The following is a 69,044-nucleotide window of genomic DNA, read 5'->3' as shown; positions in this document are numbered from 1 at the left end:
TCCGGACGGACCTGCAGAGTTACAGGATTTTTTTTACGCATACACATTTGGCCCCAAAAATTCTCCTCTATATATACGCTTCCACGCGCCTCCTTATCGGTCCCCCCCCTCACAGACCGGTTTTCATATCACCTTTTCATTATGTCATCTTATTTACCGGAATCATCTCATATGTTTTTGTAACGTCCTGTTCCTTGCAGTCCCCTTGTTTTTCCTTCACCTTTTGCCCATATGCCCATTTATGGATTTTCCTCCCCTTAGTTCCCCGGGACCCAGGCCCGGGAGCCCAGGCCTGTGACCCTGGGTCTTCTTCATTCGCCATAACAATTATGTCTAAACAACAATTTTTGTTATTAAAAAGTGTGCTCAAAAAAGAGCTTCACTCCCTGGTCAAAGTTACATTTGCCTCTCAGTTTTTTTCCGTGCCAGACGTCCTGAAGATTTAATCCTTCATTCAACTACAATGGGTAAGTTTCTCCTTTGCTATTTTCTACTACACATGATTTTTAATAATTATAAGTCACTCTATGAGTCTGATTTATGTCAAAAGTTATTATGTTAAAAGAAAGCTCTTATCTAAATTATTTCTCATACAAGAAAGCTCTTATCTATTTGTCATCTTATATTGTCACTATTGCTAAACTCCTGCTAAACTCTTACTGCTATACTGTTGTCATTATTATTAAGCTATTGCTACTATAATGTTACTTGTGTACAAAAACAATGGAGTTCTTTGCTGACTCCTCTAATCTGTTAACTGCTTGAATTTTGATATGATCTCATACTATGATCTCATGCTATGATCTCAGCCTGTCCTTGCTCAGGCTGGGCTTGTTTACACTTATCTCAAGCTCCCGTTCCTCTATCTCCTCTAACTCCTCTTATCTCCCTTCAGATCCCTCGCGTCAGCCAGCTAGTCGCCCTATCAGGTCCACACCTCCCCATCCTCGTCCGTCTCCCTACCCAAGGCCAATGGCCGCTGATGTCATGGAAAGCTATCGCCGCTTCCAGCTACTTCATATTACCCATGAGCCCATTACGTGTCTGGAACAGCTCTGTTCTCCTGACCTCCCCGAGCATCCTCATCTGCTGTTCCATATTGTGAGAGGGCCTCTTACTAGCACGTCCTCGACTCAAACCCCTCTGCCTAACCTCGTGGATCAGAGAACCCAAACTGATGGCTGTCCTCATGTTGAGCTTTGCAACCCTGAGCTCGGGACTCCCGCTTCTCCTCCTCCTCCAGTGCCTCATGCCTATATCCGTCCTCTCAGTCCTGCCTTGGCATCTCCTCCCTCTGATTCCGGCCCTGGAACCCCAGACTATTCCCCTACTTCGCCCTCCGATTACTGAGAATGTTTATAATAACCAATAAACCTATAACCATTCCCTCTGACTCCAATGTGGTTCTTATATATATATATATCTCATATATATATATATATTATCTTCAATTAATCATTACACCACGTCTTAATAATAATAATAATTATATATATATATATGTAATAATAATAATTATAATAATATTATAATGTAATGTGTATTCTCCTAAGGTTCAAGGATTTTTTCACAACATCCTCCTGGAGTACTAGGGCAGGGGATCAGTATCATTGGTTTTAATAATGATTCTAAACCAGAGGGGAAAGCACTGTACAAACCATTGTTCACCAAAAAAGCTGGCAACCTTCAATAAAGTATTTTAGATGGTAGTATCTCCATTTGAAACCCTGACATGGCTACTCAGACCACATCGCTGTTATGCTAATTCCAGCATACAGACCACTCGTCAGATGCTCTAAACCGGTTCCGAAGCAGGTGAAAACCTGGCCAGCACGAGCCACTTCTGCTCTTCAGGACTGCTTTGAGTGCACTGATTGGAACATCTTCAGGGAGGTTGCAACCAACGGCGACTCCATCTATTTGGAGAAGTACATGGGATCAGTGACCAGCTACATCGCAAGTGCATTGATGATGCCCTCCTCCCAGGTACTCTGTCTATCCACGGCCAACGTGAGGAGAACACTATGCAGAGTTAACCCATGGAAGGCTGCTGGACCAGACAACAATCCTGGCAGGGTGCTCAGGGAATGCGAAACAGCTAGCAGATGTCTTTACTGACATCTTCAACATTTCTCTGAGCAGTGCTGTTGTTCCTATGTGCCTCAAGACAACCACCATTGTCCCCATCCCAAAGAAATTTACAGTGTCCTACCTCAATGACTATCGTCCTGTTGCACTCGTTTCCATCTTTACGAAATGCTTTGAGAATCTCGTCATGAGGCACATTAAGACCCAGTTACCACCCTCACTGGACCCCCTACAGTTCGCGTATCATCTTCGCGTACTACACAAAATCAACAGAACTTAATCAAAATCGAATTAAACATGATGCCTTAGATTTAAACCTGGAACTATGCCCCATTGAGATGAGACACTGAAACCAGTGAGGAATCAAATATTTCGTTTATTTCATGCATTTATTCATTCATTCATTCATTCATGCATCTTCTACCGCTTATCCGAACTACCTCGGGTCACGGGGAGCCTGTGCCTATCTCAGGCGTCATCGGGCATCAAGGCAGCATACACCCTGGACGGAGTGCCAACCCATCACAGGGCACACACACACACTTCATGCATTTATTTTACACATAATTATTTTGTCTCCATTTTGTCTCTACAGCTGCAGTAGTAGAGAAGATTTTACCCTCAGGACTAAAGATCAACGAACGCAATCTGCAATGTAGGTGTACAGCACACAATGTTTAGTCTAAATATGATCAATTATATTTTATGATCATTCCTGATTACTGATGTTGGGTAATATTTATTTACTTTAAGATGTGAAAAAAGAGTTGAGGAAGTCTTATTGCCGAAAATCCATCCACAAGGTAAACAACCAAACACTTGTTTTGTATCATAACAGAAATAAGAAGGGCTTTTCCTTTTTGTTTGCTCACCTGTGTTTGCTTGCTCTTGCTTATTTTTTGCCTTTGATTATTTTTAATGTTTAACGGTGCTTATTCCAGTCCTTCTCCGATACATAGTGATTGGGACCAGTTTAGTATGTCACGTGACTTACGTTTCATCACGTAGAGTAAAACTGTTTAAACACACTAGGTTACGAGCGGATTCAGATCTTTGTATTTATGTTATTAGGCAGCGTAGTTAGTGGCTTTCTACGCTGAAGATGTTCTTTTTCTGTTTTCTTTTGCTTAGCTTAGTATTTGTATTGGGGGTTAGTTAATGTGTTTGTTTTATTGAGTTCTTCTCTTTAGCACCACTCTTGTCCTTCACTTTGTTATCGTTCTCCTTTGTGTTTGTATATAATTGGTAAAATAGATAGTCGCTTCCTGTTTTTCTGAACGCACACACCACAATTCATCAACAGAGGAAAGGTTTTTTTGACCGCATTTTAATACCGTAATTTCCGGACTATTGAGTGCACCTGAATATAAGCCTCACCCACCGAACTTTAAAAAAATTATTATTTTGAACATAAATAAGCCGCACACATCTATAAGCCGCAGGTGCCTACGGGTACATTAAAACAAATTAACTTTACATAGGCTTTAACGAAAGACGAAAGACGGTTTGTAACAAAAATAAATAGGCTTAACGAAACACGGCTTGTACCAAAAAATAAAAAAATTAGCAGTAAACAGTAGCCTACCAAGAAAGGCATTGCTCACTATCTTCGTTAATATTAGAGATGAGCCGGATACTCGGCTGAAACGAGTATCCGGTACTGATAAAGCACTTCTGCCGAGTACGAGTATTATACGAGTAATACGAGTCAATATCTGTGCTCGGATTGAATGAAAATCATCATTGGGTAGCTGATTGTGTCAGCGTTCTGTGATAGGCTAGTCACAGCGCCCCTCCCCTACAATGATAGGCTAGTCACAGCGCCCCTCCCCTACAGTGATAGGCTAGTCACAGCGCCCTTCCCCTACAGTGATAGGCTAGTCACAGCGCCCCTCCCCTACAGTGATAGGCTAGTCACAGCGCCCCTCCCCTACACACATACAGATGTATTGTGTTGCTGTGTCTCGCTCTGCTCACTCACAGTCACACACACAACAGCTCTCTGTCTCTCCCTCAGTCACTCGGGTTCGCGGGTCTTTTCCGTTAACGTTTAGGGTTTCTTCAGCTTTTTACTTCGGGTTGTAACGTTAATAATACGTACTTACTAACAGTAGAGTTCTGGTAAATGTGGGTTCGTTCAGACGTGGTGCTTGCTTGGTAGAATGCGACTCGCATTGTGTCTCTGCCTGTCGGAGATTTTTTTCTTTTTTAAACCTTCAGCTGTCTCTAACCAGTAACCAGACACTGAGTGTCTGACACGTTTTTGCTGTATTTCATAAAAACATAAAGGTAGTAAGCTAGAGTTATAAATATTACAAATTAATGGGTTAGGCCCCACCCACTCCGAGTACGGATACAGATACAGATAATTCATATGGTTAACAGATACGGATACAGATACAGATAATGCTGTAATCGCTCATCCCTAGTTAATATAGGATCAGCTTTCCAGCGCTGGAGAGAACTGAAGGAGCAGGAAGGAGCATATTCACAGATTTGGAGTTTCCCGAGTCTATAACTCCTGAGCTAAACGCTGTTACTACACAAATAACACGTAGTAATGTAGAGAGGCAGCTACAACCGCTAGACTAATGAAAACTTCATGCCACCAAAAAACTGAGCACGTCACAGAATGTGTTTTTTTGAAAAAAAAAAAAGAAAAATCCATATATTAGCCGCAAGGTTAATTAAATTAAAGCTTATTGTTTAAGCCGCAAGGTTCAAAGTGTGGGGAAAAAGTTGCGGCTTATAGTCCAGAAAATACGGTAAGTAAATTTTCATGTGTTACATCTTCATATCTTCTAGACGCATAGTGGGACGTAACAGTGACATTATTAACATATCTGTCTGAATCAAGTGACTAATTTTTGTTTCCACTTCATTTTCCAGTCTCAATTTTGTCTCTGTGTCTCCACAGCTGCAGCAGTTCAGTCGAGTTTACCTTCAGAACGAGATAGCAGAGAAGATTTTCTGCAGTGTAGGTTTAACACACACACACACACACACACACACACACACACACACACACACACATTATTATAAATCTTGTGATTTACATCTAACTTTTATCTAACCTCTAACATTGTATTACTGTAGATTTCTGTTATCTGACTCTGGATCCAAACACAGTACATCCTCAACTCATTCTGTCTGAGAAGAACAGAATGGTGACACGGAGTGAGACACAACAGCGATACTCTGATCATCCAGAGAGATTTGACTCCTGGCCTCAGGTGTTGTGTAAGGAGAGTGTGTGTGGACGCTGTTACTGGGAGGTGGAGTGGAGCGGTGATGTGTTAATATCAGTGTCATATAAAAAGATCAGCAGGAAAGGACAGGGTAAAGAATCTCAGTTTGGATTCAGCAGTCAGTCCTGGAGTCTGCGGTGTAATTCTTCCTCTGTTTTTTTCTGGCACAACAACCGTAAGACCGTGCTCCAAGGTCCATCATCCTCCAGAATAGGAGTGTATGTGAATCCCAGGGCAGGAACTCTGTCCTTCTACAGTGTCTCAGACACCATGAGGCTCCTGCACAGAGTCCACACCACATTCACTCACCCTCTATACGCTGGATTCTGTATATGGAGTTATGATTTACCCGTGTCTTTGTGTGATCCAAAATAATATGTTTCAGTGTCAGTATGTGCAGAAACTGTAACATTTATATTAAAATTAAGTTTTACTTAATTATATTTAGGGTTAGGGTTCTATTCACAAACAAATGACATATATAATCTTTTATCACAGAATGTAGGATGTTTGGAGAACAAATAAATGCTATTAAATGGTTAATTTAAACAGATATTACCAATGACTTCTGAACCCCTTCTATGTTGAATTGGCTATGCACCTAAATCATTTAATCTAGCAGTTATCAAACCTTTAATAAAAAAACAGACCTGGACCCAAGCCAGCTGTTCAACTATAGGTCAATATCAAACCTTCGCTTTACCTCCAATATCCTTGAGTTAAGGTTGTGTTTAGTGACTTCAGTCACTCACTTGAAGCTCATGTAGATAATATAACTTCATCAATCCTGTTGCCCTAACCATTGTTGGAATCTCGTCCCCTGGTGTGCACTCTGCTGGGGATTGATCTGCATGGACAGCACATGACTCATGGAATTGCTGTGGTTGGGGCCACCTGGAGATTGTCACACAACTTTTGAACTAATGTTGTGCCAGTCAGCTTTGTGCTCGGGTCTTCATCAGCAATCATTTGAACACTTTGGCAGGAAGGAATTAGTGTTGGGTCTGTGGTGAACTTGGAAATTGTGCTGACCCATTACGTCCTCATAAGCTCTTGGTTGCTTAATTCCACTCAATTTCAAACTGTTGTAGAAAGGACATTATTTACATTGACATTATTTACTGTCCATTATAACCAAAATTAGTATAAGGTTCTCTTCTGAGTCTTGTTCCTCTCAAGGTTTCTTCCTCTTATCATCTCATGGAGTTTTTTCCTTGCCACCGTTGCCTCCGGCTTCATCGTTAGGGATAGATGTTAAATATAAATAATAACTTCATTTTAAACTTTAAACAATAAAATTGTGATTCTATTTCTATACTTATGTAAAGCTACTTTGAGAAAATGTGAATTGTTAAAAGTGCTATAATAATAAATTCTATTATTTATAGATAGATAGATAGATAGATAGATAGATAGATAGATAGATAGATAGATAGATAGATAGATAGATGGATCGATGGATACCCCCAAACATCTGCAAACAGTTCATTCTTTTTTTAATGAAATAAAAATATGATCTAAAGATGAGTAGATGCTGATAATAAACTGTACTAAGTCACTCCTTAGTTTGTATGTTTTCACTCTGGCACACCTGAGAGATGTTGTACAGTCTAATGACCAGTTCCTAAGTCTTGCAATGGAGCATGACAGAGGCAGGAATCTGCCAGGCAGGTGAATATGCTGTGAAGAGGGTGGTTGGTGTTTATCAAGTGTTCTTCTTTCTGTAACTGTCACCAGTGAGTCCAGCTTTGTATCAACCACTGAGCCTGCCCTCCTCACCAGTCTGTCCAGTTGTGCCGCATCTCTCTTTCTGCAGCTTCCTCTTCAGCACACTACAGCATAGTAAAGGACACTGGTGACCACAGATTAGTAAAAGATGTGAAGCAGCTTTTTGCAGATGTCAAAGGATGCAAGCATCCTACGGAAGTATAGATGGCTCTGTCATTTCCAGAGGAGAATATCCATGTTCTTGGTACAGTCCAGCTGATCATCTCAGATACAGATGTGGCCTATAAAATGCCCGTCTCGGAGAGAAGAATGCCCCTAGGACTTCCGGCATTCTGCAGCAGTCTATCAAAGGGGGGTCAAATGTTCGGTGCAGGAAATACAAAACCTGTAGAGGGCAGTCGTGTTTCATGTAAGCTGTATGTAGGCTAGGCTTCATGTAGGCTGACTGCAACCTGCACGGTGCAGATTGATTGACACATGAGATCTATGTAAGGCTCGAGTGATAAGCTTTTGAATGGCTCTCGCGGAACTTTGATGTCATAGATTGATTTGTCTGCGCAGTGCTGCATGCAGCTGTCCAACTGTCGATGCTTGATTACAACTATTCACCTGTTCACGAACCGGCTTCTACTATGTCCAACACATCACTGCAATGTCCCTCAGCAATGTCATCGTTTTGTTTGAGCGACTAAGAAGGTATTAAGTTTTCCTCTTTTTTAAAATGCTGTAAATATCTTTTTTAACTTGTATGATACAACGTTGAAACAAATGGTGAATGGTAAATGGTGGGCGCTGCACACCTTCTGACTGGTAAACTACGCCTTAAATTTAAATTTCAATAGCCATCCTTCACCTCAACACATCGATACAAATGCACACATACCTCTCCCCATAGAAACTGTGTCTGTTCCCTGAGCAGTGAGATTAAAAAGTAATTATGTAAGACGTTCTTGAAATAATCTTACTGTAATTAGACCAGAAAAATGCCAAAGAAACAAACAAAAACAGTTCCTAAAATTTGGGCTTCTGAACATTAGATCACTTACACCCAAAGCACTTATCGTAAATGAAATAATCTCAGACAATAGCCTTACTGCATTATGCCTCACCGAAACCTGGATTAAACCAAATGACTACATCGGTCTAAATGAGTCTACACCATCAGGTTATATCTAGAAAGCACGAGCCTCGACAGACTGGTCGTGGAGGTGGTGTCGCCACTATCTTTAACGATTGCCTTACTGTTACCCAGAGAACACAGTATAGATTTAAATCTTTTGAAGTGCTTGTCCTTAATGTTACACTATCGCACACGCACACGAAACAAAAATCCCTGATGTCTCTTGCGCTAGCGACCGTGTATAGACCACCAGGGCCCTACACCGATTTTCTTAGAGAATTCACATATTTTCTTTCTGACCTACTGGTTAGCTTTGATAAAGCATTAATTGTAGGAGATTTTAACATTCATGTTGACGACACAAATGATGCGCTAGGACTCACATTCATGGACTTACTAAACTCACTTGGGCTCAAACAAAACGTCACTAGAGCAACTCACCGTCGTAATCATACACTAGATTTAATAATATCACACAGAATAGATGTCACTGATATAGATATCATTCCTCAAAGTGATGATATCACAGACCATTATCTCATAATGTACACACTACCTGTAGAACAGGCTAACTGCGTTTCACCACGTTATCGTCTCGGTAGAACTATTATTCCGACCACTAAAGACAGATTCACAAATAACCTGCCTGATCTGTCTGGACTTCTTACTGCACCCTTAAACACAGACGACCTAGATGAAATTACTAACAGCATAGGCGCTATATTCACTAGCACACTAGACACTGTTGCCCCAATCAGATTACAGAAGGTTAGAGATAAAACGCTTGCACCATGGTATAATAGTCATACTCACACCCTCAAGAGAGAGACCCGTAACCTCGAGCGAAAGTGGAGAAAAACTAAATTAGAGGTTTTTAGAATTGCATATAAGGAAAGTATGTCCAGCTATAGACAGGCTCTAAAAGCAGCCAGGGCTGAGCACCTGAGCAAACTCATAGAAAATAACCAGAACAATCCCAGGTTTTTATTTAGCACAGTAGCTAGACTAACAAAAAAAACAAAAATCTGAACACACAATTCCATCACAGTTCAGTAGTGACGATTTTATGAGATTCTTCACTGATAAAATCGAAAGTATCAGGAATAAAATAGGTGACGCTCAACACATAAGAGCAACTAGCATCCCGGTCTCACCTAAGGTTCTAAACACACAACTACATTGCTTTACAAGTACAGGTCAGGAAGAGTTAGTTAAACTTATTACTACAGCTAAATCAATAACTTGTTCACTAGACCCCATTCCAACTAAACTACTGAAAGAAGTGTTACATAAAGCCGGTGAGCCTCTTCTTAATATTATTAACTCCTCGTTATCTTTAGGTCACGTCCCTAAATCCTTCAAGTTGGCAGTTATTAGGCCACTCATTAAGAAACCTAATTTAGATCCTAATGGACTTTCAAATTACAGACCGATTTCACACCTCCCGTTTATGTCTAAAATACTAGAAAAGGTTGTGTCTGTTCAACTGAGCTCCTTCTTACAGGAGAACAATATCTTTGAAGAGTTTCAGTCAGGTTTCAGGCCCCATCATAGCACAGAAACTGCACTTGTTAAAGTTACAAATGACTTGTTCTTAGCTTCGGACAAAGACTGTATGTCACTATTAGTTCTACTTGACCTTAGTGCTGCATTCGACACTATAGATCACAACATTCTCCTAGATCGCTTACAAAATTACACAGGTATTCATGGACAGGCTTTAAGTTGGTTTAGATCCTACCTGTCTGATCGATACCATTTTGTAGAATTAAATGGTGAATCCTCCAGCTTATTACCAGTTAATTATGGGGTCCTTCAAGGATCAGTTCTAGGACCTCAGCTCTTCTCGATATACATGCTTCCATTAGGGAACATTATTAGAAGACATGGGATTAGCTTCCATTGCTATGCCGACGACACACAGTTATACATCTCCTCAAAACCAGATGAAATAACTAAATTGTTGAAATTAACTCAATGCCTTAGAGAGATAAAAGACTGGATGAGCTGTAACTTTCTGTTGTTAAACTCTGATAAGACAGAAACACTACTTATAGGCCCAAAAACTAGTACACAGAAACTCTCACAACTTAATTTCCAATTAGAGGGATGTACTGTTACTAGTAGCTCGACAGTGAAAGACCTGGGTGTTATATTAGACAGTAACTTGTCTTTTGAAAATCACGTCGCCCAAACCACAAAAACAGCCTTCTTCCACCTCAGAAATATTGCCAAGCTGAGAAACATCCTGTCTGTATCTGATGCTGAGAAGCTAGTTCACGCTTTCATGACCTCTAGACTGGACTATTGTAATGCATTACTAGGTGGTTGTCCTGCATCTTTAATAAATAGGCTAAAGTTAGTCCAAAATGCAGCGGCCAGAGTTCTCACTAGGACAAGAAAGTATGACCATATAACCCCAATTTTATCATCTCTACACTGGCTACCTGTTAAGTTTAGAATTGATTACAAACTGCTGCTACTTACGTACAAGGCTCTTAATGGTTTAGCTCCCATGTATCTAACTAGTCTTCTAACACGTTACAATCCTTCACGCTCTCTGAGATCACAAAACTCAGGACTCCTGGTAGTCCCCAGAATATCTAAGTCTACTAAAGGCGGAAGAGCGTTCTCTTATTTAGCTCCCAAACTTTGGAATAGTCTTCCTGATAGTGTTCGGGGCTCAGACACACTTTCACAGTTTAAATGTAGATTGAAAACTCATCTCTTTAGTCAGGCGTACACATAATACATCCCATAAATATTCTGCACTATCACACTAGACTTGCACATTCTTATGAACAGCAGATATGTTAATCCCTATGCACTGCTCTTCTCTTCTCTTTTTCTACCCATGCTGAGACACCCATGCTAAGATCGTCTTCCGTGCGTTGAAATTTCTGGACCTCCACTGAGACAAGGCTGACTCTGTGAGAACCCTGAGACATCTACAGATCTACCGGCTCCAGTTGGACTCAGTGATACTTGTATATTTGTAACCACACCATCTAGTGTCACCCATATGAGGATGGGTTCCCCTTGAGTCTGGTTCCTCTCAAGGTTTCTTCCTTTACCAATCTAAGGGAGTTTTTCCTTGCCACTGTTGCCTGAGCCCTCAGACTTGCTCATTGGGGACAAATACACATACACACATACATACATACATACACACTGTGAACTGTATATATCTTGAATTTTTATTATATTAATTCTTTATACTTCTCCTTATGTTTATCTTTTGTTTTATGTTTATGTTCTGTAAAGCTGCTTTGTGACAATGTCCATTGTAAAAAGCGCTATACAAATAAACTTGAATTGAATTGAATTGAATTGAATAAATGGTTGGAAAGGGTCAATAAAATAAATGTTTTATGACATTGTAATTTGTGAATCATTCAGAAAAAAATTTAAAAACTAATTTTATGAAAATACTTATATTTAAAAATTTAAAAACTGTAATTAATCGAGTTAAATAGACACATGCAAATAAATCATCTTTGTACCTTTTTTCCCTTTTTCAAAACAAATGCCCTTTTGGTAAATATTTTAAACAGTCAGTGATATAATCAGAACAGAGAAACAAAAATGAAAATACGACAAAGTAAGAGATTTTATTAAGTTACTTTAATCATTTATTTTAGAAATATTTATAGAAATATCTCTAAAATCATTTATTTTAGAGATATTTATTTTATATCATTTTTTACATTTTTATTTTATATCATTTTTACAGCTGTTTATGGTAATCAAAAAACAAACAGTTTATCTGTATCTGTTGTATTAACACTAGATTTACTGACTTTTTTATTTTCTGGTGCGGGTCCCGAGGTGTGATTCTCCCAGTTGAGATTTTCACAGTTCTTCAGCTCGATTCTCCTCCTGCTTTTGTTGTGCAAACACACCCATCACCTATGAGGCCTGGCACATTTGCATTTGCTCACTCAGAGTAGCTCAGATCCAAAGCAGGCCAGACCTCTGTGTCTGACATGGAAACCTTTGGTTTGCCATTGCCATAGTACATGTGATACATAGTGCATATAACACACACATGCACACACACACACACACACACACACACACACACACGCACGCACACACACATACACACACACATTGGGCATTGCATTTCATTAGACCTCCAGAAAAAAACCGAAAAGACAGGGTTTCCCAGTACCACGGTGCATCTTCCGTGGAGGCATGCTGGGTTCTTGTTCCGTCTTAAAATTTTCTTTTGGTGTCAGTGATGGCCAATGGAAATGAAATGACCATTTTATTCTGTATGTGTACGAACATGCAAAAAGCATGGACCATAACTTCACTCAGCTTATGACATTTGTGTACAAACATACATTGGAGACTGAAGTGTTAGCAAGTGTTAACAAGTTTTCATTTTATTCATGTCATTGTATTAGCAACTTTTCATTCTGTTTTCACACAAAGTTTTATAAATAAAACAGACTATTTTGTATAGATACGGCAGGCATTTCTGAAGGTTTCCATGCTCCACGGACGATGACATTGCCACGGCCCTTCATTTAGCAGTCAACGACCTGGACAATAAAGACAGGTACGTACGAATGCTGTTCATAGACTTTAGTTCAGCGTTCAATACTATCATCCCTCAGCACCTGATTGGGAAGCTGAGCCTGCTGGGACTGAATGCCTCCCTCTGTAACTGGATCCTGGACTTCCTGACTGGAAGACCTCAGTCAGTCCGGATCAGGAACAGCATCTCCAACATTACCACACTGAACACTGGAGCCCCCCAGGGCTGCATGCTCAGTCCACTGCTGTTCACTCTGCTGACTCACTAATCACAGATCAAGCCATTAAGTTCGCTGATGACACAACCATGTTGGGACTCATCAGGAAGAATGATGAGTCAGCAAACATAGAGGGGATGCAACAGCTAAATGCCTGGTGTAGAGCCAACAACCGTTCTATGAATGTTGATAAAACCAAAGAGATTGTTGTTGACTTCTGGAAAGCACAGAGCGACCACTCTCTGCTGAACATCGAAAGATCATCCATAGAGATCGTCAGGAGCACCAAATTTCTTGGTGTTCATCTAACAGAGAACTTCACATGGTCACTCAACACCATCTCCATCACCAAGAAACCCCAGCAGCGTCTCTACTTCCTACAAAGGCTGAGAAAGGCACACACCCCCCTCCCCCCACAATCCCCCCACATTTTTTTTGCTATTTGCACATTCTGTCTGACATTTCGGTTGACTGATTCTTCTTGCGCCCCTGCTCTTGCAGACTCTAGGGGTATTCTTCTTTTTGAATGTTTCATAGCCAGATAAGGTGGCCCTTGTGCCCTGCTGCTATGGGAAGCTAGCTCATTACAGCCCCATTGGGGTCTGTTTCCTCCTTCCAGGTGTCTCTCCATGCTGTAACAAGATCTTTCCCTTGTCATCAGCTGCACTTTCACAACAGTCGCTGGGCTTTCTTCTAGAAGATCAGTACAGCTAATAGAACTAGATGTTTCAATCCCTTTAGTAGGAAACTCTTAATAGTAGCAGTATGGAGTGGTGAAAAGAAGGGTAAGGTATGTCAATGGGGTCATTAGGTGGGCAGCCTTCTTCATCGAAGTTTCATTGATTGAAGCCCACAATGTCTCCAGAAGGCTCAACGGTTTACCCAGCATCCCAGTTACACCCCCCCTCCATACCCTCCATATCCATGATGGGCTCTACACATCAATCCCTTGTATGCACACAGGTTGAGATTGTGGTTTATACCTATGAAAATCCAACACCATTGCCTGAGGCTTGAAGGTGTTCTGTTGAAGATGGGCACGCCACCTCACAAAGTACTCCCCCTCCTGTCCATCCCTGACACAGCAAACTATCACAGTGTCAACCAAGAATTTCTGAATATGGCTCAAAGTTCAGAAGCCAGATGTGTATAGGGTGAACAGTATAGGAGAGAGCACGGTCCCCTGTGGTTCTTCAGTGTCACTGACCACAGTATTTGAAATGATTCTCACTGCACCACTCCCTTTATCCAAATAAGAGTAAGTCCTGTGTAGCAAATAGAGGATGGAATCTATACCCAATTTTGCCTGGTACACAAACTGCAGTGGATCTTGAGTGTGCTGGACCTGTGGTCTGAGGAGATGGAGAAGCAGCCATTCAAAAAACTTCATAATGTGTGAGTTCAGAGCAACAGTATTGGCACACTCCCTAGCCTCAGAATCAGTTTGAACAAGTACTGAGGTGGCTTACCCGGTTCAGCAGAACAGGCCTTTAGCATTCTCGAACACACCCTGTCTGGGCCAGTAGCTCCCTGAAAACATGCTAATGATGGTGGGTGAATGAATCAGTGACGTTAATTAAAATTTTCTGAATAAATATTCCAGTGATGATAAAAAACATATTCAAATATGCAATATTTGGTCATGAGACACATATTTATAGGAATATATTCAATGCAATATTTAGTTCACTTGAATAAATCTCAGGGAATCTCAATTACACTACAAAATGTCTATACACCTGAATTACTGTATCTGTTTGAAGCCACACCCACTTTCCCTCTCACTCCACACCAAAATAAAACCCGACAGCTCATTTCACAGAAAACAAAACTTAAGAAACTGAAAGTTGCCTGTCTTCTACCCCTCTCTCCTTGGCTCTGTTCTTCTTTGCAACTCCCCACCCTCTCTTCTTAATTCTTTCTCTTAGTATGAGACTTCAAGAAAATGGCTGAGGCTGGTATTTCAACAGATCAGGATCGGTTCAGCTGTCCAGTGTGTCAGGAACTCCTGAAGGATCCTGTAACGACTCCCTGTGGCCACAGTTTCTGTAAGGTGTGTATTAATGGCTTCTGGGATAAAGAAGATCAGAAGGGCATCTACAGCTGTCCCGAGTGTAGAGACACTTTCTCTCCAAGGCCTGTTCTATGCAGGAACAAAATGCTGGCTGAAGTGGTGGAGGAACTGAAGGACACTGAACTTCAATCTGCTTCTACTATTCACTGTTACGCTGGACCTGGAGATGTGGAGTGTGATTCCTGCATCGGGAGAAAACGCAAAGCTGTTAATTCCTGTCTGGTTTGTCAGGCCTCCTATTGTGAAGATCATCTTCAACCTCACTATCAGTCTCCTGCCTTTAAGAAGCACAAGTTAGTCAAAACTGGGGCAGAGCTCCAGAAGAATCTCTGCTTTCAGCATGACAAACTGATGGAGCTCTACTGTCGTACTGACCAAAGCTTCATCTGTTACTTGTGTATGATGGATAAACACAAAGGTCATGATACAGTTTCAACTAAAACAGAAAGAACTGAAAAACAGGTGAGAACTGGATATTATTATTATTATTATTATTATTATTATTATTATTATTATTATTATTATTTATTTATTAATTTATAAGACAATTTATTCCATTTATTATTTTATTTCTAATCTAATTTCTATTCATTTTACATGATTGCCATACACTGTGATATGAAAATGTTAAATAGTTGTTGGTAAGAAGTGTTAATCTGGTCTGATCGTACAGTCTACTTTGAACAGCCGACATCTGACATTATTCATATAATGTAAACTATGCAGGTAAAATACTGTTCACAAATGACTGGGGAAGTTCTAGATCAGTATTAATATGGTGTTTACATTTAAAACGGTTTGTTCAGTTGTGTTCATTTCTAATATATTTTAATGTAAATATATTCAAATTTAGTTGATTATTAAAAAGATAAAAGCCACAGATGGTGACACATGTACCTGTGTGAGAATGTGTGTGTGGTGATCTTGTGTACACTGTGTATTGTTGGATGCTCACATATGCTTGGTAAAATAAAGTGATTTGGATTCGGATTTACATATAAACTCAGAAAATAATATGAAACATCACAAGCTCAATTATATTATATTATATTATATTATATTATATTATATTATATTATATTATATTATATTATATTATATTATATTTTTTATAGGTTTAGCTGCAGTTATTATTGACATGCTCATTTCCTGATGCAGAAAAAATTGATTGTGTTTTATTTGGTTTTAGAATGAGTTAAAGGAAGAGCAGATAAAATCCCAGCAGAAGATCCAGGAGAAGCAGAAGAAGCTGCATGAGCTGAAACAGACTGTGGACATTATTAAGGTGAGGAGGAAACTGAGGGATTCACATAAACACTCACATTATAGAGTCACTGTAATAGAAAGAGTTGATCTTTAACTGGATCTCTCTGTGTGTGTGTGTGTGTGTGTGTGTGTGTGTGTGTGTGTGTGTGTGTGTGTGTGTGTGCGTGTGTGTGTTTTCTAAAAGATGCGTTCACAGGCAGCAGAAGAGGATGAGAGGATCTTTAATGAGCTGATCAGCTCCATGGAAAAAAAGCGTTCAGAGGTGGCGGAGCTGATCAAAGTTCAGGAGGAATCTGAAGTGAGTCGAGCTAAACGACTCGTGAATCAAGCTGAGCAGGAGATTGCTGATCTTAAGAGGAGAATCACTGAGATGGAGCAGCTTTCACGCACACATGATGATATCCATTTCCTCCAGGTAACACTCACTGTCTGATCTACAGAGGGCGCTGTTCCTCACAAAGTGTATCTTTGTTCTGATTCAGTCTGAGATTCATTCGTTCCTCTCGTCCACTTTTCTCCTTCTCTATGATGTGTTTCCTCTCTGTAGAGTTTCCCGACTCTCTGTGTTTCTCCTGGATGTGACGACTCACTCAGCTTCACTGTCAATCAACATCTCTCATTTGATGGAGTGAGGAAATCTCTCTCAGGTCTGAAAAAACAAGTCGAACAAATCTGTGAGGAGGAATTCAACAAAATACAACCACAAGGTGAACAAGCAAACATTGTTTCAGACATAGAAATCTAGAATAATTTACTAGACAAAATCAGAATCAGACAAAAACAGAACTTAATCAAAATCGAATTAAACATGATGCCTTAGATTTAAACCTGGAACTATGCCCCATTGAGATGAGACACTGAAACCAGTGAGGAATCAAATTTTTCATTTATTTCATGCATTTATTTTACACATAATTATTTTGTCTCCATTTTGTCTCTACAGCTGCAGTAGAAGAGAAGATTTTACCCTCAGGACTAAAGATCAACGAACGCAATCTGCAATGTAGGTGTACAGCACACAAAGTTTAGTCTAAATATGATCATTTATATTTTATGATTATTCCTGATTACTGATGTTGGGTAATATTTATTTACTTTAAGATGTGAAAAAAAGAGTTGAGGAAGTCTTATTGCCAAAAATCCATCCACAAGGTAAACAACCAAACACTTGTTTTGTATCATAACAGAAATAAGAAGGACTTTTCCTTTTTGTTTGCTCACCTGCGTTTGCTCGCTCTTGCTTATTTTTTGCCTTTGCTTATTTTTATTTCTGATTTGGTTATCGTGGGGTTTAGTTTTTCTCGTCTGTGAACTCTACATCCTATGATGCTGCTATTAAAGCTGTGACTCGACTCTCTGTTTAACGGTGCTTATTCCAGTCCTTCTCCAATACATAGTGATTGGGACCAGGTTAGTATGTCACGTGACTTACGTTTCATCACGTAGAGTAAAACTGTTTAAACACACTAGGTTACGAGTGGATGCAGATCTTTGTATTTATGTTTTTAGGCAGCGTAGTTAGTGGCTTTCTATGCTGAAGATGCTCTTCTTCTGTTTTCTTTTGCTTAGCTTAGTATTTCTATTGGGGTTTAGTTAATGCGTTTGTTTTATTGAGTTCTTTTCTTTAGCACCGCTCTTGTCCCTCACTTTGTTATCGTTCTCCTTTGTGTTTGTATATAATTGGTAAAATAGATAGTCTCTTCCTGTTTTTCTGAACGCACACACCACAATTCATCAACAGAGGAAAGGTTTTTTTTTGACCGCATTTTAATACCGTAATTTCCGGACTATTGAGTGCACCTGAATATAAGCCTCACCCACCGAACTTTAAAAAAAATTATTATTTTGAACATAAATAAGCCGCACATGTCTATAAGTACATTAAAACAAATTAAATTTATACAGGCTTTAACGAAACACGGTTTGTAACAAAAATAAATAGGCTTAACGAAACACGGCTTGTAACAAAAAATAAAAAAATTAGCAGTAAACAGTAGCCTACCAAGAAAGTCATTGCTCACTATCTTCCTCCTATAAGGCAAGAAGTAGGACCCGTGTTAATATAGGATCAGCTTTCCAGCGCTCTAGAGAACTGAAGGAGCGGGAAGTTGGCTGCATATTCACAGATTTGGAGTTTCCCGAGTCAATAACTCCTGAGCTAAATGCTGTTACTACACAAATAACACGTAGTAATGTAGAGAGGCAGCTACAACCGCTAGACGAATGAAAACTTCATGCCACCAAAAAACTGAGCAAGTCACAGAATGTGTTTTTTTGAAAAAAAAAAAAAATAGAAAAATCCATATATTAGCCGCGTCATTGTTTAAGTCGCAAGGTTCAAAGCGTGGGGAAAAAGTTTCGGCTTATAGTCCGGAAAATACGGTAAGTAAATTTTCATGTGTTACGTCTTCATATCTTCTAGACGCATAGTGGGACGTAACAGTGACATTATTAACATATCTGTCTGAATCAAGTGACTAATTTTTGTTTCCACTTCATTCTGCTGATTGTTGACTCTCTTTGGGACCTAATCAAGGTTGTCTCCATGGCAATTTGCTGTGTATCGCTACGACAATCTTGCGGACTGAGGCACACCAAGATTTGATGCCGGGAGCAACGACTCTCCAGGCCTACACTTACACACACACACACACACACACACACACACACACACACACACACACACACATATAAAGATATGCACTCACCCCCCCACCCCCCATCCCACGCCTTCGCCGCTTTGTACCGCCAGTCTGACAAGCGGGTCTGTGACCAGTGCCGAAGACAAAGGCCGCAGGACCTGATGGCTGCTTGCCTGTGCTGGATTACCTCCACCCCCCCACTCCCCTCCCCTGTTGCAAGTCATGTGTTTATGGTGTACTGTTTATGTGCTTATGTTGCTGAGGTGTTTTTTTCCTGTTCCCACACTGTACTCCCCACCGGAGCATAGTCTGGGGGTTGTTGTTTTTTTCTCCTCCCTTCCCTCATGTTATGCTGTATTTCTTTTCAATCCCCTGTCTTCCTGTCCTGTCCTCCCCTTGTATTGTATGTATTGTATGTATGGGCAGGTTGATGGCTAATTTCGCTGGTACCTGTGACCAGTGACAATAAAGGCTACTACTACTACTACTACTACTACTATTTTCCAGTCTCAATTTTGTCTCTGTGTCTCCACAGCTGCAGCAGTTCAGTCGAGTTTACCTTCAGAACCAGATAGCAGAGAAGATTTTCTGCAGTGTAGGTTTAACACACACACACACACACACACACACACACACACACACACACACATTATTATAAATCATGTGATTTACATCTAACCTTTATCTAACCTCTAACATTGTGTTACTGTAGATTTCTGTTATCTGACTCTGGATCCAAACACAGTACATCCTCAACTCATTCTGTCTGAGAAGAACAGAGTGGTGACACGGAGTGAGACACAACAGCGATACTCTGATCATCCAGAGAGATTTGACTCCTGGCCTCAGGTGTTGTGTAAGGAGAGTGTGTGTGGACACTGTTACTGGGAGGTGGAGAGGAGAGGTGATGTGTTAATATCAGTGTCATATAAAAAGATCAGCAGGAAAGGACAGGGTAAAGAATCTCAGTTTGGATTCAGCAGTCAGTCCTGGAGTCTGCGGTGTAATTCTTCCTCTGTTTTTTTCTGGCACAACAACCGTAAGACCGTGCTCCAAGGTCCATCATCCTCCAGAATAGGAGTGTATGTGAATCCCAGGGCAGGAACTCTGTCCTTCTACAGTGTCTCAGACACCATGAGGCTCCTGCACAGAGTCCACACCACATTCACTCACCCTCTATACGCTGGATTCTGTATATGGAGTTATGATTTACCCGTGTCTTTGTGTGATCCAAAATAATATGTTTCAGTGTCAGTATGTGCAGAAACTGTAACATTTATATTAAAATTAAGTTTTACTTAATTATATTTAGGGTTAGGGTTCTATTCACAAACAAATGACATATATAATCTTTTATCACAGAATGTAGGATGTTTGGAGAACAAATAAATGCTATTAAATGGTTAATTTAAACAGATATTACCAATGACTTCTGAACCCCTTTTATGTTGAATTGGCTATGCACCTAAATCATTTAATCTAGCAGTTATCAAACATTTAATAAAAAAACAGACCTGGACCCAAGCCAGCTGTTCAACTATAGGTCAATATCAAACCTTCGCTTTACCTCCAATATCCTTGAGTTAAGGTTGTGTTTAGTGACTTCAGTCACTCACTTGAAGCTCATGTAGATAATATAACTTCATCAATCCTGTTGCCCTAACCATTGTTGGAATCTCGTCCCCTGGTGTGCACTCTGCTGGGGATTGATCTGCATGGACAGCACATGACTCATGGAATTGCTGTGGTTGGGGCCACCTGGAGATTGTCACACAACTTTTGAACTAATGTTGTGCCAGTCAGCTTTGTGCTCGGGTCTTCATCAGCAATCATTTGAACACTTTGGCAGGAAGGAATTAGTGTTGGGTCTGTGGTGAACTTGGAAATTGTGCTGACCCATTACGTCCTCATAAGCTCTTGGTTGCTTAATTCCACTCAATTTCAAACTGTTGTAGAAAGGACATTATTTACATTGACATTATTTACTGTCCATTATAACCAAAATTAGTATAAGGTTCTCTTCTGAGTCTTGTTCCTCTCAAGGTTTCTTCCTCTTATCATCTCATGGAGTTTTTTCCTTGCCACCGTTGCCTCCGGCTTCATCGTTAGGGATAGATGTTAAATATAAATAATAACTTCATTTTAAACTTTAAACAATAAAATTGTGATTCTATTTCTATACTTATGTAAAGCTACTTTGAGAAAATGTGAATTGTTAAAAGTGCTATAATAATAAATTCTATTATTTATAAGATGCTGATAATAAACTGTACTAAGTCACTCCTTCATTTGTATGTGTTCACTCTGGCACACCTGAGAGATGTTGTACAGTCTAATGACCAGTTCCTTAGTCTTGCAATGGAGCATGACAGAGGCAGGAATCTGCCAGGCAGGTGAATATGCTGTGAAGAGGGTGGTTGGTGTTTATCAAGTGTTCTTCTTTCTGTAACTGTCACCAGTGAGTCCAGCTTTGTATCAACCACTGAGCCTGCCCTCCTCACCAGTCTGTCCAGTTGTGTCGCATCTCTCTTTCTGCAGCTTCCTCTTCAGCACACTACAGCATAGTAAAGGACACTGGTGACCACAGATTAGTAAAAGATGTGAAGCAGCTTTTTGCAGATGTTGTTAAGGACGTATAGATGGCTCTGTCATTTCCAGAGGAGAATATCCATGTTCTTGGTACAGTTCAGCTGATCATCCAGCTGCAGTCTCAGGTATCTGCAGGTCCTGACCATCTCCACACCAATCCCTTGTGAGGACACAGGTTTCGATTGTAGTTTATACCTATGAAAATCCACCACCACATTTCCTTAGTCTTGGAGGTGTTCAGCTGCAGATGTGTGGATGCACACAACCTCACAAATTACTCCCCTCCTGTCCATCCCTGACACAGCCAAATATCACAGTGTCTAAAAAGTATTTCTGAGTATGGCAGAGCTTAAAGTTCAGAAGTCAGATGTGTATAAGGTGAACAGTACAGGAGAGAGCACAGCTCCGGTGTCACTGACCACAGTATCTGAAGTGCAGCCATTCAGCCTTCCATACTGTGGCCTATCAGTGAGTCTGTGATCCATCTTACAAGGTTTGAGTCCACTCCCATTCTTGCCAGCTTATTTCTTAGTGTGTGAGGGCGAATGGTTATAAATGCACTAAAGAAATAAAAAAAGGATGATTCTCACTGCACCAATCCTTTTATCCAGATAAGAGTATGTGTAGCAAATAGAGAAAGACTTCATAATGTGTGAGTTCAGAGCAACAGTATTGGCACACTCCCTAGCCTCAGGATAAGGTTGAACAAGTACTGAGGTGGCTCACCCATTTCAGCAGAACAGGCCTTTAGCATTCTCGAACACACCCTGTCCGGGCTAGATGCCATCCTGAGACATAACCTCCTCAGCTCCATGCAATGATTGTGGGTGAATGAATCAGTGACGTTAATTACAATTTTCTGATTAAATATTCCAGCAATGATAAAAAACATATTAAAATATACAATATTTGGTCATGAGACAGATATTTATAGGAATATATTCAATGCAATATTCAGTTCACTTGAATCTTTAAATCACAGGAAATCTCAATTACACTACAAAATGTCTATACACCTAAATTATGTGTTTAAAGCCAAACCCACACTCTCTCTTACTCTAAACCACAATAAAACCCGACAGCTCATTTCACAGGAAACAAAACTTAAGAAACTGAAAGTTGCCTGTCTTCTGCTCCTCCCTCCTTAACTCTGTCCTTCTTTTCAATCCCCGCCCTCTCTTTCTCATTCTCTCTCACTCGCTCAGTGTGAGACTGAAAAATGGCTGTGGCTGGTATTTTAGCAGATCAGGATCAGTTCAGCTGTCTAGTATGTTCGGAACTCCTGAGGGATCCAGTGGCTATTCCCTGCGGCCACAGTTTCTGTACGGTGTGTATTAATGGTCACTGGGATCAAGAGGAGGGTGTCTTTAGCTGCCCTCAGTGTAGAGAGACTTTCACTACAAGGCCTGTTTTATACAGGAACAACATACTGGCTAAAGTGGTGGAGAAACTGAAGAAGACTGAACTCCAAGCTGCTTCTCCTGCTCACAGTTATGCTGGACCTGGAGATGTGGAGTGTGATTCCTGCACCGGGAGAAAACGCAAAGCTGTTAATTCCTGTCTGGTTTGTCAGGCCTCCTATTGTGAAGATCATCTTAAACCTCACTATCAGTCTCCTGCCTTTAAGAAGCATAAGTTAGTTGAAGCCTGTGCAGAGCTCCAAGAGAAGATCTGCTCTGAACATGACAAACTGATGGAGATCTACTGTCGTACTGACCAAAGCCTCATCTGTTACTTGTGTACGATGGAAAAACACAAAGGTCATGATACAGTTTCAGCTAAAACAGAAAGATCTGAAAAACAGGTGAGAACTGGATATAATTATTATTTTACAAGTCAATCTATTATTTATTTTATTTCTAATCGAATTTCTATTCATTTTACATGATTGCCATACACTGTGATATGAAAATGTTAAATAGTTGTTAGTAAGAAGTGTTAATCTGGTCTGATCGTACAGTCTACTTTGAACAGCCGACACCTGACATTATTCATATAATGTAAACTATACAGGTTAAATACTGTTCACAAATGACTGGTGAAGTTCTAGATCAGTATTAATATGGTGTTTAAGTTGAAACAGTTTGTTTAGTTGTGTTCATTTCTAATATATTTTAATGTAAATATATTTAGATTTAATTGATATTAAAAAGATAAAAGCCACAGATGGTGACACATGTACCTGTGTGAGAATGTGTGTGTGGTGATCTTGTGTACACTGTGTATTGATGAATGCTCACATGTGCTTGGTAAAATAAAGTGATTCGGATTCGGATTTTACATATAAACTCAGAACATGATATGAAACATCACAAGCTCAATTATATAATATAATATAATATAATATAATATAATATAATATAATATAATATAATATAATATAATATAATATATACTGTACATGTAAACTAACTACTGACATGCTGATTATTTGGTCTCAGAATGATCTACAGGAGGAGCTGATGAAATTCCATCAAAGGATCCAGGAGAAGCAGAAGAAGCTGCAGGAGCTGAAACAGACTGTGGACATTATTAAGGTGAGGAGGAAACAGCGATTCACCTAAACACACACAAATTATAGAGTCACTGTAAGATAAAGAGTTGATATCAAAATAGATTTCATTGTGTGTGTGTTTGTGTGTTTGTGTTTTTATGTATGTGTGTGTGTGTGTCCTAACAGGTGCGTTCACAGGCAGCAGTAGATGACAGTGAGAGGATCTTTACTGAGCTGATCAGCTCCATGGAGAAAAAGCGCTCGGAGGTGACGGAGCTGATCAGAGCTCAGGAGAAAGCTGAAGTGAGTCGAGCTGAACGACTCCTGAATCAACTGGAGCAGGAGATTGCTGATCTTACGAGGAGAGTCACTGAGCTGGAGCAGCTTTCACACACACACGATGACCTCCACTTTCTCCTGGTAACACTCACTGTCTGATCTACTGAGAGTGCTGAGATTCATTCGTTCCTCTCGTCCACTTTTCTCCTTCTCTATGATGTGTTTCCTCTCTGTAGAGTTTCCAGTCTCTCTGTGTTTCTCCTGGATGTGACGACTCACTCAGCTTCACTGTCAATCAACATCTCTCATTTGATGGAACGAGGAAATCTCTCTCAGGTCTGAAAAAACAAGTCGAGCAAATCTGTGAGGAGGAATTCAACAAAATCCAACCACAAGGTGAACAAACATTGTTTTGCATCATAACAGAAATGAGAAGGAAGACTGAATAAAATTACATCAAGATACATTTAACAGCCAAACAGTCAATGGAACCTAATCAGAAAAATCCCCAAACTAACCTCACATGTTTGGGAAAATCATTGTTGGTGCATTAAAGTAAAAAATCTGCCAAGATGCCAGACTGAAAAAGTGACATTATTAACATGTCTGTCTGAAATAAGTTAAAATCCAAATCAAATTTATTTTTATATTGCTTTTAACAATTGACACTGTCTCAAAGCAGCTTTACTAAACATAAACATAACATAAAAGGTGTTTGTATTTATTTCCAATGAACAAGTCTGAGGTGACTCAGGTGACTGTGGTGAGAAAAAACTTCCTTGAATGGTAAAGGAAGAAACCTTGAGTGGAAACAGACTCAAAGGGGAACCTCATCCTCATATGGGTGACACTGGAGGGTGTGATTATAAATATACAGTCTGACAAATAAAATTGGGGTTATATGGTCATACTTTCTTGTCCTAGTGAGAACTCTGGCAGCTGCATTTTGGACTAACTGTAGCCTAGTTATTAAAGATGAAGGACAACCACCTAGTAATGCATTACAATAGTCCAGTCTAGAGGTCATGAATGCATGAACTAGCTTCTCAGCATCAGATACAGACAGGATGTTTCTCAGTTTGCCAATATTTCTAAGGTGGAAGAAGGCTGTGTTTGTAATATGGGTGATATGATTTTCTAAAGACAAGTTTCTGTCTAACACCCAGGTATTTCTCCGTTGTGCTACTAGTAACAGTACATCCCTCTGAATGGAAATTGAATTGTCAGAGCTTTTGTGTACTGGTTTTTGGACCGATAATTAGTATTTCTGTCTTATCAGAATTTAACAACAGATAATTACAGGTCATCTAATCATTAATCTCTTTAGCGCACTCAGTTAATTTAGACAATTTAGATATTTCATCTGGTTTTGATGAGATACTGTATGTAATTGGATATCGTCAGCATAACAATGGAAACTAATCCCATGCCTACATATTAGTCAGATGTGTATTTTGTGAACAGTACAGGAAAGAGCACAGTGTCTGGTGTCACTTACCACAGTATGTAAAGTGCAGCCATTCAGCCTTCCATACTGTGGCCTATCAGTGAGTCTGTGATCCATCTTACAAGGTTTGAGTCCACTCCCATTCTTGCCAGCTTATTTCTTAGTGTGTGGGGGCGAATGGTTATAAATGAACTAAAGAAATAATAAAAAAAAAAAACAATGATTCTCACTGCACCAATCCTTACATACATACATATTTCCTAAGGGAAGCATGTATATTCAGAAAAGAAGAGGTCCTAGAACTGATCCTTGAGAGACTCCATAATTAACTGCCAATAAACTGGACGATTCAGTATTTAAATCTACAAAATGGTATCGATTAGACAGGTGGGATCTAAACCAACTTAAAGCCTGTCCTTAAATACCTGTGTAATTTTGTAAGCAATTTAGGAGAATGTTGTGATCTACTCTATAGTGTCGAAATGCAGCACTAAGGTCAAGTAGAACTAATAGTGACCTGTAGTCTTGGTCTGAAGCTAAGAACAAGTCATTTGTAACTTTCACAAGTGCTGTGACATATGAAAAGTGACAAATTTTTGTTTCCACATAATTTTTTAGACTGCATATTTTCTCTGTGTCTCCACAGCTGCAGCAGTTCAGACAGTTTTACCTTCAGAACCAAAGAGCAGGGAAGATTTTCTGAAGTGTAAGAATACAACACACACACACACACACACACACACACACACACACTTATAATAAATTATATTAAATTAATATTATTATCCTGAGATTAACATCTAACCTGTGAACAATTTATTACTGTAGATTTCCATTGTCTGACTCTGGATCCAAACACAGCAAATCGCCAACTCATTCTATCTGATAACAACAGAGTGGTGACACGCAGTAGGAAACAAGAGCAATACTCTGATCATCCAGAGAGGTTTGACTATTGGACTCAGGTGTTGTGTAAGGAGAGTGTGTGTGGACTTTGTTACTGGGAGGTGGAGAGGAGCAGGCACATGCTCATATCAGTCTCATATAAAGAGATCAGCAGGAAAGGAACGGGTGATGAGTGTTTGTTTGGACACAACAGTCAGTCCTGGAGTCTGCGGTGTTCTTCTTCATCTGTCTCTTTCTGGCACAACAACATTGAGACTAAGCTCCAAGGTCCATCATCCTCCAGAATAGGAGTGTATGTGGATCACAGTGCAGGAACTCTGTCCTTCTACAGCGTCTCTGACACCATGAGGCTCCTCCACAGTGTCCACACCACGTTCACTCAGCCTCTATACGCTGGGCTCTGTATATGGAAGTATGATTTACCCGTCTCTTTGTGTGATCCAAAATAATATGTTTCAGTGTCATTGTTATGTGCAAAAAGTGTAAAATTTATGTTATATTCATTCATTCATTCATTCATTCATTTTTCTACCGCTTATCCGAACTTCTTGGGTCATGGGGAGCCTGTACCTATCTCAGGTGTCATCGGGCATCAAAGCAGGATACACCCTGGACGGAGTGCCAACCCATCACAGGGCACACACACACACTCATTCACTCATGCAATCACACACCACAGACAATTTTCCAGAGATGCCAATCAGCCTACCATGCATGTCTTTGGACCGGGGAGGAAACCGGAGTACCCGGAGGAAACCCCCGAGGCACGGGGAGAACATGCAAACTCCACACACACACAAGGCGGAGGTGGGAATCGAACCCCCAACCCTGGAGGTGTGAGGCGAACGTGCTATCCACTAAACCACTGTGCCCCCCTATGTTATAATTATATATCACTTATTTATGATTAGACTTGGGGTTCTATTCACAAATGATTTACATATTAAAATATTATAAATTCACTCATTTTATAAGATTTATTACCCTGATATAAAAAAAATGTACAATGTTTTTGTTTTTTTATGCATTTCTTCAAAAAATAATAAAACTTTCTGAAACTGCTCCATCTTTTAAGACCTGAAATGAAAATAAAATGTAAAAACTACATGAACTTCATGTTAATACAATAAAAAATATTTCAGAATGAGAGTTCTTTAGAACTCAGTGAAGAAAAAATCAGGTCAAGAGTTCACTGTAGATCGAAAGAGAAATGGAAATGCAGCACAAATAACTGATGGCACTGGCAGAGAATCAACCTTCTGGGTTAATGAATCAGTGATATGCAATATATGCATCCACACCCACTCACTCTCACTCTACACCACAAACAAAACCATACAGCTCATTTCACGGAAAACGAAACTTAAGAAACTCAGAGTTGCCTGCCTCCTGCCCCTCCCTTCTGCCCCTCCCTCTGTCTCTTATTCCCTCCCCTTCTTCCTCTATCTTTCTCATTCTCTCTCACTTGCTCAGTGTGAAACACCAAGAAAATGGCTGAGGCTGGTATGTCGACAGAGATGGAACGATTCAGCTGTCCAGTGTGTCAGGAACTCCTGAAGGATCCTGTAAAGACTCCCTGTGGCCACAATTTCTGTAAGGTGTGTATTGATGACCTCTGGGATAAAGAAGATCAGAGTGGGGTTTACAGCTGTCCCCACTGTAAAGTGACTCACAATACCAGACCTGAATTATGCAGGAACAACAAGCTGGCTGAAGTGTTGGAGGATCTGAAGAAACTCCAAGCTGCTTCTTCTACTATTTGTTACGCTGGACCTGGAGATGTGGAGTGTGATTCCTGCATCGGGAGAAAACGCAAAGCTGTTAATTCCTGTCTGGTTTGTCAGGCCTCTTATTGTGAAAATCATGTAAAACCTCACTATCAGGCTCCTGCCTTTAAGAAGCACAAGTTAGTTGAAGCCTGTTCAGAGCTCCAAGAGAAGATCTGCTCTGAACATGACAAACCGCTGGAGATCTACTGTCGTACTGACCAAAGCTTCATCTGTTACTTGTGTACGATGGAAAAACACAAAGGTCATGATACAGTTTCAACTAAAACCGAAAGAACTGAAAAACAGGTGAGAACTGGATTATTATTATTTTACAAGTCAATTTATTCATTTTATTATTTTATTTCTAATCTAATTTCTATTCATTTTACATGATTGCCATACACTGTGATATGAAAATGTTAAATAGTTGTTGGTAAGAAGTGTTAATCTGGTCTGATCGTACAGTCTACTTTGAACAGCCGACATCTGACATTATTCATATAATGTAAACTATGCAGGTAAAATACTGATCACAAATGACTGGGAAAGTTCTAGATCAGTATTAATACGGTGTTTACATTTAAAACAGTTTGTTCAGTTGTGTTCATTTCTAATATATTTTAATGTTAAAGGTGGCCTTCCACACAAAACCGTTTTTACTTGTATTTTTTGATACGTGTTAGGTCCATATGTGTTTGTGTTGTGTCGTGAATGTGAACACGAACTGCTACCTCCCCGGTCAGTTCTAGCCACTTAAAAGAAATAAGGGGAGAAATCAGGGCAATTAGAAAAGCTGCTCAGAGTGACGTAGTAATGATTGAGCTCATTACTATTCATGAGCTCTCCCACTTGAGACTGCGCCCCCAGAATTTGTGTAACTCAGTGAGTTTCCTATACAGCAAGGATGTCTGAACGTCAACAGGCTTGTGAAGAAGCCATTCTGCTGCAATTCAAGGTGATTGTAAACAAAGGTCCTCTAGCCTAGGCTACTTATTGTGTGGGTGAATGAATAGTCATGCTCTCATATCCTAGCGGTTAGCCAATCGGAGCCAAGCAGCATGCTGTAGCTCATTTGAATATTCATGAGAACTGGCGCAAATCGAGCTGAGTCTTCCTGCAGGCTTTCTATACCACACTAGAATGGCTTGAAACAAGGGAACCAAGGCATTATTTCCACAAAAATGTTACAGAGTCCATGGTGAACTTCAGACATTACCACAAAAGTAATGAAATACGTGTGGCAGGGCATCTTTAATACATTTAGATTTAATTGATATTAAAAAGATAAAAGCCACAGATGGTGACACATGTACCTGTGTGAGAATGTGTGTGTGGTGATCTTGTGTACACTGTGTATTGTTGAATGCTCACATGTGCTTGGTAAAATAAAGTGTTTCGGATTTACATATAAACTCAGAAGATGATATGAAACATCACAAGCTCAATTATATTATATTATTATATTATATTATATTATTATAATATTATATATTATATTACGTTTAGCTGCAGTTATTATTGACAAGCTGATTTCCTGATGCAGAAATAATGAAATGTGTTTTATTTGGTTTCAGAATGAGGTAAAAGAAGAGCAGATGAAATTCAAGCAGAGGATCCAGGAGAAGAAGAAGAAGTTGGAGGAGCTGAAAGAGACGGTGGACATTATTAAGGTGAGGAGGAAACACCTAAACACAAATTATTGAGTAACAGAAAGAGGAAGATTTGATATTTAAATGAATGTGTGTTTGTTCTAATAGAAGCGTTCACAGGAAGCAGTAGATGACAGTGAGAGGATCTTTACTGAGCTGATCAGCTACATGGAGCAAAAGCGCTCTGAGTTTACAGAGCTGATCAGAGCTCAGGAGAACGCTGACCTGAGTGGAGCTGAACAACTCCTGAATCAGGTGGAGCAGGAGATTGCTGATCTTAATAGGAAAGTCACTGAGCTGGAGCAGCTTTCAGACACACATGATGACATCCACTTCCTCCAGGTAACACTCACTGTGTGATCTACAGAGGGTGCTGTTCCTCACGAAGTTTCCTCCTAAAAGCTCATTACAGCAACAAGAAATGTTCCTGTCTGAGATCACAAGTGTGTCTTTGTTCTGATTCAGTCTGAGATTCATTCGTTCCTCTCGTCCACTTTTCTCCTTCTCTATGATGTTTCCTCTCTGTAGAGTTTCCCGTCTCTCTGTGTTTCTCCTGGATGTGACGACTCACTCAGCTTCACTGTCAATCAACATCTCTCATTTGATGGAGTGAGGAAATCTCTCTCAGATCTGAAAAAACGATTCGAGCAAATCTATGAGGAGGAATTCAACAAAATCAGACCACAAGGTGAACAAACAAACACTTGTTTTGCTTCATAACAGAAATAAGAATAAAGCAAGTGAGAAGACTGAATAAAATTACATCAAGAAACATTTAGCAGCCAAACAAACCAGAAATTCACAAACCAACCTCACTTGTTTGGGAAAATCATTGTTGATGCATTAAAAGTAAAAATCTGGACAGATGCCAGACTGAAAACGTGACATTATTAACATATCTGTCTGAAACAAGTGACTAATTTTTGTTTGCACATCATTTTTCTGACTCTATATTGCCTCTGTGTCTCCACAGCTGCAGCAGTTCAGACCATTTTACCTTCAGAACCAGATAGCAGAGAAGATTTTCTGCAGTGTATGCATACAACACACACACACATTATAAATCCTGTGATTAATAACTAACCTGTGGACATTTATTTATTTTATTACTGTAGATTTCTGTCATCTGACTCTGGACCCAAACACAGTACATCATCAACTCATTCTGTCTGAGAACAACAGAGTGGTGACAAGCAGTGAGACAAAACAGCAATACTCTGATCATACAGAGAGATTTGACTATTGGCCTCAGGTGTTGTGCAAGGAGAGTGTGTGTGGACGCTGTTACTGGGAGGTGGAGTGCAGCGGTTATGTGGACATATCAATCTCATATAAAGAGATCAGCAGGAAAGGAGAGAGTAAAGAATCTAGGTTTGGATACAACAGTCAGTCCTGGAGTCTGCAGTGTTCTTCTTCCTCTGTCTCTTTCTGGCACAACAGCATTGAGACTAAGCTCCAAAGTCCATCATACTCCAGAATAGGAGTGTATGTGGATCACAGTGCAGGAACTCTGTCCTTCTACAGCGTCTCTGACACCATGAGGCTCCTCCACAGAGTCCACACCACATTCACTCAGCCTCTATACGCTGGGCTCTGTATATGGATTTACGATGTACCAGTGTCTTTGTGTGATCCAAACTAATATGTTTCAGTGGCATTGTTATGTGCAGAAAGTTTAACTTTTTTTTATCATTAAGAATTACCAAACAATTATAATTTGATTGCAATTCACAAATAATTTACATATATAATCTTTTATTCACAGAATTTAGGATGTTTGTAGAACAGAAATGTTATTAAACGGCCTCCTTTTACAGATTTATTTCAGTGATGTGAAAAATGTTTCCAAATATATGGTTTCTTTTTGTGTTTCATGAGAAATAAAACTTTTATAAACACCTTTTGATTTAGTTGCTCAAAAGTTTCTGTTTATACAATAAAATCTTTCCGAATGAGAGTTCTTTAGCACTGAATGAAACAAAAGGCAGGTCGAGACTTCACTATAGATCAAAAGTGAAAGGGAAATGCAGCACAAATAACTAATGTCATTTGTGAAAAAAAGTATAATCAAAACTAACAATACTTACTGTATATTCACATATATTTTGTTCACTAGATGGATTTAGACTCACAAAGCTGATGACCCTTAATTTTATATGTATGCTTTTATCAATTAGTTTCACATACACCTTTGTGACATAACAGTGTTGAATGAATTAGTGATGTCAATTATGATTTTATGATATTTGTAGAAGGTCAATATTAGTTTCATCTGAATCTTTAAATCACAGGGAAGTTCATTTGGACTACAAAAAATCTTTAACCCTGAACTGTGTGTTTAAAACCACACCCACTCTCTCTCTCACGAAACCACACCACAAAAAAAAACAAAAAGCTCATTTCCTGGAAAACGAAACTTAAAAGCGTAGCCTGCCATCCACCCCTCCCTTTTTGCCTTTGTCCCTCATTCCTTCCGTCTCTCTTTTTCATTCTCTCTCACTTGCTCAGTGTGAGACTCCAAGAAAATGGCTGAGGCTGGTATTTCAACAGATCAGGATCGGTTCAGCTGTCCAGAGTGTCAGGAACTCCTGAAGGATCCTGTAACGACTCCATGTGGCCACAACTTCTGTAAGGTGTGTATTAATGACTTCTGGGATAAAGAAGATCAGAGTGGGGTTTACAGCTGCCCCCACTGTAAAGTGACTCACAATACAAGGCCTGAATTATGCAGGAACAACAAGCTGGCTGAAGTGGTGGAGGATCTGAAGAAACTCCAAGCTGCTTCTCCTGCTCACTGTTACGCTGAAGATGTGGAGTGTGATTCCTGCATAGGGAGAAAACGCAAAGCTGTTAATTACTGTCTGGTTTGTCAGGCTTCCTATTGTGAAGATCATCTTCAACCTCACTATCAGTCTCCTGCCTTTAAGAAGCACAAGTTAGTCGAAACTGGGGCAGAGCTCCAGAAGAGTCTCTGTTTTCAGCATCACAAACTGATGGAGATCTACTGTCGTACTGACCAAAGCCTCATCTGTTACTTGTGTACGATGGAAAAACACAAAGGTCATGATACAGTTTCAACTAAAACAGAAAGAACTAAAAAACAGGTGAGAACTCAATATCATTATTCTTTTACAAGTCAATTACTATTTCTGTTTTAGCTGATTTTATTTATTTTTCTGTGATTGTCATACACTCTGAAATGCAAATATTAAATGGGTGTTAGTACGAAGTGTTAATCTGATCAGATTGTACGATCTACTTTGAAGAGCTAAAATCCAATATTATTCATATAACTCTTGTAATGACAAGATGGATACAGGCTGTGTGGGATTCATACTCAATAGCATAGCCAAGAATATAGACAGATGTCAAAGGGAGCAATAGAACGTCCGCAGAGCAAACAGATTACAACACAAAACATATTGTCACAAAAATTGGCCCATACACAGGTAAAGTAGTCATACAATAGCAGAAAAAAATGGCTTGGTACGCTCAAACTGAGGCAATACTTCATGCCAAAAGTAGCATGCACATTTTTATGACATAAAAATCCTATAAACCAGAAGTGTTCAAAATCTGGGTGATGGTTCCCTCTGGTGGGGATTGTTACAGAATATACCATACTAGAAACACCTCCAGGTGTTTTTCTGCAAGGTCTTCCCTGGGGCCCTGTCTATGTACAGTGGTGGTGGTTCCGACTTTGAGAAATTATTTGCAGGGGTGAAATGGGTGAGCTTGAGAAGGGAAATGTGAAATGGTGAGAAGATCTAGTGTGAAGATAGTTGTAAACAATAGTTTACCGGGTTAATCTGGGGGATGACCTTGAACGGACCAATGAAATGTGGAGTTTTTTTTGCATTGTAGCTTGAGCTTGATATTATGAGTCGAGAGCCACACCATTTGGCATGGCCTAAACTGTGTGTGGGGGCATCGCACTTGCCCCCACACCCTTAATGTGAATTCAACCTGGGGCGATAACCTGTGGGGGCATCGCACTGTGTGTGGGGGTTGCCCTTCATCTTTTTCCACTAAATGGCTATTTGAAGCCTTATGTGGGCATTCTCCCATAGTTTTAGGCTGTGTCTAAACCACTTGTAACCAGCTGGTATGTCTCAGGGATTGCCAGACCAGGGGAACAGTGGAGGTTGGTAATCCAGCACACACTGAAATGGTGTGAGGTTCGTGGATGAATGGGTGAGGGAGTTTTGTGTTTATTTTGCCCATACCAGGAATTTGCTCCACTGCTGCTGCTCACTCCTGCAATTCATTTGTAAGAAATGCTGAACCTGCTGGATGACTTGTTCTGCTAGGCCATTAGACTGGGGGTGGTACCCCGAGGTAAGGCTAACGTTGATTCCCAAGCTCTCGCAAAAGGCCCGCCACACCCTTAATGTGAATTTAAGCTTCAGTTTAAAACAATATCTTTTGGGATGTTATGGTTACGAAAAACATGGTTCAAGAAGCACTTTGACGGTTTTCATGGTGGTGGAGAGCCCCTTGTGTGGAACTAGCTTACAGGTCTTGGAGAAACAGTCAGCTGCTACCAAAAGAGTGATGATCTGGAACTCCACAAAGTCCTTGACATCTGTCGTCATAGAGAGCCACCAAACGATATTTTGAATCAGCTTAGTGGTACACTGAACTCCTGGGTTTCCTGATCTCTTAGTCATGTGATCCCAGTGCATGATACATGTTCTGACTGTAGTGGGGACATATTGCTGGTCAGGGGGACCCCAGGGAGTCTCCTCATTGGCCTGGGTGGGCTGCACGTCTTCTAAGATCCCACCAGATTGGGGCAAAAATGACCAAGGTGAGGGAGGATGCGTTATGATGGTTGTGGCTTGTAGCGGGAAGGAAGGAGTGTCAGTCTTGCTATTTTTTATTCCCAGATCAGATTTAGGCATTTGGCATTCTTGATATTCTCAGATTCTTGTGATTGGTAACAACTTGGAACAGATGGTGGTCCACAGATTTATAGCAATTCCCCATGTTCTCCATGTCATAGTTGCTCTCGGCTGGGGTAAGTTTCCTGGAAAAATATGCACACGAGGACAGCTTGCTGAGTTCTTGAGTTCCTGAGTTCTTCCCAGCTGCATGGTTTCTCTGGGGCTCGATATTGACATTGGGCCTTAAGCCATGGATTGGGTGCACAGCGGCCAGGACAGGTGTTGGTTGCATATGAGGTTATCCAATCAGATGGCCATTGTTAAGTATAGAGACAAGCTCATGTCCTGGTCCCTGCATGCTGTGTCTTTCCAGTCACTTTGTGCTGCTAGGGTCTGAAACTCATACTCTGAAGCTGAATCAGTACCTTGTTTGAGGTCTGGAAACCAGTAAGCTGTTCATGACACGTGGCCAGCATCTCTGTATTGTATTCTATGTATTCTGTTATGATTGGCCAGATACAGGCTGGCTGTGTGGGATCCTCATGTAGTATTTTAATGAACAAAGCACAGTAGTAAACACAACAGCGTAGCTAAGAAAGCGTGTAGAGTTCAGAGGGAGAGATAATCCGAGAACAGATCCAAATCACAGAACACAAAAACAGGTAGTCGCAGGTATTGTAAGTTAGTTAGTTGCTATAATTTACTGCCATGTCAGCTACTGAGGCTATCTTCATGGCAAGAACGATTAATAAGAATTAAAATAACCTAAAATCACAAAGAAATACATATAGACAAATATAGACAACTTAAATGAAATTTTTTACATTAATATATGACAGAAACTCTAAAACTTTTTCTGATGAAACTAGTCGCAGGTAAAGTAATCCAACAATAGAAATTAACAAATGGTGTAACTAATACATTTTTATGTCAATATATTTAATTTAGTTTATATTGAAAAGAAAATATATACAGCATTTGTGTGAGCATGTATGTGCCAAAATAAAGTGATGATTCAAATTTACGTAAACTCGCATCATAAGGTGAAATATCATATGCATTTTATATTAGATTTAGCTGCAGTTAATATTGACAAGCTGATTTCCTGATGCAGAAATAAATAAATGTATATTATTTGTTCTCAGAATGAGCTAAAGGAGGAGCAGGTGAAATCCCAGCAGAGGATCCAGGAGAAGGAGAAGAAGCTGCAGGAGCTGAAACAGGCTGTGGACATTATTAAGGTGAGGAGGAAACTGAGAGATTCACATAAACACACATTATAGAGTCACTGTAATAGAAAGAGTTGATCTTTAAATTGATCTGTGTGTGTGTGGGTGTGTGTGGGGGTGGGTGGGTGTGGGTGTGGGTGTGTGTGTTTTAATAGAAGCGTTCACAGGCAGCATTAGATGACAGTGAGAGGATCTTTACTGAGCTGATCAGCTCCATGGAGAAAAAGCGCTCGGAGGTGACGGAGCTGATCAGAGCTGAAATGAATCAAGGTGAACGACTCCTGAATCAACTGGAGAAGGAGATTGCTGATCTAAAGAGGAGAGTCACTGAAATGGAGCAGCTTTCACACACACACAATAACATCCACTTCCTCCAGGTAACACTCACTGTCTGATCTACAGAGGGCGCTGTTCCTCACAAAGTTTCCTCCTAAAAGCTCATTACAGCAACAAGAAATGTTCCTGTCTGAGATCACAAGTGTGTCTTTGTTCTGATTCAGTCTGAGATTCATTCGTTCCTCTCGTCCACTTTTCTCCTTCTCTATGATGAATTTCCTCTTTGTAGAGTTTCCCGTCTCTCTGTGTTTCTCCTGGATGTGACGACTCACTCAGCTTCACTGTCAATCAACATCTCTCATTTGATGGAGTGATGGAAGCTCTCTCAGATCTGAAAAAACGAGTCGAGCAAATCTGTGAGGAGAAATTCAACAAAATCCAACCAGAAGGTGAACAAACAAACATTGTTTCTGTATCACAGTAAAAAGAGCCATAAAATTCATCTAACAGAAATAAGAAGTACAGTAAGCAGGAACAAGACTGCAGAAAATCACAAAGTATTAGCATTATTAATATATGTATATAAATACATATAAATCTAAAATAATTTACTAGACAAAATCAACAGAATTTAATTGAAATCTAATTAAACACAATGCCTTAAATTAAAATCTGGAACAATAAACCATTGAGATGAGAGAATCTTTTTAATGTTTTTCCCCCATCTGCATTTTGTCTCAACAGCTACAGCAGCACAGAAGATTTTACCCTCAGGACCAAAGATCAACAAACACAATCTGCAATGTAGGTGTACAGAATAAAATGTTTAGTCTAAATATGATCATTTATATTTTATGATTATTTCTGATGACTGATGTTAAATAATATTTATTTACTTTAAGATGTGAAAAAAAAAGTTGAGGAAGTCTTATTGCTGAAACTTCGTCAACGAGGTAAACAACCAAACTTTTTTCTATTGATTTGCATCATAACACAAATAAAAAGGAAGCAAGTGAGAAAATTGAATAAAATTCTATCAAGATGAATAGCCAGTTAATGGAACTTAATCTCAAATCCACAAACAATCCTCACAGGTTTTGGAAAATCATTGTTGATGCATTAAATGCAAAAATATGGAAAGATGCCAGACTGAAAACATGACATTAACATATCTGTCTGAAACAAGTGACTAATTTTTGTTTCACATAATTTTCTAGTCTCCATTTTTGTCTTTGTGTCTCCACAGCTGTAGCAGTGCAGACCATTTTACCCTCAGAACCAAAGAGCAGAGAAGATTTTCTGCAGTGTAGGCAAACAACACACACACACACAAACATTATAAGTGAATAACATCTAACCTACTGGACATTTTATTACTGTAGATTTCTGTTATCTGACTCTGGATTCAAACACAGCACATCCTGAACTCATTCTGTCTGAGAAGAACAGAGTGGTGACACGGAGTGAGACACAACAGCGATACTCTGATCATCCAGAGAGATTTGACTCCTGGCCTCAGGTGTTGTGTAAGGAGAGTGTGTGTGGACGCTGTTACTGGGAGGTGGAGAGCAGAGGTGTTGTGTCCATATCAGTCTCATATAAAGAGATCAGCAGGAAAGTAGAAGGCTATGAGTGTGTGTTTGGATACAACAGTCAGTCCTGGAGTCTGCAGTGTTCTTCTTTTTCTGTCTCTTTCTGGCACAACGACATTAAGACTGAGCTCAGAGGTCCATCATCCTCCAGAATAGGAGTGTATGTGGATCACAGTGCAGGAACTCTGTCCTTCTACAGCGTCTCTGATGTGATGAGGCTCCTTCACAGAGTCCACACCACATTCACTCACCCTCTATACCCTGGATTCTGGATACGGAGCTATGATTCACATATTTCTTTGTGTGATCCAAAATAAGATGTTCATACTGTAAGTGAAATTATATCTACAAACTACAGCTACAGTGGAATTGTTGTGTCCAGAATCTTTAACATTTAACAATTAGAATTAGATTTCTATTAACAAATAAGTTACATAAATAATGTAAGGGATGTTTGTAGAACAAAGAAATGTTATTAAGCAGAGTCCCTTTACAAGAGTTATTATACTGATATGTAAAATGTATGAAAAAAATGTGGGTTTCTTTTGCGTTTCTTTGTGAATAATAAAACTCTCAAACTGCTGCATTCTCAAAATGCCAGTAGACTTTAAATTACATTTTTTTAGACTACAGTGATTATAGAAATTGCTGAATTCATAAATCAGTTGCTCAAAAGTTTCAGCTTAAACAATTAAATCTTTTAAAATTGAACAACTTACAATAATACAGTATGTTATTATAACATCTTTACTGGTTACTTCCTCTCCGGCCCGCCCTCAGGGACCCCTCACCTGAGAACTGAAGTCAAGTCAAGTCACTTTTATTGTCACATCACCACAGCACATGTGCCTTGGTGAGTGAAATTCTTGGGATTGAACTTCAGAAATTGCAGAACAGTTTAGATACAGTAATTAAAACAAAATTAAGAACAGTTTACATATGGGTGAAAATGTGCAAATGTGAAAAGATGCAATATCCTCGTACATGGCCAGTACACACAGTGTACTATTGGACATATTTACAATGCACTACACATTATATACAATATGTACTTATTATATATATATCTTATATAAATAAAAAATACATTTTTATCTAAGATTATATATAAGATTTATTTTTTATTTATATAAGATATATTTACAATGCACTACACATTATAAATATATCTTATATAAATAAAAAATAAATCTTATATATATGTAATATGTTAAGGTGCAACAGACTGTACAGATACAGAAGTGTCCAGTGTCCAGTTCCACGTGTCTGCCCCGCCCTTGTCTTTTCCGCCCCGCCTCTGCACACCTGTCCCTCATGTTTATTGATTATTTGTATTATTTAGTTGAGCCTGTTGTCTTCATGTCTGTTGTCCTTGTCTTCTGTTGTCGTTGTCCTGTTTTGTGTCTTTTATTTATTAAATCCCTGTTTTTGTTAAACTGTCCTGCATTTGGGTCCATTTTTATCCCGCGCTCGTGACAGAAGGATTCCGCCAGATCAGGACCCAGCAGGACAGCTTCAGCCTGGACCGGCCGATATGGAGCATTTTTTTTCTTATTGGATTTTTTTTTTTCCCCTGGAAAATCCACAATGGTGGATTTTTTGAAGCATGATGGAACCACAGACAGGCAGAGGGAGAGATTGAAAATGTCGTGATGTTATTGATGCCCTGCCACATGCTTCTTGCATTGTTGGTGTTGAATTGTTCTTCAACTTTATTTTTATATTGTCTTTTTGCGGCTTTGATGGTTTTCCTGAAATCGTAGCTGGCTTGTTTGCAATCATCAGGATTCCCAGATTTAAAAGCAGATGTCTGCGCTGACAAGGCCGCTCAAACATTGCTATTAATCCACGGTTTTTGGTTGGGGTACACACTTCCTGATGAAACAGGTTTTTTTCTATTAATGCCATAAACCAACAATACAAGGAGATATATTCTTTAAAGTACAAATACACAGCAACTAAAATAAAAGAAATAACAATGCCAAGAGCAAAATTATAACAAACAAAAGAAAAAGGAAAAGGGTGCTACCCTATACATCATATCTGCTTACAATATTATAAGCTCGAATTGCCTTTTTGCTTCGACAACTACCCAAAACAGAACAATAAAAGTTTGAAATCATTTATAAAGCAAAAAAAACTTAGTTTGGAGTCAGACCACTTCATTTTATGAATGTGAAATTTTCCCATTAATAATAACAATTGTATGAAATATGCCTTCTCTTTTTCAATTCAAAGTGTATCATTATATGGAGTCCACTCAACTGCAATTCAATGTTCAATTTTTTCTTAATTAAATTCTCCATCTCAATCCAAAATATGTTTGTATGTAGGCAATGGAAAAACAAATGAAAAATAGTTTCCTTTTCACCTTTACAGAAATTACAGGAGTAATCAATATCTAATTTAAAACGTTCCAGCACATGTTTTACCGGGTATATTCTATGCATTATTTTAAAAAGAGACTTCATTCATTCATTCATTCATTCATTCATTCATTCTTTACTGCTTATCTGAAGTACCTCGGGTCATGGGGAGCCTGTGCCTATCTCAGGCGGAGGCGGGAATCGAACCCCCAACCCTGGAGGTGTGAGGCAAACGTGCTAACCACTAAGCCAACATGCCCCCTTAAAAGAGACTTCTTTTACTTTATTATTAACGTAGAATTTATCCACCGTTCACCAAGCTTTACGCCAATTCACAGAAGACCAAAATGATCTGGAGGATAAACAATTTTATTAAGTATACTTCTAATATAGTTATTTGAGACTCTATTTTGTAAAATATTCGTATTACCAATAAATATTTTACCCTTGATATCTGTAAAATTTAGATCTTTCCCCTGTAATGCATTCCTCAGAAGTATCGATACTTTTTGGGGAATTGCATCCATTACAACAACAAATTCTTTAGGTCTCCTGATGAAACACGTTACAGAATCAGAGTACGCCTCTATGTCGTGATCAGACGCTGCCTGGAACATGTCCCAGTCCACGTGATCAAAACAGTCCTGTAGTACAGCGTCTGATTGGTCCAAACAGCATTGGATTGTCCTGAGGGCGGGTGCTTCCCGTTTCAGTTTCTGCTTATAAGCAGGCAGTAGCAAAATGGACGAGTGATCCGATTTGCCGAAAGTTGGGCGGGGGAGGGATTTGTAGGCATCCCGGAAGGGAGAGTAGCAGTGGTCACCACGTGAGTCAACAAGTCTCCACGCGTATTGATGGTGATGTGTTGAAAGTATTTGGGAGCTATTGTTCTGAAGTTGGCTTTGTTAAAGTCCCCCGTAACAATAAACGCTGCATCTGGGTACGCGGTTTCCTGCTCACTTATATTCCCATACAGTTCCTTGAGTGCCTGGTCTATGTTGGCTTGAGGAGGAATATAAACAGCTGTGATTATGACCGCTGAAAATTCCCTTTTTAGCCAGAATGGTCGACACAAAAGCATATGAAATTCCAGATCAGGGGAGCAGAAGGATTTAATAGAGTGTAGGTTCCTTTCATCACACCACGAGTTGTTGATAAAGAAACAAACGCCCCCACCTTTGCTTTTCCCTGTGAGTTCTGTCAGCTTATGGTCAAGATGCACTTCCTCCTTTAAGGACATTTAAGCCTTACTCATGACATTATTGGTGCAAAGTATTATTAGTGTTAGCCCTGCATTATCGCTTTTTCTCTCTAAGGATTTCCATGTGTGTTTGACCTTGTTTTGTTTATTTGTTGTCGGATTTGTTTGCCACGTGACTGTTGAGCACTATTGTGTTTTCGATTATTTCCTGTTCTTTGCCCCTGCTCTCCCTTGCTATTTTGGATTTTGCTTGCTTTTTATATTGTATTAAACTCAATTTATAGGAAGTCTATTTATTTCATCTGAATCTTTAAACCTTTAAACATTCTATATACCTCAGTAGTGTGTTTGTAGCCACACCCAATCTCTCTCTCACTCTACACCACAGACAAAACCAGAAAGCACATTTCACAGTAAACGAAACTTATAAAACTAGATGAGGCCTGCCTTCCACCCCTCCCTCTTCCTCATTCTCTCTTGCGTTATCAGTGTGAGACTCCAAGAAAATGGCTGAGGCTGGTATGTCGACAGATCAGGATCGGTTCAGCTGTCCAGTGTGTCTGGAACTCCTAAAGGATCCAGTGACTACTCCCTGTGGCCACAATTTCTGTAAGATGTGTATTAATGGCTTCTGGGATAAAGAAGATCAGAAGGGCATCTACAGCTGTCCTCAGTGTAGAGAGACTTTCACTAAAAGGCCTGTTCTACGCAGGAACAACATGCTGGCTGAAGTGGTGGAGGAGCTGAAGAAGACTGAACTCCAAGCTGTTTCTCCTGCTCGCTGTTACGCTGGACCTGATGTGGAATGTGATTCTTGCACTGGGAGAAAACGCAAAGCTCTCAGGACATGTCTGGTTTGTTTGGCCTCCTATTGTGAAGATCATCTTCAACCTCACTATCAGTCTCCTGCCTTCAAGAAGCACAAGTTGGTTGAACCCTGTGCAGAGCTCCAAGAGAAGATCTGCTCTGAACATGACAAACTACTGGGGATCTACTGTCATACTGACCAAAGCTTCATCTGTTACTTGTGTACATTAGAAGAACACAAAGGTCACAATACTGTCTCAACTGAAGCAGAAAGAACTGAAAAACAGGTAGAAACTCTATACCATTATACTTTTCAAGTGCATTTATTCAGATTCTATCTCTAATATAATTTATATTCAGTTGAATTAACTGGCTATATGACTGAATCCCTTATTATAAAATTTTAAAGTTAAAATCAAGGTTATTTGGCAAGGAAATGTTAAACATGTCAGACAGTACGGTGCACTCTGAACAGCTAACACCTGAATATTCTTATAGCATTTTATATCTAACAAACACATGGCCATGTTTAACCTTTAACAGTGCTGTTAAGTTGTTAAAGTTTATATTATGTTTTGTTTCAATTTAAAATTTCTGGTTTATTTTGATTCTGATAGACTGAAAAAAGTTGAGTTGGCTTAAAATTACAAGAGCAACCTTCTACAAGCACTTGTGATGTAAATTAACAAAAATGGACTGAAGTCCACCCAAATAAAAAGATTACATTAAAATCAAATTTACTTGTTTTCCTAAAAAATAACAAAACTGGTTCATTAATTATTATACTGAATACATAGTCTAATAAAACACAAACCATAAAGGTCAGGCACCTTTTTTTTAATTCTAACAGTTTGTGTATAATGCAAAACACTGAAGATACTGTATGCTTAGTGCTGCATTTTACTACTGTGTCCAAAAAAACAAAACCTACAGTAAATCCTTCCTCAAAAGTTACATGAATCATTTTCTACTCTTTTTGTCAGATTAACATTAAAACTACAATTAGAAAAGATGCCTAAATTCTTAGTATTAATCATGCAGCAACTCAGCCTTGCCAGGGCACCTGAGACAGTGATAATGGAAGGCGGTGGGGGGTGGGGGGTGGGGGGACTTGCTCTCTGCAGTGAAGATCTCCGGTGGTGACAAAGCATGATCCAGGGGCTGGCAGGGTGAAGTGGTATCTTCCATCTCTCCCAGTGGCCCTGCAAGGGAGAAACACAGATCTATGTCAATTTACAGCCTGATGAACTTATCTTACCTCCTGAGTGTGCCACACCCCATTACATCTCCTTTTCTCCCGGAGGGTAAATAGTTGTAAATAGAAAATAGTGCTGCTGCTATAATTGGTTATATCTGATACGGTCCAGCTCCATTTAGATTAGCTAAAATATTTAGGCTAGCTATCTAGCGACATCAGTGACCAGCCACATCAGCAAGTGCATTGATGGCATGACATTCATATCCGAGGCTGTGTATGACAGCAAAGGTGTGTGCCTTGATGTAGGTCATGAAAGGGCATGAAGAAGCTGGGAGCAGAGCAACACTAACCCTGTAAGAGCCAAGATCCAGGAGTACCGTCCAGGACCAATCCGCTGCAGCACAAATATCCTGGAAGGGAACGCATCTAACCAGAGTACTGGTCAAGGTGATAGCCCTAGTGAAATGAGCCCTGGAGCTTGGAGCGACCCTTCCAGGACCAATGAGAAGTCTCAGAAGCTGAGAGACAGTCAGCAGGAAAGCCACAGCTGCCTGGCACTACACAAAAGACCAGCAGGGGGCCACCTATAACAGGCAGACTGGGATGTACCATACCCTGGCAAGGATCCCAGTGAATAGCACCATCAGGCAAAAGTACCGATGGAGCCTTGGCTACATCACCATCTACTGCACCATGCCGTCCAGCCATTTCCTGGGCCTCAAGTCCATGCAGGAAGCCTGTTTCACAGTCATGCACCCTGGAGTGTAAATCACTCTCAGCAAAGAGAAATCTGGTTTCTGTTCAGGGCAAGATCTAGTATGCTAACCTTAAAAGACAGTAAAAACAAACAGTAGCCCCTGAGGGTGAGTTTTGGGAGGAAATGTTTGTGGGGGGTGAAAAACCCCTGCTCCTGAGACAAGGTTGAATCTCATGAGCAGTAGACCCAAAGGAATAGCTTCGGCCGCTGCATCTATGAGCCGAGCACCTTCTGCACCTGGACAACAGAGAGGCATTGGCCTAGATGTCCTTTACAGAAGAAAGAGAAACAGGTCCATATCGTGGCTGAATCCCAAACTACCCCAATAAGGTGGTTCTTTGAGTGCCCAAGGTTAAGCCCGAGGCTCAAAGCAGCTTCACAGTACATAAATAACATAATACAAGAATTATATTACATAAAATTATATTATACAAAGGATAATATAACATAAAAATTCAAGATTAATAGACACAATTCAATAAGTGAGACATAATGTGACCTACAGTAGATGTCTTTATATGGTCTTGCTGAAATGCTCCGCTTTGTCATATGACTTCCTTAGCCAATAGATTCAGACATCACTTCCGCAAAGGGCGTTTCCATAGCATCAGCCATGATGCAGCGTCAAGTTCCCTAAGAGCTATTTCATTATCAATCACACCAATTTCTGATTGAACAAATGCTTAGTATGGTCTAAACAAAGCCCCTTCATATCGGATCCTCATCACGAGTGCTGAAAGTAAATTGGGATTTCTAGGAAGTTACAAGAGGTTTAACTCTTTTGTTGCAGTTATTTTTGACATGTAAAGCTCTTGAGTCAGAAATAATAAAACATTTTACTTGTTCTCAGAATGAGCTAAAGAAGGAGCAGATGAAATCCCAACAGAGGATCCAGGAAAAGCAAAAGAAGGTGAAGGAGCTGAAACAGACTGTAGACATCATTAAGGTGAGGAGTAAACACAAACACATAATATGAATAATATAGTGTCACAGTAAAAAAAAATAAATAAATAAATAAATAAAAAAAAAATAAAAAAAATATTTAAAAATCTATAAATGGAATTTAATCTAATGTGTGTGTTATAACAGAGGCGTTCACAGGAAGCAGCATTTGACAGTGAGAGGATTTTCAATGAGCTGATCAGCTCTATGGAGAAAAAGCGCTTGGAGGTGATGGAGCTGATCAGAGCTCAGGAGAAAGCTGATCTGAGTCGAGCTGAACAACTCCTGAATCAACTGGAGCAGGAGATTGCTGATCTTAATAGGAAAGTCACTGAGATGGAGCAGCTTTCACACACACACAATGACATCCACTTCCTCCAGGTAACACTCACTGTCTGATCTACAGAGGGTGCTGTTCCTCACAAAGTTTCCTCCTAAAAGCTCATTACAGCAACAAGAAATGTTCCTGTCTGAGATCACAAGTGTGTCTTTGTTCTGATTCAGTCTGAGATTCATTCGTTCCTCTCGTCCACTTTTCTCCTTCTCTATGATGTGTTTCCTCTCTGTAGAGTTTCCCGTCTCTCTGTGTTTCTCCTGGATGTGACGACTCACTCAGCTTCACTGTCAATCAACATCTCTCATTTGATGGAGTGAGGAAATCTCTCTCAGATCTGAAAAAACAAGTCGAGCAAATCTGTGAGAAGAAAGTCAAAAACGTCTGTCTAGAAGGTGAACAAGCTAATTTTATTCATCCATTACAGTAAAGAGAACCATAAAATTCAAATTAAAAGAAAAAGAAGCAAGCATAATTTACATAAAATGAAAAGGTATTTGCACCTTATGTACAGTGATCAATGCCAATTCTATGCTTAATCCTCCACAATTAACAGATAGAAATAAGTCAGCAGTGCTTGTGAGCAGTTTAACTGGAACAAAAGACAATCCAAAACATCTGAAAATATGACAGTTCTCCAGATCCTCTCCAGAGCCTGTCATCTCCCTGTGTTTGTTTTGCAGATTTCAACATTGATCTTTGGCTGTGTATAGAATATTTGTTATATGTTATCATTTTTATATCTGCTTGTTACACGAACAAAACAATAATTAGATTAGATTAGATTCAACTTTATTGTCATTACACATGTAGAAGTACAAGGCAACGAAATGCAGTTTAGGTCTAACCACAGTGCAGTAGCAGCAAGTGCAGGATATACAGTGTTTACAACAGTTAAATAAGTTAAATGTAATATGGTAATGTGGTAATATGGAAGTAATTTACATGTGTGTGTACTATGAACATAATATACAGATTTACTGAAACTTACAGAAGGATATGTGCAGTAACAAAATATATGGCTAAACCTATAAACAGTAATTCACTTATGTGTATGTACTATGAATATAATATACAGATAAATATATGTACTATGAACAAATATACAGATGGTTATTACTATAAACTGAAATTAACAGAAGGGTATGTGCTATAAACAAAATATATTGTTATTACTATAACCAAAAATATACAGGAGGATATGTACAATGGTAAGGCAATGGTGAGCAGTAATGCAAAAAAAAAGAGCAAGTGTGCAAATGAGCATAGTTTTGTCTAGGAAAAATATGTTCTTTAGTCGGCTGGTCTTGGTCCGGAGTCACCTGAAACGCCTGCCAGAGGGCAGAAGAGAAAACAGTCTCTGGGCAGTATGAGAGGAGTCCTTAAGAATGCTGCGAGCTCGACGCAGACAGCGTTTCTTCTGGATGTCCTCCATTGCTGGAGGTGGAGTCCCTGTGATGCTCTGGGCAGTTTTCACCACCCGCTGCAATGCCCTGCGCTCTGCAACCGAGCAGCTCCCATACCAGACTGTAACACAGCTGGTCAGGATGCTTTCTATTGCGCAGCGGTAGAAGTTCACCAGGATATCCGAGGCAAGCTGATTTTTGTTTAGTGTCCTCAGGAAAAAGAGGCGCTGGTGAGCCTTCTTGACCAAGCTGGAGGTGTTGGTAGTCCAGGACAGGTCCGCTGAGATGTGGATCTCCAGGAACTTGAAACTGGAAACGCGCTCAACAACCATCCCATTGATGTGGATGTTGTCATGTGTGCATCCTGTCTCTTTCCTGAATTCCACAATGAGCTCCTTTGTTTTGGAGGTGTTAAGGAGCAAGTTATTGTTATTGCAGTTGTTGTGGCTATGTGCTGGATCTCCTCCCTGTAGGCAGTCTCATCATTGTTGGTGATGAGACTGATCACTGTAGTGTCATCTGCAAACTTGATGATGGAGTTAGATCCATACACAGGCCTGCAGTCGGAGGTGAAGAGGGAGTAGAGGAAGGGGCTCAGCACACACGCCTTGTGGTACACCAGTGTTGAGTGTGATGGTGTTGGAGCAGATGGAGCCTGATTGAACCTTAGGGTCTTAACTTAGGGTCGCAACGTAAGCTCCAGCCATGTTTGTGTATACAGTCTAAGGTTTTGTTCGCTCTGGTGTGACAGGAAACATGCGGGTGAAATGCTGGTGGGGAGCACTGCCTTTACATTTGAGTGATTAAAATCACCCGCAACAAAAAAACGCAGCTTCCGGATGAACAGTTTGTTGTTTACTGATGGCCGCATAAAGCTTGGAATCAGCATCGGGGGGAATGTAAGCTGCTGTTATAATGCTGGAAGTGAACTCCCGCGGTAGATAAAACGGTCTACATGTAACCATGAGAAATTCCAGGTCAGCCGAACAATGTCTCCCAACAATAACAGAGTTCGTGCACCAAACTTTGTTAACATAAATGCACAATTTACCACCTCTGGCATTACCGGAGCCATCTAATGTCCTATCCGCCCGGAGTGTGTGTCATCCCGCTAGCTCAATAGCGTTGTCCGGAATGCCGCTGTGCAGCCATGTTTCTGTGAAGATCATCACATTGCAATTCAACAGTTTCATGCTGAGAGTGATGCCGAGTCGAATCTCCTCCATTTTGTTCACCAATATTTACACAACTACTGGTTTTCCCTGAATAAACGTCATGCTAATTTCACATACGTGTCCAGCTTCATCAACAAAGAAGTTAAACATGGATATTTATATACACATAGATATTGTTGACATCTCTCTCTGACATTAGTGAGGAATCCAATTTTTCCTATTCATGGTTGAAACTGTTTCCATATCATTTTGTCTGTGTCTCTACAGCTGCAACAATCCAGATGATTTTACCCTCAGAACTAAAGAGCAGAGAAGATTTTTTGCAGTGTAAGTGTAAAACACACACAAAATATGTGTATTGTTTATCTGAACCATCTTTACCTCCTGAATGATGGTGGGTAATATTTAAAATAAAATATTAAATATTAAATTTTTTTAAAAAGAGAGCAGCATTAGAAAGACAAACACAGACAGGTGTCTCACATGCACTCATCCTGTGATTAACATCTAACCTGTGGATATTTTATTACTGTAGATTTCCGTTATCTGACTCTGGATCCAAACACAGCACATCGTGAGCTAATTCTGTCTGAGAAGAACAGAGTTGTGACATGGAGTAGGACAAAACAACAATACTCTGATCATCCAGAGAGATTTGACTCTTGTCCTCAGGTGTTGTGTAAGGAGAGTGTGTGTGGACGCTGTTACTGGGAGGTGGAGAGGAGAGGTGTTGTGTCCATATCAGTCTCATATAAGATAAGCAGGAAAGTAGAAGGTAATGAGTGTTTGTTTGGATACAACAATCAGTCTTGGAGTCTGCGGTGTTCTTCTTCCTCTGTCTTTTTCATGCACAACAACATTGAGACTGACCTCCAAGGTCCAGTGACCTCCAGAATAGGAGTGTATGTGGATCACAGTGCAGGAACTCTGTCCTTCTACAGCGTCTCTGATGTGATGAGGCTACTTCACAGAGTCCACACCACATTCACTCAGCCGCTATACCCTGGATTCTGGATACGGAGCTATGATTCACATATTTCTTTGTGTGATCCAAAATAAGTATGTACGAAAAAAATGTGGGTTTCTTTTGCGTTTCTTTGTGAATAATAAAACTCTCAAACTGCTGCATTCTCAAAATGCTGCTGTTATTTTGTGTTTTGCTGCCAGTAGACTTTAAATTACATTTTTTTAAAGACTACAGTGATATAGAAATTGCTGAATTCATAAATCAGTTGCTCAAAAGTTTCAGTTTAAACAATTGAATCTTTTAAAATTGAACAACTGACAATAATACAGTATGTTATTATAACATCTTTACTGGTTACTTCCTCTCCGGCCCGCCCTCAGGGACCCCTCACCTGAGAACTGAATCAGCTTATGGTCAAGATGCACTTCCTGTTTTAAGGACATTTAAGCCTTACTCATGACATTATTGGTGCAAAGTTTTATTAGTGTTAGCCCTGCATACCCAGCTGCTTATTGCTTTTTCTCTCTAAGGATTTCCATGTGTGTTTGATCTTGTTTTGTTTATTCGTTTGTCAGATTTGTTTGCCACGTGACTGTTGAGCACTATTGTGTTTTGGATTATTTCCTGTTCTTTGCCCCTTTTCTCCCTTGCTATTTTGGATTTTGCTTGCTTTTTGAATTGTATTAAACTCAGATATTTATAGGAAGTCTGTTTATTTCATCTGAATCTTTAAACCTTTAAACATTCTATATACCTCAGTAGTGTGTTTGTAGCCACACCCAATCTCTCTCTCACTCTACACCACATACAAAACCAGAAAGCACATTTCACAGTAAACGAAACTAGATGTTGCCTGCCTTCCACGCCGCCCTTCCTAACGCCATCCCTCATTCCAACCCCAACCCCCACACCTCTCTCTCTTCCTCATTCTTTCTCGCTTTATCAGAGCGAGACTCCAAGAAAATGGCTGAGGCTGGTATGTCGACAGACCAGGATCGGTTCAGCTGTCCAGTGTGTCTGGAACTCCTAAAGGATCCAGTGACTACTCCCTGTGGCCACAATTTCTGTAAGATGTGTATTAATTGCCGCTGGGATAAAGAAGATCAGAAGGGCATCTACAGCTGCCCTCAGTGTAGAGAGACTTTCACTCCAAGGCCTGTTCTACGCAGGAACAACATGCTGGCTGAAGTGGTGGAGCTGAAGAAGACTGAACTTCAAGCTGTTTCTCCTGCTCGCTGTTACGCTAGACCTGATGTGGAGTGTGATTCCTGCACCGGGAGAAAACGCAAAGCTCTCAGGACATGTCTGGTGTGTTTGGCCTCCTATTGTGAAGATCATCTTCAACCTCACTATCAGTCTCCTGCCTTCAAGAAGCACAAGTTAGTTGAAGCCTGTGCAGAGCTCCAGGAGAAGATCTGCTCTGAACATGACAAACTACTGGGGATCTACTGTCATACTGACCAAAGCTTCATCTGTTACTTGTGTACATTAGAAGAACACAAAGGTCACAATACTGTCTCAACTGAAGCAGAAAGAACTGAAAAACAGGTAGAAACTCTATACCATTATACTTTTCAAGTGCATTTATTCAGATTCTATCTCTAATATAATTTATATTGAGTTGAATTAACTGGCTATATGACTGAATCCCTTATTATAGAATTTTAAAGTTAAAATCAAGGTTATTTGGCAAGGAAATGTTAAACAGGTCAGACAGTATGGTGCACTCTGAACAGCTAACACCTGAATATTCTTATAGCATTTTATATCTAACAAACACATGGCCATGTTTAACCTTTAACAGTGCTGTTAAGTTGTTCGTGTTTATATTATGTAGAGATGAGCCGGATACTCGGCTGAAACGAGTATCCGGTACGGATAAAGCACTTCTGCCGAGTACGAGTATTATACGAGTAATACGAGTCAATATCTGTCCCCTACAGTGATAGGCTAGTCACAGCGCCCCTCCCCTACAGTGATAGGCTAGTCACAGCGCCCCTCCCCTACAGTGATAGGCTAGTCACAGCGCCCCTCCCCTACACACATACAGATGTATTGTGATGCTGTGTCTCGCTCTGCTCACTCACAGTCACACACACAACAGCTCTCTGTCTCTCCCTCAGTCACTCGGGTTCGCGGGTCTTTTCCGTTAACGTTTAGTGTTTCTTCAGCTTTTTACTTCGGGTTGTAACGTTAATAATACGTACTTACTAACCAGTAGAGTTCTGGTAAACGTGGGTTCGTTCAGACGTGGTGCTTGCTTGGTAGAATGCGACTCGCATTGCGTCTCTGCCTGTCGGAGATTTTTTTTCTTTTTTAAACCTTCAGCTGTCTCTAACCAGTAACCAGACACTGTGTGTCTGACACGTTTTTGCTGTATTTCATAAAAACATAAAGGTAGTAAGCTAGTGTTATAAATATTACAAATTAATTATTACCAGTCAAAGCCCCGCCCATTTCAAGACAAGCCTCAAAGCCCCGCCCCATTTCAAGACAAACGAAAATGGACTGAAGTCCAACCAAATAAAAAGATTACATTAAAATCAGATTTACTTGTTTTCTTAAAAAATAACAAAAAAAAATTATCAGCTTAATATAAGTAGGCCAGACTGGTTCATTAATTATTTTACTGTATACATAGTCTAATAAAACACAAACCATAAAGGTCAAGCACATTTTTTTAATTCTAACAGTTTGTGTATAATGCAAAACACTGACAATATGCTTAGTGCTGCATTTTACTACTATGTCCAAAAAACAAAACAAACACAAGAGAAAACATCAGTGTAAACCTAAAACCTTCCTCAAACGTTACATGAATCATTTTGTACTCTTTTTGGCTGATTAACATTAAAACATTGTAGAAAAGATGCCTAAATTATTAGTATTAATCATGCAGCAACTCAGCCTTGCCAGGGCACCTGAGACAGTGATGATGGAAGGTGGTGGGGGGTGGGGGGATTGCTCTCTGCAGTGAAGATCTCCGGTGGTGACAAAGCATGATCCAGGGGCTGGCAGGGTAGAAACACAGATCTATGTCAATTTACAGCCTGATGAACTTATCTTACCTCCTGAGTGTGCCACACCCCATTACATCTCCTTTTCCAGAGGGTAAATAGTTGCAAATAGAAAATAGTGCTGCTGCTCTGATTGGTTATATATAATATGTTCCAGCTGCATTTAGATTAGCTAAAATATTTAGGCTATCTTTTTAGCTATCTAGCGACATCAGTGACCAGCCACATCAGCAAGTGCATTGATGGCATGACATTCATATCCGAGGTTGTGTATGACAGCAAAGGTGTGTGCCTTGATGTAGGTCATGAAAGGGCATGAAGAAGCTGGGAGCAGAGCAACACTAACACTGTAAGATCCAAGATCCAGGAGTACCGTTCAGGACCAATCCAGCGCAGCACAAATATCCTGGAAGGGAACGCCTCTAGCTAGAGTACTGGTCAAGGTGATAGCCCTAGTGAAATGAGCCCTGGAGCTTGGAGCGACCCTTCCAGGACCAATGAGAAGTCTCAGAAGCTGAGACACAGTCAGCAGGAAAGCCACAGCTGCCTGGCACTACACAAAAGACCAGCAGGGGGCCACCTATAACAGGCAGACTGGGATGTACCGTACCCTGGCAAGGTTTTCAGTGAACAGCAGCATCAGGCAAAAGTACAGATGGAGCCTTGGCTACATCACCATCTACTGCACCATGCCGTCCAGCCATTTCCCGGGCCTCAAGTCCATGCAGGAAGCCTGTTTCACATTCATGCACCCTTTACTGTAAATCACTCTCAGCAAAAAGAAATCTGGTCTCTGTTCAGGGCAAGATCTAGTATGCCAACCTTAAAAGACAGTAAAAACAAACAGTAGCCCCTGAGGGTGAGTTTTGGGAGGAAATGTTTGTGGGGGGTGAAAAACCCCTGCTCCTGAGACAAGGTTCAATCTCATGAGCAGTAGACCCAAAAGAATAGCTTCGGCCGCTACATCTATGAGCCGAGCACCTTCTGCACCTGGTCAGCAGAGAGGCATTGGCCTAGTTGTCCTTTACAGAAGAAAGAGAAACAGGTCCATATCGTGGCTGAATCCCAAACTACCCCAAGAAGGTGGCTCTTTGAGTGCCCAAGGTTAAGCCCGAGGCTCAAAGCAGCTTCACAGTACATAAATAACATAATACAAGAAAAACTATATTATACAAAGGATAATATAACATAAAAATTCAAGATTAATAGACACAATTCAATAAGTGAGACATAATGTGACCTACAGTAGATGTCTTTATATGGTCTTGCTGAAATGCTCCGCTTTGTCATATGACTTCCTTAGCCAATAGATTCAGACATCACTTCCGCAAAGGGCGTTTCCATAGCATCAGCCATGATGCAGCGTCAAGTTCCCTAAGAGCTATTTCATTATCAATCACACCAATTTCTGATTGAACAAATGCTTAGTATGGTCTAAACAAAGCCCCTTCATATCGGATCCTCATCACGAGTGCTGAAAGTAAACTGGGATTTCTAGGAAGTTACAAGAGGTTTAACTCTTTTGTTGCAGTTATTTTTTACATGTAAAGCTCTGAGTCAGAAATAATAAAACATTTTACTTCTTCTCAGAATGAGCTAAAGAAGGAGCAGATGAAATCCCAGCAGAGGATCCAGGAAAAGCAAAAGAAGGTGCAGGAGCTGAAACAGACTGTAGACATCATTAAGGTGAGGAGTAAACACAAACACATAATATGAATAATATAGTGTCACAGTAAATAATAATAATAATAATAATAATAATAATAATAAAAAGAGCTGATCTATAAATGGAATTTAGTCTAATGTGTGTGTTATAACAGAGGTGTTCACAGGAAGCAGCATTTGACAGTGAGAGGATTTTCAATGAGCTGATCAGCTACATGGAGAAAAAGCGCTTAGAGGTGATGGAGCTGATCAGAGCTCAGGAGAAAGCTGAAGTGAGTCGAGCTGAACAACTCCTGAATCAACTGGAGCAGGAGATTGCTGATCTTAATAGGAAAGTCACTGAGATGGAGCAGCTTTCACACACACACAATGACATCCACTTCCTCCAGGTAACACTCACTGTCTGATCTACAGAGGGCGCTGTTCCTCACAAAGTTTCCTCCTAAAAGCTCATTACAGCAACAAGAAATGTTCCTGTCTGAGATCACAAGTGTGTCTTTGTTATGATTCAGTCTGAGATTCATTCGTTCCTCTCGTCCACTTTTCTCCTTCTCTATGATGTTTCCTCTCTGTAGAGTTTCCCGTCTCTCTGTGTTTCTCCTGGATGTGACGACTCACTCAGCTTCACTGTCAATCAACATCTCTCATTTGATGGAGTGAGGAAAACTCTCTCAGATCTGAAAAAACAAGTCGAGCAAATCTGTGAGGAGAAAGTCAACAAAGTCTGTCTAGAAGGTGAACAAGGAAATATTTTTTTAATCCATTGCAGTAAAGAGAGCCATTAAATTCAAATGAAAAGAAAATGAAGCAAGCATAATTTACATAAAATTAAAATGTATTTGCACCTTATGTACAGTGACCAATGCCAATTCTATGCTTAATCCACAATTAACAGATAGTTAATTAACAAATAAAGCAGATAGAAAACAGCAGTGCTTGTGAGTAGTTTAACTGGAACAAAAGACAATCCAAAACATCCTGTCTTTCCACTTCTTGTATATATATTTTCTGACTGCTTTGCTTTCATCTTTGGCTGTGTATAGAATATTTGTTATATGTTATTATTTTTATATCTGCTTGTGACACGAACAAAACAATAATTACACACAACTACTGGTTTTCCCTGAATAAACGTCATGCTAATTTTACATATGTGTCCAGCTTCATCAACAAAGAAGTTAAACATGGATATTTATATACACATAGATATTGTTGACATCTCTCTCTGACATGAGTGAGGAATCCATTTTTTTCCTATTTATGGTTGAAACTGTTTCTATATCATTTTGTCTGTGTCTCTACAGCTGCAACAATCCAGATGATTTTACCCTCAGAACTAAAGAGCAGAGAAGATTTTTTGCAGTGTAAGTGTAAAACACACACACAAAATATGTGTATTGTTTATCTGAACCATCTTTACCTCCTGACTGATGGTGGGTAATATTTAAAATAAAATATTAAACAATATTTAAATGAGAGAAACACAGACAAGTGTCTCACACACACTTATTATAAATCCTGTGATTAACATCTAACGTGGATATTTATTACTGTAGATTTCTGTTATCTGACTCTGGATCCAAACACAGCACATCGTCAGCTAATTCTGTCTGAGAAGTACAGAGTGGTGAGACGGAGTAAGACAGAACAACAATACCTTGATCATCCAGGGAGATTTGACATCTGGACTCAGGTGTTGTGTAAGGAGAGTGTGTGTGGACGCTGTTACTGGGAGGTGGAGTGGAGCGATGTTGTGTCCATATCAGTCTCATATAAAGAGATCAGCAGGAAAGGAAAGGGTGATGAGTGTGGGTTTGGACACAACAGTCAGTCCTGGAGTCTGGGGTGTTTTTCCTCTTCCGTCTTTTTCTGGCACAACAACATTGAGACTGAGCTCCAAGGTCCATCATCCTCCAGAATAGGAGTGTATGTGGATCACAGTGCAGGAACTCTGTCCTTCTACAACGTCTCTGACACCATGAGGCTCCTCCACAGAGTCCACACCACATTCACTCAGCCTCTATATGCTGGCTTCTATTTATTTAGTTTTAATTCACCTACAAGGTTATGTGATCCAAAATGAAATATGATAATAAAAAGTTTGTGTCAGATTTAATATTGTTCTGTACTACAATGGGTAGTAGTTTGGTGATGAAATAAATAATGGTGATGATTACTAATCTAATTTATCGATTACTAACTTGCATAATCTTAATGCAAGATGTTTCTAGAAAAAAAATTAAACAAACTATTGTATCAGTATGCACTATGCACTTTTTTTTTCAATTTCAGAAACAATAAAGCTAAATAATAATCAAACTGTTGGAACTTTTTGTGCTGCTGCTAGTGGAAACACGCCCTACTCGGTGCCAGAACAGGCAAGCATCAGTGTATTGATTAAAAATTGATCCAAAATTAAAATTATGAAACCCTTTTTTCATCTGGCCTAGAGTATAAATTTCTTTACCTCCTTAGACCGACATGAGTCATGGTTTGGCTTGGTGCTAAAATCCTGTTTGGTGTAGACTGGTGGTGGTCTGATCTATTACAAACACACTTGAAAGAAAACAGGATTTTATTTTTAATTCAAACTTAATACGTGTCTATTCATTTTATGATTCATTGCTAACAGTAAGGGTAATTTTTTGCCAATTATTTTATTTTTGTTAATTAGAGAGAGTTGCGAGAGAGGAGGATGCTGAGGATAGAGTTAGGTGGAAACAGATGCTTCATTGTGGTGACCCCTAACTGGAAAAGCCAAAAGAAGAGGAAGAAGATCAGACAAATAAAGTAGATGAAACTTAATTACAAGTCCACAAACTAATCCTACTGAATTTGACAAACTTTTGAAACATTATTTATGAACTAAGGTTGAACACAAAATTGTATATAATACATACACCATACATTTAAAACATGCACACTGCAATCTTATGATATTTGTAGCCAATAACTGAAGGAATTTGTATTGTCTCATATTTGTGTTAGAATTTAACTGAACTGGAATTAAGAGGCCCAAACCTGTTCATGTATGTCACTGCCTCTGTGTCATAAAGACATGGTTTACTAACATTTGATATGTAAGAACATCTCTGTACTCAACTCTTACTGTTGCAGACACCAGAAGTGGGAATAAGTCACACATGTGCAAGTCACAAGTAAGTTTCAAGTCACGAATGTCAAGTCAAAGTCAAGTGGAGTCTTTTTTTAATATTTGTCAAGCAAGTCTCAAGTCTCAAGTTTGTGACTTAAGTCTGACTCGAGTCAAGTCATATGACTGGAGTCCCCCATCTCTGGCAGACACTCTCATCTACAGAGCAGAGGTCACATTCCCAGTAACCTCATCTACCCTCCTCTGTTGTGTGAGTCTCAAACAGTGGTGATTGGTGGGTAATTGCCAGTCTGCTGTAAATAAAGCTGATTTTATCTCTGCTTTAACTTCCCATTACTCCTTTGATTTTCTTGCACTAACAGAGACCTGGATATTCCCACAGAACACTGCTACACCAGCTGCTTTATCCTCTGCCTATGCTTTCTCTCACTCACCACAAGAAACAGGTAGGGGTGGTGGTACAGTTTTATTGTTTTCAAGGAGATGGTGTTTTACACATCTCCTCTTTTAAATTCCATGCCATTTCAGTTACCTCTCTAATCAACCTTATCATTGTTGTCTACTGCCCTCCTGGTCCCCTAGGAGACATCCTGGAAGAAATGGACACTTACTACTTTCCCTTCCGATAGCACCCCTCTGACAGTGCTTGGCAATTTCAACCTAGCCTCTGACAAGCTTCAGTCTTCTTCCCTCCTGACTCTTCTCGACTCATTCGCCCTGACACTCAACAGCTACCTCCCTACACACAAAGGAGGCAATGTCCTGGACCTGGTTTTCACCCGTCCTTCTCCAGCTACAGACATGACTGCTACCCCACTACACATCTCTGATCATCACCTGGTATCCTTCACCATCACTCTCCCTATCCTACCTAAACCTACCTCTCACCCCCTCGCTCTTACCCGCCGCAACCTTCACTCTGTCTCCCCTTCATCTGTAGCTTCTGGCCCTCTTTCTTCTCTTCCTGATCCTGAGGGTTCTCCTTTTGAAAAAAAAAATGATAGAGACTTAAGCACTTCTGTACGTCGCTCTGGTTAAGGGAGTCTGCCAAATGCTGTAAATGTAAATGATGTAAATGTGTGACCAGGCCCCTCAACCCTCACCCTACACAGGACACCTTGCCTTCTCACTCTCAGTACTAAACCTCACTAATTCTCTTGTTGCTAAATGGCCAAATCCCCACAGAAATACCTTCCAGAAGAGTCTGTGTTCATGGTGGTTCAGTGTTTAAGCTCATAATAACCTAGGATATGCTAAAACTGAAAGCATTTAACTGCATGGTGTATGTGACAAATAAAATTTTAATTTGGAATTTGCTAAGGTCTGAGAAGATGCTGTCTGGGACTATTTCAAATGGTCACTAGACAGAAAGTTGCAATTAAACATGAATGTTAGATCTAGAGGCGTTAAAACATGGTGTCTAACATTAGTATTTTGACATAAATGCAACTGTGTTTTTTATCTGTTGACTGATGTTTTATGTTAAGAAGTGTTAGAAGAAGTGAAAGACAGACAGGTGTCTCACACTTTTAGAAATCCTGTCATTAACATCTAACAATTTTCTTACTTTAGATTTTAATTATCTGACTCTGGATCTCAACACAGCAAATCAAAATCTTATTCTGTCTGAGAACAACAGAATGGTGACACATGGTGACAGAATGGTGACACATTGTCACAACCTGGAATGGAAAGAGACAGACCCGTATGCAGGATAGCTTCAAATGAAGGGGGTTTAATAAATAAAGATGACAAAGACAATAAATGACGATAACTGAAACAATACTAATGACGACATTTAACAATGACTAAACATGACGAGGGGTACACTTAACTAATGATTCCGTGCTGCCATCGGCAACGCGGCTCACTGAAATATAAAAGACAATGATGTCACAATGAGGAGCAGGTGTGGTGACAGGGAGGAGCAGACAAAGGCGGGGCAGACACGTGACAACAACAATAGCACATGGCCAAAAGTCCGGGCTGAATCATGACAGAACACCCCCCCCACACCCCCCCAAGGCGCGGCTCCCGAAGCGCCAAACCCTGTCAGAGTCCAGGGGGGGGGTTGCGAGGCACATGGCGAAGGCAGATGGGGGGAGCAAGGAATATGGTGAAGGCAAATGGGGGAACGAGGAACACGGCGAAGGCCGATGGGAGAATGAGGAACACGGCGAAGGCCGATGGGGGGAGTAAGGCACACGGCGAGGCCGGTGGGGGGAGCAAGGCACACGGCGAGGCCGGTGAGGGGAGCAAGGCACACGGCGAGGTAGGTGGGGGGAGCAAGGCTCACGGCGGCACAGCCAGCGAGGGCCGAGCGACGTCCACAGCCAAGCAGAGGGGCCGAAAGACATCCACAGCCGAGCAGAAGGGCCGAGCGACGTCCTCAGCCGAGCAGAAGGGCCACGCGACTTCCATGGCCGAGCTGAAGGACCGAGTGATAGCCGAACACAACCCCCGACACACCGCAGCCAGACTCACATCCTGATGACCAGAATACAAAGGGTGGGAGGGTGGGAAGGTCCATCGCCCTGGGCCTGCAGCACCCCCCGCGGAAGAAGTGAAGCGACGCCCTCCTCGGACGGAACCGGTACTGGAGCGGCGTCCTTCACCGGAAAAAAGGCGGGGCAATGCTGCAGGGCACCAAAAAAACAAAAAAGGAGCAAAAACTGAATGGTGACATCCTCCTCGACGGAAGTGAGGCAACGTCTGCCTCGGAAGGAACCGAAAACTGGAGCGGTGTCCCTCACCAGAAAAAGGGCGGAGCGATGTCAGCAAAAATAGAAAAAAGGCTCGAAGGACTGGCGGAACAGTCCAGGGGAAGAAGATAAAAAGCCGGTCCGAGCTGAAGCTATCCTGCTGGGTCTGCTGGGTTTTAAGGCGGAATCATTCTGTCACAACCTGGAATGGGAGACAGACCCGTACGCAGGATAGCTTCAAATGAAGGGGGTTTAATAAATAAAGATGACAAAGACAATAAATGACGATAACTGAAACAATACTAATGACGACATTTAACAATGACTAAACATGACGAGGGGTACACGTAACTAATGATTCCGTGCTGCCATCGGCAACGCGGCTCACTTAAATATAAAAGACAATGATGACACAAAGAGGAGCAGGTGTGGTGACAGGGAGGAGCAAACGAAGGTGGGGCAGACACGTGACAACAACAATAGCACATGGCCAAAAGTCCGGGCTGAATCGTGACAGAACCCCCCCAAGGCACGGTTCCCGAAGCGCCAAACCCTGTCAGAGTCCGGGGGGGGGCGAGGCACATGGCGAAGGCAGTTGGGGGGAGCAAGGAACACGGCGAAGGCAAATGGGGGAACGAGGAACACGGCGAAGGCCGATGGGGGAATGAGGAACACGTCCACAGCCAAGCAGAGGCTCCATCCCTCATTCCAACCCCAACCCCCACACCTCTCTCTCTTCCTCATTCTCTCTCGCTTTATCAGAGCGAAACTCCAAGAAAATGGCTGAGGCTGGTATGTCGACAGATCAGGATCGATTCAGCTGTCCAGTGTGTCTGGAACTCCTAAAGGATCCAGTGACTACTCCCTGTGGCCATAATTTCTGTAAGATGTGTATTAATGGCTTCTGGGATAAAGAAGATCAGAAGGGTGTCTACAGCTGTCCTCAGTGTAGAGAGACTTTCACTCCAAGGCCTGTTCTACGCAGGAACAACATGCTGGCTGAAGTGGTGGAGGAGCTGAAGAAGACTGAACTCCAAGCTGCTTTTCCTGCTCACTGTTATGCTAGACCTGATGTGGAGTGTGATTCCTGCACCGGGAGAAAACGCAAAGCTCTCAGGACATGTCTGGAGTGTTTGGTCTCCTATTGTGAAGATCATCTTCAACCTCACTATCAGTCTCCTGCCTTCAAGAAGCACAAGTTAGTTGAAGCCTGTGCAGAGCTCCAGGAGAAAATCTGCTCTGAACATAACAAACTACTGGGGATTTACTGTCGTACTGACCAAAGCTTCATCTGTTACTTGTGTACATTAGAAGAACACAAAGGTCACAATACTGTCTCAACTGAAGCAGAAAGAACTGAAAAACAGGTAGAAACTCTATACCATTATACTTTTCAAGTGCATTTATTCAGATTCTATCTCTAATATAATTTATATTCAGTTGAATTAACTGGCTTTATGACTGAATCCCTTATTATAGATTTTTAAAGTTAAAATCAAGGTTATTTGGCAAGGAAATGTTAAACATGTCAGACAGTATGGTGCACTCTGAACAGCTAACACCTGAATATTCTTATAGCATTTTATATCTAACAAACACATGGCCATGTTTAACCTTTAACAGTGCTGTTAAGTTGTTCAAGTTTATATTATGTTCTGTTTTAATTTGAAATTTCTGGTTAATTTTAGTTCTGGTAGACTGCAAAAAGTTGAGTTGGCTTAAAATAATAAGGCAACCTTCCACAAGCACTTGTGATGTAAATTAACAAAAATGGACTGAAGTCCACCCAAATAAAAAGATTACATTAAAATCAAATTTACTTGTTTTCCTATAAAATAACAAAAAAATTATCAGCTTAATACAGTGTTACTCATTGTGCGGCTCGCGACCCTCCTGCGGCTCGCCAAGCTTTAATATGCGGCTCGCATGGCAGTAAATAATACGATGATATGATCATGTGGTTAAAATTTATTTTTCATTTAAATAACATTAAAAACAATCAGGGAAGCATAGAAAAACGAATGTGCTCTATTACAAATAATAATATATATTTATATATATTATTTGACTCGTCACTGACTGGCGGCCTGCCAGAAGCTAGTTTGTGTTTCATGCTAGCTAACAACTTGTGTTTACTGTACACACGGACTAAAAAATGGATCGATTTCTTATCAAACAATCCCGCGCACAAAATGAACAGCAACAAAGCAATGTGACAGTGACAAAAGAGGTAACTGATGGGGAGCATGCATCATCCCCAACTCGAGAGGAAGACGGAGACGGAGGGTGTGGAGAGTCCGTGCTTGCTAAAAAAAGAAAGGTGCGAGTCATACAAGATGAGCATAGAAAATTTCAAGAAAAGTGGACAGATGAATTTTTGTTTGTCCTTCACGGATCGAACCCTTGACAGGTGCATAATAAAGAATGATTTTTAAGGAATTATTGTATTGCAATATTGTACATTGTATTTAAGCAGATAAGCTATTTAAGACTGAATAACTTGGCATACTTTGCAGTGAAAGTGGCTCTCCTATAGACTTTGTCCTATCAGTGTGGCTCACATGAAAAAAATAGTGAAGACCACTGGCTTAATATAAGTAGGCCAGACTGGTTCATTAATTATTATACTGTATACATAGTCTAATAAAACACAAACCATAAAGGTCAAGCACATTTTTTTAATTCTAACAGTTTGTGTATAATGCAAAACACTGACGATATGCTTAGTGCTGCATTTTACTACTGTGTCCAAAAAAACAAAACAAACACAAGAGAAAACATTGTAAACCTAAAACCCTCCTCAAAATTTACATGAATCATTTTGTACTCTTTTTGGCAGATTAACATTAAAACTACAATTAGAAAAGATGCCTAAATTCTTAGTATTAATCATGCAGCAACTCAGCTTTGCCAGGGCACCTGTGACAGTGATGATGGAAGGCGGTGGGGGGGTGGGGGGATTGCTCTCTGCAGTGAAGATCTCCGGTGGTGACAAAGCATGATCCAGTGGCTGGCAGGGTAGAAACACAGATCTATGTCAATTTACAGCCTGATGAACTTATCTTACCTCCTGAGTGTGCCACACCCCATTACATCTCCTTTTCCAGAGGGTAAATAGTTGCAAATAAAAAATAGTGCTGCTGCTATAATTGGTTATATCTGATACGGTCCAGCTGCATTTAGATTAGCTAAAATATTTATGCTAGCTATCTAGTGACATCAGTGACCAGCCACATCAGCAAGTGCACTGATGGCATGGCATTCCTATCCAAGGCTGTGTATGACAGCAAAGGTGTGTGCCCAGATGTAGGTCATGAAAGGGCATGAAGAAGCTGGGAGCCCTAGTGAAATGAGCCCTGGAGCTTGGAGCGACCCTTCCAGGACCAAAGAGAAGTCTCAGAAGTCACACAGTCAGCAGGAAAGCCACAGCTGCCTGGCACTACACAAAAGACCATGAGAACAAAAAAGTGACTTACTGTACAGCAATGGCTGACTCTTACAACTTAATGTGGAGTGTGAGTCCTCAAAGAGGCATGTCTGCAGGACTTGAACACTGTACTAACAGGGCAATGATCTAGACATCACCGATTGCACCGCATGTGAAAGAACCTCCACTTCAAAGGGTATAGTCTCCACATGGGTGATGCCCTAGCATTCAACATCGCCTCTGGAACCTTGTTTGGGAGACCTGAGTTTAGGAGCCAGACACAGAGGTTCCAAATCTCAAGGCAGGAATGGAGAATTGCCCCCAGTGCCTGGAAGAGGAGGCTCCTACTGACAAAAATCATTCAAGGAGCACCAACCCGAAGAGAAATTAGGCCTGCAAGTCAGATTGCTGGTGGGCCAGCAGGGGCCACCTATAACAGGCAGACTGGGATGTACTGTACCCTGGCAAGGATCCCAATGAACAGCACCATCAGTCAAAAGTACAGATGGAGCCTTGGCTACATCACCATCTACTGCACCATGCCGTCCAGCCATTTCCCGGGCCTCAAGTCCATGCAGGAAGCCTGTTTCACAGTCATGCACCCTGGACTGTAAATCACTCTCAGCAAAGAGAAATCTGGTTTCTGTTCAGGGCAAGATTTGGTATGCCAACCTTAAAAGACAGTAAAAACAAACAGTAGCCCCTGAGGATGAGTTTTGGTAGGAAATGTTTGTGGGGGTGAAAAACCCCTGCTCCTGAGACAAGGTTGAATCTCATGAGCAGTAGACCCAAAGGAATAGCTTCGGCCGCTACATCTATGAGCCGAGCACCTTCTGCACCTGGTCAGCAGAGAGGCATTGGCCTAGTTGTCCTTTACAGAAGAAAGAGAAACAGGTCCATATCGTGGCTGAATCCCAAACTACCCCAATAAGGTGGTTCTTTGAGTACCCTAGGTTAAGCCTGAGGCTCAAATTTAATTTTTGAAGTGCTTTTAACAAAGAACATTGTCTCAAAGCAGCTTCACAGTACATAAATAACATAATACAAGAAAAAATATAATACAAAAATTCAAGATTAATAGACACAATTCAATAAGTAGATGTCTTTATATGGTCTTGCTGAAATGCTCCGCTTTGTCATATGACTTCCTTAGCCAATAGATTCAGACATCACTTCCGCAAAGGGCGTTTATAATAGCATCAGCCATGATGCAGCGTCGAGTTCCCTAAGAGCTATTTCATTATCAATCACACCAATTTCCGATTGAACAAATGCTTAGTATGGTCTAAACAAAGCCCCTTCATATCGGATCCTCATCACGAGTGCTGAAAGTAAACTGGGATTTAAGTTACAAGAGGTTTAACTCTTTTGTTGCAGTTATTTTTGACATGTAAAGCTCTGAGTCAGAAATAATAAAACATTTTACTTGTTCTCAGAATGAGCTAAAGAAGGAGCAGATGAAATCCCAGCAGAGGATCCAGGAAAAGCAAAAGAAGGTGCAGGAGCTGAAACAGACTGTAGACATCATTAAGGTGAGGAGTAAACACAAACACATAATATGAATAATATAGTGTCACAGTAAAAAAAAAGAGCCGATCTATAAATGGAATTTAATCTAATGTGTGTGTTATAACAGAGGCGTTCACAGAAAGCAGCATTTGACAGAGAGGATTTTCAATGAGCTGATCAGCTCTATGGAGAAAAAGCGCTTAGAGGTGATGGAGCTGATCAGAGCTCAGGAGAAATCTGACCTGAGTCGAGCGGAACGACACCTGAATCAACTGGAGCAGGAGATTGCTGATCTTCAGAGAAGAATCACTGAGCTGGAGCAGCTTTCACACACACACGATGACATTCACTTCCTCCAGGTAACACTCACTGTCCGATCTACAGAGGACGCTGTTCCTCACAAAGTTTCCTCCTAAAAGCTCATTACAGCAACAAGAAATGTTCCTGTCTGAGATCACAAGTGTGTCTTTGTTATGATTCAGTCTGAGATTCATTCGTTCCTCTCGTCCACTTTTCTCCTTCTCTATGATGTTTCCTCTCTGTAGAGTTTCCCGTCTCTCTGTGTTTCTCCTGGATGTGACGACTCACCCAGCTTCACTGTCAATCAACATCTCTCATTTGATGGAGTGAGGAAATCTCTCTCAGATCTGAAAAAAACAAGTTGAGCAAATCTGTGAGAAGAAAGTCAAAAACGTCTGTCTAGAAGGTGAACAAGCACATATTTTTTAATCCATTACAGTAAAGAGAGCCATAAAATTCAAATTAAAAGAAAAAGAAGCAAGCATAATTTACATAAAATGAAAAGGTATTTGCACCTTATGTACAGTGATCAATGCCAATTCTATGCTTAATCCTCCACAATTAACAGATAGAAATAAGGCAGCAGTGCTTGTGAGCAGTTTAACTGGAACCAAAGACATCTGAAAATATGACAGTTCTCCAGATCCTCTCCAGAGCCTGTCATCTCCCTGTGCTTGTTTTGCAGATTTCAACATTGATCTTTGGCTGTGTATAGAATATTTGTTATATGTTATCATTTTTATATCTGCTTGTTACATGAACAAAACAATAATTACATACAACTACTGGTTTTCCCTGAATAAACGTCATGCTAATTTTACATATGTGTCCAGCTTCATCAACAAAGAAGTTAAACATGGATATTTACAGTCAAGCCCAAAATTATTCATACCCCTGGCAATTTCTGACTTAAAGTTACTTTTATTCAACAAGCAAATTTTTTCTTGATTAGAAATGACACAGGCGTCTCCCAGAAGATAAAATGACGATGTACAAGAGGCATCATTGTAGAAAAAATTATTACTCATCTTTTACTTAGATTTGAACAAAAAGTGGTACAGTACGTCCAAAATTATTCATACCCTTCTCAATAGTCAATAGAAAAGCCTTTATTGGCTATTACAGCAATCAAACGCTTGCTATAATTTCTGACCAGCTTTTTGCATGTCTCCACTGGTATTTTTGCCCATTCATCTTTAGCGATGAGCTCCAACTCTTTCAGGTTGGAGGGTCTCCTTGCCATCACCCTGATCTTTAGCTCTTTAGTTTAGTTCTCCTTTTTTACGCCAAATGAAAGCTATATCATTGTGGCCAGACAATTAAATTTTTGTTTCATCTGACCATAAAACAGAAGACCAGAGGCCTTCTTCTTTGTCCAGATGAGCATTTGCAAAGGCCAAGTGGGCTTTTGTGTGCCTTATCTGGAGAAGTGATGTCCTCCTTGGTCTGCGCCGTTGAACCCAGCGGTGTGCGGTGTCTGTTGGACTGTCTGCCTTGAGATGTTGCCACCAGCAGAGCCCAGATGCATCAGGTCAGGACCCTTGGAATCCTTGGATTCTTTTTTACATCTCTCACTATCCTCCTGGCCAGCGCAGGTATCACTTTTGGCTTCCGACCATGTCCTCTGAGATTTTTCACAGTGCGGAACGTCTTGAATTTTTTAATAATACTTTGCACTGTAGCCACTGAAACTTCAAAACATTTAGACAAGGTCTTATAGCCCTTTCCTGACTTGTGAGCAGCCACAATGCACAGCCGCCGGTCCTCAGTGAGCTCCTTTGTTTTAGCCATGACTGTCCACAAACCAACAGCAGAGAGCTTCTGTTTTTCACCTGTTGAGTTGGTTAAAACAGCTGTTCCCAATGAATCATGGTAATTAGGATGCTTTGGAACAGCTTGGACTGTTTGGAATGGTATAGATATGAATTTTCCCATAGACTGTGACAGTTTGCAAAGGGTATGAATAATTTTGGACATGCCACTTTTTGTTTAAATGTAAATAAAAGATGAGTAATAATTTTTTCCACAATGATGCCTCTTGTACATCATCTTATTATCTTCTGGGAGACGCCTGTGTCATTTCTAATCAAGAAAAAACTTACTGGTTGAATAAAAGTAACTTTAAGTCAGAATTTACCAGAGGGATGAAATGTTTTCAGGCTTGACTGTATATACACATAGATATTGTTGACATCTCTCTCTGACATCAGTGAGGAATCCAATTTTTCCTATTCATGGTTGAAACTGTTTCCATATCATTTTGTCTGTGTTTCTACAGCTGCAACAATCCAGATGATTTTACCCTCAGAACTAAAGAGCAGAGAAGATTTTTTGCAGTGTAAGTGTAAAACACACACACAAAATATGTGTATTGTTTATCTGAACCATCTTTACCTCCTGAATGATGGTGGGTAATATTTAAAATAAAATATTAAAATTTTTTTAAAAGAGAGCAGCATTAGGAAGACAAACACAGACAGGTGTCTCACACACACTTATTATAAATCCTGTGATTAACATCTAACATGTGGATATTTTATTACTGTAGATTTCCGTTATCTGACTCTGGATCCAAACACAGCACATCGTCAGCTAATTCTGTCTGAGAAGAACAGAGTGGTGACATGGAGTGAGACACGACAGCGATACTCTGATCATCCAGAGAGATTTGACTACTGAACTCAGGTGTTGTGTAAGGAGAGTGTGTGTGGACGCTGTTACTGGGAGGTGGAGAGGAGCGGTGTTCTGTTCATATCAGTCTCATATAAAGAGATCAGCAGAAAAGGAGATGGTCATCAGTGTGGGTTTGGACGCAACAATCAGTCTTGGAGTCTGCGCTGTTCTTCTTCCTCTGTCTTTTTCATGCACAACAACATTGAGACTGACCTCCAAGGTCCAGTGACCTCCAGAATAGGAGTGTATGTGGATCACAGTGCAGGAACTCTGTCCTTCTACAACGTCTCTGACACCATGAGGCTCCTCCACAGAGTCCACACCACATTCACTCAGCCGCTATACGCTGGCTTCTATTTATTTAGTTTTAATTCACCTACAAGGTTATGTGATCCAAAATAAATATGATAATAAAAAAGTGTGTATCAGATTTAATATTGTTCTGAAATATTATTGCTATTATTATATAGATTTTTAATAAAATATATCCCTTACTTGTGGACCATGGCTTTTCCTGGAGGATACAATTGGGAAAATCTTACAGGTTTTAGAGGATATTTGGAGTTAATCATGGTCACTTTAATTTATGGAATGTGTATATAAAACACTACTTAATATATGTTTGAGAGTGATTGGCTGATTCTGAACCATTTATGCAATTATGCAACAACTGTCTTGTATATTTTATTTATTTTTTACATTAAAGGTAGGAAAAGTTCTGACATGTTATATGTGATGTGTCTTGGTTTCATTTATACATCACAAAAATGTTATTTAGAGTTATGTAGACATTTGAGTTGTCCCAAAGAACCAGCAGATTCTTTGGAGCCTGGGCAAGTCAGTCCAGCAGCAGCCGCCATAACCAAGCCACACCCAGAGGCTTGCATGCCTCCTTGAGCAATCTGGGGAGGCATGGGGCTCACCAGATTCACAGTGATCAGTCAACTTGCTGCCACTAATAATGGAGGAAGATTTGCTTGTATCCCAGCAGCTGTAAGTTTGAGCCACCTGGATCATGTTCCCCTTATACCAGTTCCAGTTCCTTCAGGCATTGTGGGGAAACCTGGACATTTCCAGGACCAATGCCACATGACCGTTAGAGCATTCGGCTGGATCCCCACTGTGCCACAGACAACCTCTGATGTTCATGATTCAAGGTAAGGAATTGGGAAATGCAAAATGTATGAAGGCAAACTGTGTGCATAGAAATGCTTGTATAGTTATATTATTAGTCTATGCCACACCTACTAGCTGGTGAGACATTGCCTGTGCCATTGACATCAGTGCTTCATCAAGAAGACACAGAAGTAGAGAGATTTGGAAATGTGTAGTTCAACCATGAAACTCTATGCTCACACTGATTTGTTCTCTAGATAGGTGTCACAGCATATTCATCGTGTTTACACTCAATTATCCTGATTCCCAGTCTAAGCTTTAGTGC

General features: G+C 40.3%; 8 protein-coding genes across 12 annotated transcripts in view; all 8 read left to right on the top strand.

The window, feature by feature from the left end:
* The window catches only part of LOC132857782 (uncharacterized), a 28,405-nt gene extending 21,832 nt beyond the window's left edge, over positions 1-6,573 (top strand). The window contains exons 22-25 of the mRNA XM_060887818.1: positions 896-929; positions 2,684-2,743; positions 5,006-5,065; positions 5,176-6,573. Of these exons, the coding sequence (XP_060743801.1) occupies positions 896-929; positions 2,684-2,743; positions 5,006-5,065; positions 5,176-5,711 (690 nt within the window). The 3' untranslated portion in view covers positions 5,712-6,573. The remainder of the gene's footprint in view (positions 1-895; positions 930-2,683; positions 2,744-5,005; positions 5,066-5,175) is intronic.
* An 8,252-nt stretch (positions 6,574-14,825) lies between these two features.
* LOC132858093 (E3 ubiquitin/ISG15 ligase TRIM25-like) lies at positions 14,826-21,104 on the top strand. Of its 2 annotated transcripts, none has more exons than XM_060888296.1 (8): positions 14,826-15,483; positions 16,211-16,306; positions 16,484-16,702; positions 16,835-16,994; positions 17,231-17,290; positions 17,389-17,439; positions 19,465-19,524; positions 19,642-21,104. In XM_060888296.1, exons 1-8 carry the CDS (start codon positions 14,893-14,895, stop codon positions 20,166-20,168), a joined length of 1,764 nt encoding a protein of 587 aa, XP_060744279.1. In that variant the 5' UTR covers positions 14,826-14,892; the 3' UTR covers positions 20,169-21,104. The 2 variants fall into 2 exon arrangements, with proteins under 2 accessions (XP_060744279.1, XP_060744278.1); XM_060888295.1 differs by having other exon boundaries at positions 16,472-16,702.
* A 1,606-nt stretch (positions 21,105-22,710) lies between these two features.
* LOC132858096 (E3 ubiquitin/ISG15 ligase TRIM25-like) lies at positions 22,711-27,708 on the top strand. The gene is made up of 6 exons (XM_060888301.1): positions 22,711-23,322; positions 23,960-24,055; positions 24,199-24,432; positions 24,528-24,687; positions 26,385-26,444; positions 26,567-27,708. The coding sequence occupies exons 1-6, from the start codon at positions 22,738-22,740 to the stop codon at positions 27,091-27,093; spliced, it is 1,662 nt and encodes a 553-aa protein (XP_060744284.1). The 5' UTR covers positions 22,711-22,737; the 3' UTR covers positions 27,094-27,708.
* A 385-nt stretch (positions 27,709-28,093) lies between these two features.
* Positions 28,094-31,965, top strand: LOC132858095 (E3 ubiquitin/ISG15 ligase TRIM25-like). The gene is made up of 6 exons (XM_060888300.1): positions 28,094-28,719; positions 29,988-30,083; positions 30,171-30,404; positions 30,591-30,750; positions 31,036-31,095; positions 31,178-31,965. The coding sequence occupies exons 1-6, from the start codon at positions 28,135-28,137 to the stop codon at positions 31,702-31,704; spliced, it is 1,662 nt and encodes a 553-aa protein (XP_060744283.1). The 5' UTR covers positions 28,094-28,134; the 3' UTR covers positions 31,705-31,965.
* Positions 31,966-32,524: 559 nt separating this feature from the next.
* On the top strand, positions 32,525-38,660 carry LOC132858094 (E3 ubiquitin/ISG15 ligase TRIM25-like). Of its 2 annotated transcripts, none has more exons than XM_060888299.1 (8): positions 32,525-33,166; positions 36,094-36,189; positions 36,336-36,554; positions 36,743-36,902; positions 37,198-37,257; positions 37,356-37,406; positions 37,700-37,759; positions 37,836-38,660. In XM_060888299.1, exons 1-8 carry the CDS (start codon positions 32,588-32,590, stop codon positions 38,360-38,362), a joined length of 1,752 nt encoding a protein of 583 aa, XP_060744282.1. In that variant the 5' UTR covers positions 32,525-32,587; the 3' UTR covers positions 38,363-38,660. The 2 variants fall into 2 exon arrangements, with proteins under 2 accessions (XP_060744282.1, XP_060744281.1); XM_060888298.1 differs by having other exon boundaries at positions 36,333-36,554.
* A 3,441-nt stretch (positions 38,661-42,101) lies between these two features.
* Positions 42,102-49,904, top strand: LOC132857808 (E3 ubiquitin-protein ligase TRIM16-like). 2 transcript variants are annotated; one of them, XM_060887871.1, is made up of 7 exons: positions 42,102-42,221; positions 42,325-42,706; positions 45,225-45,320; positions 45,464-45,697; positions 45,886-46,045; positions 48,499-48,558; positions 48,767-49,904. In XM_060887871.1, exons 2-7 carry the CDS (start codon positions 42,332-42,334, stop codon positions 49,288-49,290), a joined length of 1,449 nt encoding a protein of 482 aa, XP_060743854.1. In that variant the 5' UTR covers positions 42,102-42,221; positions 42,325-42,331; the 3' UTR covers positions 49,291-49,904. The 2 variants fall into 2 exon arrangements, with proteins under 2 accessions (XP_060743854.1, XP_060743853.1); XM_060887870.1 differs by having other exon boundaries at positions 42,102-42,706.
* On the top strand, positions 49,162-55,996 carry LOC132857809 (E3 ubiquitin/ISG15 ligase TRIM25-like). The gene is made up of 7 exons (XM_060887872.1): positions 49,162-49,290; positions 50,145-50,746; positions 53,806-53,901; positions 54,036-54,269; positions 54,456-54,615; positions 55,185-55,244; positions 55,437-55,996. The coding sequence occupies exons 2-7, from the start codon at positions 50,162-50,164 to the stop codon at positions 55,961-55,963; spliced, it is 1,662 nt and encodes a 553-aa protein (XP_060743855.1). The 5' UTR covers positions 49,162-49,290; positions 50,145-50,161; the 3' UTR covers positions 55,964-55,996.
* A 1,852-nt stretch (positions 55,997-57,848) lies between these two features.
* Positions 57,849-68,181, top strand: LOC132857810 (E3 ubiquitin/ISG15 ligase TRIM25-like). Of its 2 annotated transcripts, XM_060887874.1 has the most exons (8): positions 57,849-59,208; positions 59,269-59,336; positions 60,389-61,061; positions 64,558-64,660; positions 64,760-64,989; positions 65,176-65,336; positions 67,209-67,268; positions 67,479-68,181. In XM_060887874.1, the coding sequence occupies exons 1-6, from the start codon at positions 59,179-59,181 to the stop codon at positions 65,293-65,295; spliced, it is 1,224 nt and encodes a 407-aa protein (XP_060743857.1). In that variant the 5' UTR covers positions 57,849-59,178; the 3' UTR covers positions 65,296-65,336; positions 67,209-67,268; positions 67,479-68,181. The 2 variants fall into 2 exon arrangements, with proteins under 2 accessions (XP_060743857.1, XP_060743856.1); XM_060887873.1 differs by lacking the exons at positions 57,849-59,208; positions 59,269-59,336 and having other exon boundaries at positions 59,530-61,061; positions 64,558-64,653; positions 64,758-64,989.
* Positions 68,182-69,044: the final 863 nt, after the last annotated feature.

This window comes from Tachysurus vachellii, chromosome 15 (genome assembly GCF_030014155.1).
Source record: "Tachysurus vachellii isolate PV-2020 chromosome 15, HZAU_Pvac_v1, whole genome shotgun sequence".
Lineage (NCBI taxonomy): Eukaryota > Metazoa > Chordata > Actinopteri > Siluriformes > Bagridae > Tachysurus > Tachysurus vachellii.
This window is presented reverse-complemented; position numbering and strand designations above follow the sequence as displayed.

Excerpts from the sequence above, each read along its gene's own strand:
- LOC132858093 (XM_060888295.1), top strand. The coding sequence starts at position 14,893 with ATGGCTGAGGCTGGTATTTCAACAGATCAGGATCGGTTCAGCTGTCCA. Across the intron at positions 16,307-16,471 it reads AGACTGTGGACATTATTAAG|ATGCGTTCACAGGCAGCAGA; the intron begins GTGAGGAGGAAA and ends GTTTTCTAAAAG. Across the intron at positions 19,525-19,641 it reads CAGAGAAGATTTTCTGCAGT|ATTTCTGTTATCTGACTCTG; the intron begins GTAGGTTTAACA and ends GTGTTACTGTAG.
- LOC132858096 (XM_060888301.1), top strand. The coding sequence starts at position 22,738 with ATGGCTGTGGCTGGTATTTTAGCAGATCAGGATCAGTTCAGCTGTCTA. Across the intron at positions 24,433-24,527 it reads ATGACCTCCACTTTCTCCTG|AGTTTCCAGTCTCTCTGTGT; the intron begins GTAACACTCACT and ends TCCTCTCTGTAG. Across the intron at positions 26,445-26,566 it reads CAGGGAAGATTTTCTGAAGT|ATTTCCATTGTCTGACTCTG; the intron begins GTAAGAATACAA and ends TTATTACTGTAG.
- LOC132858095 (XM_060888300.1), top strand. The coding sequence starts at position 28,135 with ATGGCTGAGGCTGGTATGTCGACAGAGATGGAACGATTCAGCTGTCCA. Across the intron at positions 30,084-30,170 it reads AGACGGTGGACATTATTAAG|AAGCGTTCACAGGAAGCAGT; the intron begins GTGAGGAGGAAA and ends TTGTTCTAATAG. Across the intron at positions 31,096-31,177 it reads CAGAGAAGATTTTCTGCAGT|ATTTCTGTCATCTGACTCTG; the intron begins GTATGCATACAA and ends TTATTACTGTAG.
- LOC132858094 (XM_060888298.1), top strand. The coding sequence starts at position 32,588 with ATGGCTGAGGCTGGTATTTCAACAGATCAGGATCGGTTCAGCTGTCCA. Across the intron at positions 36,903-37,197 it reads CAACAAAATCCAACCAGAAG|CTACAGCAGCACAGAAGATT; the intron begins GTGAACAAACAA and ends TTGTCTCAACAG. Across the intron at positions 37,760-37,835 it reads CAGAGAAGATTTTCTGCAGT|ATTTCTGTTATCTGACTCTG; the intron begins GTAGGCAAACAA and ends TTATTACTGTAG.
- LOC132857808 (XM_060887870.1), top strand. The coding sequence starts at position 42,119 with ATGGCTGAGGCTGGTATGTCGACAGATCAGGATCGGTTCAGCTGTCCA. Across the intron at positions 45,698-45,885 it reads ATGACATCCACTTCCTCCAG|AGTTTCCCGTCTCTCTGTGT; the intron begins GTAACACTCACT and ends TCCTCTCTGTAG. Across the intron at positions 48,559-48,766 it reads CAGAGAAGATTTTTTGCAGT|ATTTCCGTTATCTGACTCTG; the intron begins GTAAGTGTAAAA and ends TTATTACTGTAG.
- LOC132857809 (XM_060887872.1), top strand. The coding sequence starts at position 50,162 with ATGGCTGAGGCTGGTATGTCGACAGACCAGGATCGGTTCAGCTGTCCA. Across the intron at positions 50,747-53,805 it reads CAGAAAGAACTGAAAAACAG|AATGAGCTAAAGAAGGAGCA; the intron begins GTAGAAACTCTA and ends ACTTCTTCTCAG. Across the intron at positions 54,270-54,455 it reads ATGACATCCACTTCCTCCAG|AGTTTCCCGTCTCTCTGTGT; the intron begins GTAACACTCACT and ends TCCTCTCTGTAG.
- LOC132857810 (XM_060887874.1), top strand. The coding sequence starts at position 59,179 with ATGGGGGGAGTAAGGCACACGGCGAGGCCG. Across the intron at positions 59,209-59,268 it reads TAAGGCACACGGCGAGGCCG|GTGGGGGGAGCAAGGCTCAC; the intron begins GTGGGGGGAGCA and ends ACGGCGAGGTAG. Across the intron at positions 59,337-60,388 it reads CGTCCACAGCCAAGCAGAGG|CTCCATCCCTCATTCCAACC; the intron begins GGCCGAAAGACA and ends GCCAAGCAGAGG.